The sequence below is a fragment of the Ammodytes marinus genome (genome assembly GCF_949987685.1).
Source record: "Ammodytes marinus genome assembly, chromosome: 1".
Classification (NCBI taxonomy): domain Eukaryota; kingdom Metazoa; phylum Chordata; class Actinopteri; order Uranoscopiformes; family Ammodytidae; genus Ammodytes; species Ammodytes marinus.
This window is the reverse complement of record NC_137230.1, coordinates 30,298,926-30,371,014: the sequence shown is the minus strand read 5'-3', so window position 1 is coordinate 30,371,014 and position 72,089 is coordinate 30,298,926. Positions and strand designations below refer to the sequence as shown.

General features: G+C 39.1%; 3 protein-coding genes across 3 annotated transcripts; 1 reads left to right on the top strand and 2 right to left on the bottom strand.

Annotated features, from left to right (window-relative positions):
- Nucleotides 1–26,985: 26,985 nt before the first annotated feature.
- Nucleotides 26,986–37,929, bottom strand: apip (APAF1 interacting protein). The gene is made up of 8 exons (XM_080030768.1): nt 37,798–37,929; nt 34,629–34,694; nt 33,525–33,625; nt 30,943–30,991; nt 30,721–30,838; nt 30,020–30,155; nt 28,253–28,420; nt 26,986–27,748 (listed from the first exon to the last, which is right to left on the bottom strand). The coding sequence occupies exons 2-8, from the start codon at nt 34,692–34,694 to the stop codon at nt 27,649–27,651; spliced, it is 738 nt and encodes a 245-aa protein (XP_079886894.1). The 5' UTR covers nt 37,798–37,929; the 3' UTR covers nt 26,986–27,648.
- Nucleotides 37,930–45,847: 7,918 nt separating this feature from the next.
- Nucleotides 45,848–50,048, top strand: LOC307252924 (uncharacterized protein). Its single transcript, XM_080030746.1, has 5 exons — nt 45,848–45,988; nt 47,501–48,163; nt 48,566–48,784; nt 48,892–48,970; nt 49,071–50,048. Exons 1-5 carry the CDS (start codon nt 45,892–45,894, stop codon nt 49,246–49,248), a joined length of 1,236 nt encoding a protein of 411 aa, XP_079886872.1. The 5' UTR covers nt 45,848–45,891; the 3' UTR covers nt 49,249–50,048.
- Nucleotides 50,049–52,448: 2,400 nt separating this feature from the next.
- On the bottom strand, nt 52,449–59,936 carry slc1a2a (solute carrier family 1 member 2a; the record flags this gene model as incomplete). Its single annotated transcript, XM_080030757.1, has 10 exons — nt 59,801–59,936; nt 58,111–58,263; nt 56,713–56,963; nt 56,500–56,608; nt 56,142–56,268; nt 55,762–55,995; nt 54,786–54,980; nt 54,292–54,426; nt 53,514–53,721; nt 52,449–52,541 (listed from the first exon to the last, which is right to left on the bottom strand). The coding sequence occupies exons 1-10, from the start codon at nt 59,928–59,930 to the stop codon at nt 52,449–52,451; spliced, it is 1,635 nt and encodes a 544-aa protein (XP_079886883.1). The 5' UTR covers nt 59,931–59,936.
- Nucleotides 59,937–72,089: the final 12,153 nt, after the last annotated feature.

Genomic DNA, 72,089 nt, shown 5'->3' with positions numbered 1-72,089 from the left:
TCGAAGGACACAGATGGGAAAAGCGATGTAAAAGTATTTAACAAATTATGGGCAGAGATGGCTTCGCTCGGTTATTTTCATCCCCATTTTGGTCCGCAGCCACTTTTCTGTCAAAATAGATTTGGCCTCTATATTTCCTTTTCTCTGTGTGTGAGAAATCTCTTCTTTCTTCTTCCTTCTTTTCTATATCTCCTTCCATCAGCCTTTTGGGACTGTTGGAATCGGCTGCTGTGGTAGAGCACATGTCCCAGACTGCTTTCTGGGACAAACTTCAAGAAGCTGGGCTGGAAAGAAAGATGGAAGGAAAGATATATGGTGGAGAGAGAGATAGAGTCAGAGAGAGACAGAGAGAGAGAGAGAGAGAGAGAGTATTCTCTAGCGCTATGGAGCCCCTTCAATTATTCAAATGGCCGCTGTCCCTCTGCACTTGTTCTCTCCGCTTGGTTTGAATATTAAAATGGCCGCCCCCAAAGAGACAGATATCCAGAAGATGAAGCCCACGCAGAGAGCAAAGGCTGGGTGTACTTGACTCCTCAACCCCCCTCCCCCCACACCCTCCCCACACACACACACGTTGACGAGGGAGAAGACTATCTTTGCAACTGCCTGCATGACTTTTCAAGCGGTGATGTATTCCTGTCACGTTTGGCCTAAATACCATTAAAGACAGGCATAGAGTCTGCCTTATTAGCATCGGGTAGAGCATGCTACCTGTAACCCCCCTCAGAAGTGCACTGTGAAGTGGTAACACAAGGTACTGATCCGTTCTGCAAGGGCTCGGCCTGGTCTCCGTGGTCTGATGTGATTTCGTGACACGATCCTGAACTTTTCACCTACACAAGAGATTGTAATCATCGCCACACACGGCATTGATTTAACATCACCTGCGTTGAATAAGTTGTTCAGATGATAGAAATGTCCGTTGGGTTAGACTTTGGTCATAGTTGCTTAACAATCTTTGAACTGAGTGCAAATCTTCCTGCCAGGAAATAGTATGAATTGGACCCAGATGAACAGGGCTGCAGTTGAGGGTGGTATAACGATGTGGCAATTAACAGTCCATCCGAGTGCAATGGTAAACACATAATGAGAAATCAATATTCGTATGTCATAAGCATTTTTTTTTTTACATTCGTCAAGATGGAGGCAGAATGCAACAATTCTAAGCTGTCTTCAAGCTCCTTCTTGAAATTGAAATGGTGAAGTACTTAGAGTAGCCTATTAACTCTCCAAATGGTATATTCTGTAAGCACCATTGGGGTCTTTCAATCTCTGCCTCCTCATTGTCAATGTATCAAAGTGCTCTTAAGCTTTCACTTACCACAAATACAATGGACTGAAGACATACAAAATGAAATGTATTTGAAATGATTACATACAATTATCCAACTGGGACACACATGGGTGACTATTGAAAGGAACCACAGTCAGAACAGAGTGCATGAGTGAGGTGTTTGGCCACCACAAGAAACCTGAACACTTTCAGTGCATCTTTGCACAGATTATCCAAGAGTATGGGGGATAAAACCATTTTGTCCAAAATATGTTCTCTGGTTGGGTGTTTTGATGATGGTGGTTGAGAGCACTTCTGAAACTGGACAGATACAGTAGGGAATCCAGCAACATTTCTACCATTTTGACTGTTGTTTGAAGGGAGACCAATTTCTCGGATGATCGCTTAGATTTCAGATGTCAGAAATTGTGGTGTTTTTGTTTTTCCATGTTCAACGGTTAGATTATCCACACAACTGTTTTCAAAATATCCATTGTGAACCAAAAATATCCACTGTGAACTGTTGGGAGCTTGTTTCAATATAAACAGAGTAGTGGTTTTGCACTAGCCTGGCACAGCCCGCCTACGTACTCCCGCTCAATTTTAATTTCCCTTCAGTAGTCAGTCTGGGCCTGCGGTACATTAGTGGGTTTTTCTCCGGCCAGATTTTTGGCGGTCAAATTAGCGAACAGTTGTAGAGGATGCAGTTGTCATTTTAGAATAAACTGTCAAAGGACAAAAGCGACAGGTGGTTCCCGTGCTTACATTTCAGTGTGAGAAGCCACGTCGGTGCAGGCCAATTTATCCATGCAGTGAGTATAAGAGTCGTACGCTCTGGATGTACAGAAAGGCTTATTCAAGTGTGAGGTAATATACGTAGCAAACATAGTTTAAAAAATGCAGTGTCTGTTTAACACGCCGCCTGCTATATACCATAGGTGTTATAGGTGTTTCACAGTAGGAAAGCAGAACTGCTTCCTGCTTTCCTACTGTGCAGACACTTTTCTGCTTGCTCTCTCGTCCTCTTGCACTTTTAGCTTATATTCTTCTTTTTCGTCAATATAAATTTAGCAGCAGCTCCTGGATACATACAAATCAATGGGACTGTAATTCATTTAATTTTTTAATAGATACTACCGGCATTTTTAGAAACTTTTACGACCTCCTCAACAGAACGTGAAGAGGCCTACCAGCAGGACAAGCCTGTGGTGACTGGAAGTGAGGCGCTAAGCTAAAGCTAATTAGCAGCAAGATGCCTCCGTTATCAAACAAGGACTATCAAATACTCCTACAGAGGATTACAGCACTGGAAACAAAAATGAATCGAATAGAAGTGAACGTGGAAGTGAATGGACTATGTGGGAACGACACCACTCTATCAGTGACTCGAAACAGTGGACAAGATCGAGCTAATGTACAGGTAACTAGCACCGGAAAGGCTACGAAGAAACAGAAGGACTGTATTCAAGGCAGTGATAACCCTCCCTGGAATCGTCTTGGTGCAAAGCCAAAGAGATTGGAAAAGGGAGGACAGATAACCGACAGGGCCGAGCACCATGAGATGACTGATCTGGACGGCTGGCCTGCGTTATCACCTAGGCACAGTGCCTCCTCAACCCCCGTGCCCCGGAGGCCGCAGCAATGGATTGCTGCTAAAGGGAGACGTAAAAACAAACGTCCCCAGAGTGTGCTAGTGTCAAATAGGTTCACCCCACTGTTACAAGTCCCTGGATTTCCCTCTGATGACCTGGATAACACAGCAGCTTCACACCGCAAGGTAAGGCCCGAAATCCAAGAGCCACAGAGAGAGCTAACAATCGGGCTAACCAAGCTAACAACCGGGCCTGAAAATCTGATTGTTGGAGACTTTTCTGTTAGAGATATGAAAAGCATGTTTAGTGTTGATACCAAAGTACTCTGCTATCCAAATGATATGGTATCTGACTTAGAAAAAAGAATCCTGGACATTGCAGCTTCACGCACAACTGTAAAGAACATCATTCTGCACATCGAGTCAAATGATGTTGTAAAGCAGGAGTCTGAAATGTTGAAACAGGACTTTAAAGATCTCTTGAAAACGGTCATCTCACTGAATGCTGAGTTGTTTATCAGTGGTCCTCTGCCACCAATCAGAAGAGGACCTGAGAGATTCACTAGACTGTTAGCAATGAACACATGGCTTTCAACTGCGTGCCCTGACCATTCAGTGCATTTTATTGACAATTTTAAAATGTTCTGGAACCGCAGGCAGCTTTTTAAGACAGATGGACTCTGCCTAAATAAGGCTGGAGTCAAACTATTCACATCCAACGTGATTTACGTCCTACGTCACCCATCTGTTCTTGCCAAGGACAAGGCCCAGGAGGAGAAGATAACACAGCGTAGCAGCAGCACCGAAGGACAACTGCCGGCCCCAGATGACAGCTCAGACCATGAGAGATATCAGGGCAGAGAGGAGGGGGCCCCACCCATAACACCAAGCCGACCTCTTTCTCATTCAATCTCTCTTACAACCACCCTTTCCCCATTCTCTCCTGATCTGGGATTCAAGGAAATCATATGTACCCCCAGCAGTCAACGTCCCCCTCAACTCACCAATCTAAGCCACAGCGCCCGGCTCTTCACCCCTCCACGCACACCGCCTCCGATCCCTCCGCGACGTCATCATCATCAGGCTTGGGAGACTGATGATGTCAGCACTTGTTGATATGTGCCGGGCCGCGGCTACACAGTTATCGCCTTCGACTCATAGGATAAGCCGAGGCCCTGTTTCTCAGAGTGTATCTCAAGTAACAGGAAACTCTTAAATCCTGTAAATGTATCAAATCTGATAAGCATTCCTCTTCCAAATAAATCGGGCTGACAATGCTTATTACTAGGCACAATCTTAATTTTATGTTTTTAACTGAAACTTGGTTAGACCAAGATAACAGCTCAGCTGTTCTCATAGAGTCCGCCCCCCCCCAAATTACAATTTTGTGAGTGAATCCGGAGTGCATAAAAAGAAGGGGGGGTTGCTATTCTGTTTAAAGAATCTCTACAATGCAAAAAGATGTCTTATGGAAATTTTTATTCATTTGAGTATGTGTCTCTCCAGTTAAATTCAGCCTCTAGAGCTATTTTCATCAATATCTACCGGCCACATACACATAATACAAGCTTTTTTGATGACCTTGCTGAACTGCTGTCTGTAATCTGTACTGAGTTTGACTGTGTATTAATCGTCGGAGATTTCAATATTCATACTGACAAACCAGAGGACAGATGTGCGAAAGAACTGTGCTGTGTCCTTGACAACTTTGGACTAAATCAGCATGTTGACAAACCAACTCATACCAAAGGGCACACGCTGGACTTTATAATTTCCAGAGGCATGAACATTTCAGACGTGACAGTGGCAGATATGGGTCCCCTCTCAGACCATTCCTGTTTATTTTTTGAGAGTAAAATGCCTGTGCACACAATTGATCAATCAAAAGTAATCAAAAAACGGTATATTACAGAAAATACCAGTGAAACATTCATTCAAGCATTTTCTTCAATACCACCCCTCCCCTGTAACTCAGTTAAGGAGCTCTTAGACAACTTTAACGGAAAACTTAAAAGTGTTATAGATGCTATTGCGCCCACTAAGATGAAGGTTGTCTCTGGTAAGAAAAGATCTCCTTGGAGAAATGCCCCGCAGGTCAGAATAGAAAGAAGAGAGTGCCGTAAAGCAGAACGCAGGTGGCGAAAAACAAATTTCCAGGTTCATTATGACATCTTCAAAAAGAAACTGTGCACGTTTAACTCAGAACTGAGAAATGCAAGGCAGTCTTTCTTTTCTGACATCATCACCAAAAACAACAACAATGCACGTGCCCTATTTGCTACTGTCGACAGATTAACAAACCCTCCTGTGTCAGTAGCGTCTGAACATCTCTCCACGAGAGCCTGCAATGAATCTGCCTCCTTCTTTACTGGTAAAATTCACAAAATTAGACAAGCTGTCACTGCATCAATACCAAGTTCAACATATGTGTTCCCTCTTGAAATCAATTCCAATGCAATGACAAAATTTTATCTTATAAACCACAAAAACCTGGAGGACATTATACAACACCTGAACTCCTCCTCCTGTTGCCTTGACATTCTGCCCACAGGCTTCTTTAAAACTGTTTTTAGCTGTATGGCCTCAGATGTTCTACAAATTGTCAACATGTCCCTTCAGACAGGTGTATTCCCACAGGCCCTGAAAACAGCAGTCATCAAGCCACTCCTAAAAAAGAACAATTTAGATACATCACTCATGAAAAATTATAGGCCCATATCTAACCTCCCATTTTTAAGTAAAATTATTGAAAAAGCTGTTTATCAACAGCTAAATAACTACTTAGCAAAGAACAACTGCTTTGATGTTTTCCAGTCAGGATTTCGACAACACCACATCACTGAGACTGCTCTGGTTAAGGTCCTCAATGACATCCATTTAAACACAGACAGTGGCAAAAGTTCTGTCTTAGTTTTACTGGATCTCAGTGCCGCTTTTGACACAGTTGACCACAGCATATTACTAGATCGACTAGCAAACTGGGTTGGACTTTCTGGAACTGTACTAAGCTGGTTTGAATCCTACTTAAAGGATAGAGACTACTATGTGTCAATAGGCAATTTCACATCTGAGTGGACACATATTGAATGCGGAGTCCCCCAAGGTTCCATTCTTGGGCCTCTTCTGTTTAACATCTACATGCTCCCACTAGCTCAGATTATGAATAAGAACAAATTATGCTACCATAATTATGCAGACGACACACACATTTACATAACCATATCACCAGGAGACTACAGTCCGATACAGGCACTGAGTAAGTGCATTGAACAAATCAATGATTGGATGTGCCAACATTTCCTTCAATTAAACAACGACAAAACTGAAGTAATTGTCTTTGGTGCCAAAGATGAACAATTAAAAGTCAGCGCACAGCTTACATTTGTTATGTTAGAAACTACACCCCAAGCCAGAAATCTTGGTGTTGTCGTAGACTCCGACTTGAATTTCAAGAAACACATTAAATCAATTAATAAATCAGCCTACTACCACCTAAAAAACATATCAATAATTAAAGGCCTTATGTCTCAGCAAGATTTAGAAAAACTTATCCATGCATTTATCTTTAGTAGACTTGACTACTGTAACAGTGTCCTTGCTGGCCTTCCAAAAAAATCTATCAGACAGCTTCAGCTAATTCAGAACACTGCTGCTCGAGTCCTCACTAGGACCAAAAAAGTGGATCACATTACCCCAGTTCTGAGGTCTTTACACTGGCTTCCAGTCACTCAAAGAATTGATTTCAAAATACTGATGTTGGTTTATAAAGCACTAAATGGTTTAGGGCCAAAATACATTACTGATATGCTGATACGTTATGAACCGTCCAGAGCCCTTAGGTCGTCTGGAACAGGTCTACTTACAGTCCCTAGAGTTAGGACTAAACAAGGAGAAGCAACTTTTAGTTATTATGCACCAAAAATCTGGAACAAACTCCCAGAAAACTTGAGGTCTGCTGCAACTGTCAGTTCTTTTAAATCGAGTCTGAAGAATTTTTTGTTTCCATTTTAACCTGCAATTTTTATTTTATTTGCTTCTTTTATTCGCTTTTAAATGTTTTATAATGTGTTTTATGCATTCTAATCCTGCCTTTGTAAAGCACTTTGAGTGACCTTGTGTCTGAATTGTGCTATATAAATAAACTTGCCTTGCCTTAAACTGGGCTGAAATCTGGTGAATGTAAAGACGATAGGATGTTCACACTTATCAAATAATTCTCATTCCGTGAAGCATTTTCATTTGTATTTTCCACTTATTCATTCATGTCATCTCTCTATTTATTAATGCCAAGACCCCCAGGCGAGAGAACAAAATGTATACCTGAACACCTTTAATTTGAAAGTGCATATGTTATTTATTTTTTCATTGCATTTTGTTAGTATTTAGTGATCACAGGGAGCGGTGTGGGAGGATGAACCTTAATGGACTGTGTTTCCTCTCATTAAAGCAGTTCCACATAATTGAAGTGGCATTTCTGTGTATGCACATTACACTAAAGCCCCTTTGTGGATTAAAGAAAAAAATAACTCGGCTGTCAAAATGGCTGTGAAGGCTGAAAATGTTTTCCGCTCTGAAGTGAATGGAAAGGTGCCAGCTAAAGACGTTCCCCGGGGCAACAAGGAACTATACTCGCTCTTTTAATTTGAAGCCAGACAATGCTGAAAAAAAGGTTTACAAATATTTGTAGCCAGAACATATTGTATTTAAATTTGTTTGTGTGCAGTCTACAAGTGCATGATGGCCGTTAGTCTTTATACATTGATATAATCTTTTTCTTTTCATGCTTACCAATGCTCTGAACGTATCTGTATGTAGGTCATTGACAACCATCTATTCACATGTATCTTTGCCATTTAAGTGCGACATGGCTTTCAAGGACTCTTTGACATGTATTTCTTAAAGGCCTCTGTGAATAGTAAGTTAGTAATAATTTATTTCACGCTCTGAATTCCTCTGAAGCATTAGTAAGTGAGGAACCAGAGTGAAAAAGACATACATTTATACACAAGGCTCAACGTTTAAGCCTGTTTGTCAATTCATTACATGTGGGTGCTTTACAATGAGTCATGGTCCTACTCTCTAAATGTTTCAGATTTTTGCCACTGAAGCCCAAACATGAAAAAAAGAACAAGGTTCAAAAAACAATGTGTTAGCCCTTCTCATGGGTTCCAGGTCATTTATTTTAGGTACTGTACAAATAAACAATTGAAGAGTTACGCCAAAGCTGCTTCCACTTCTATGCCATGCCAATATGGATATGTTGGCACATAGTCAAATACATTCTCCCTGCGTTTAATCACATACTTTCTACTATTTAGTATGGTAAAAAATATATTTAGGATGTCCCGATTCTCATGGCCAGATTTGGATGGTTAGAAAGACCCGGATGTTTACTACATCCGGTCGAGATGTTTTGTGCTGAAAACAGCATCCTATTTGGGCGATTCTGACCCATAATCCAGTGTGCACCTGAAGTGACGTCACATCAGCCTCCATATGAAAACAAACAGGGATGCGAAGAATATAAAAGCAGGCAAGATCAAGGCCCAATGTTATGATGAAATAAATAAGTAAAAGTATGCCCCAATTGTAGCATACTGCATCCTAACTAGTTTATTTTTATCGTCAGAATGGAAAAAAGAAAGAGTATGCGATTCGGAACGCAGGGTCTGTGTCCCCATCGTTGTTGAACATGGCTGTCCAACAGGCCTTGTATTTTTTCACTATACATTATTTTGATTAATTATACATGGTCCCCATTGAGTTTGAATGACCTTTAACAGAGTGTTCTAAGTCCTGGTCATGTGACTTCCTGTATAGGCCCAGCTTTCTATAAAGCATCCTAACAAGCCTCATTAGCATAAACATGAAGACAGAGAGAGGCTTGTAAAATGGGCTTATATCTATTTTCCGGCAACTTTCTCGACAGTTTTACCGCATCACACGACAAAGACTGAACACATGAGAACGGTGATTAACGCAGATGCTCCAGGCATTAAGGGGTGCACAGGGACAGCAGTTAAGGTGAATTTAGTGTGTCTGGCTATTATGTAATAAATGCTTGTAGCATGTCACGATAAAGCAGACTAGAACCCACTGAGTTATGACGCCAGCCTGTGTGTTCTGTTCAGCCCATACGGCAGTGAGGAATAGGCTAAATCAGCTTATTACTTTTTTGATATGTAGGGTATTGTCTGGAGCCTGATGTACTGTATACAATGCTTTACACTTAGATTTGCCCTCAAGGGTTAATATTATTATCAGAAGAGTGATGCATTGAACCATTTGATACCCATTCTATTGAATATGTGTATATAATACTTAAGTGTGGTTCAATTCAGGGTTTAACATTTTAGTGATTCTATTGACCTCTTTGGACAAAAGCGGCAGCTGTCCTAAAGATCTTTGCAAGCGATGAGGTAATGTACTTATATGTGAATATAGATTAATAAAGGTAATATTAGAATGTTGAAGCAAAGTTAACTTTGACTTAGTACCGTTTATAAACAAAGGATGCTCCAGTCTGCATGCCGTAAGTAGTTTTGTCTAGGTTGGTGGGGACGCGAACCAGAGCAAAGGCATTATTAATAACTATTCAAAAATAGTGTTCTTTTGACTGATGGTCCTTTTTGCTGTGACAGGTAATTTATAATCATTAGAGGAAAAATATGATAGTTTGATAAACATTTATAAGTTCCTTGTCTCCTAGTCTCTTTAAGATACTGATGATGCTCCTGCAGTGACGGTTCAATGTCTTTCCTTATCAGAATGGACAGTGTGTGTCACAAAGAACCAAAGCAGTGACCTTCCATTTGTGAGATTGCCTATTACAACCCGAGCCAGTCCCCTGCATCATTGATCTGTCAGTACTCATGTACTGAATTTTGAATCTTATCTTTCAGCAAGAATCGTCTTTGAATGCCAGACAAATTTGAAGTCAAAATCAATTTTCTGACGGACAGAGAAAAAAAATAATCAGGGACTAGTGAGCTCTCCGTCGTTGTCTTGACGATAAAATTGTCACCTTAACAAGACCATTTTCTGCCTTCTCAAATCCTATAAAATGGCCGATGGATGACAGGTATGATCAGGTGGCGGTATTAATCAATACACAGGATCTGATGTTCCAGTCTTTTGTTTAACTATCCAGGTGGAGCAGCCATACAGGAGCCTAACTCAGATGTCAGAAGACGGATATACTCACCCTACAAATGGCTACTATGGCATCAATCCACATGACAGGCAACACAATTCATTATGTAACCAACAAATCCAACCGCTCCAATTCACCAGCCGACTAATTTGATTAATAGGGGTTATGTCTCCTGGGTTACTTGATTCCCTCTAAATCAGTATGTTTCTCCTGTCGGTTGGGTAGGTGAGGTTTGTGGAAAGACTGAAGACCACCTGGAGGCCTCTTCACAAATCAATAGCAACCTCATGGTCGACGTTATCTCCTAAGGAGGGGAGTTAAGATTGATTGTCGTTAAGCACTTTACAGGATGGAAAGAGGATGAGGAAGGATCATAAAACGCCCACGCACCACCTACCCATCTCTCTCGGCTGCAACAGAGAGTGCCGCCCGGTCGATTCGAGCAGGATCAGCAAATAATAAATAATTAAATATATGAAGAAAAAAAAACAATATAAGAGAAAGAAAAAAAAACTATCTAAACAAACAAGAGTAAAAACAGAGGATAATTGCACACACGATATATCAAACCAGAGGCAAGACAATTATGAAATACAATTGCTAAATTTAACTCATCGCTTTGATGAGATTTGGTATTATTTTAAGTTAATGCAACCCATGGAGGTTATCACTTTGTACCGACAAATTGTGTGTCTATAAAACAATGTGTCACTGTGTACTCGCACATTCACAGCTGAAATAAGATTGTGTTCCTTTCATCGCAGCCGTTCATGCCTCAGCTGTTATGTGTCTAAAACAAAAAACAAAACATTTACAGCTCACTTTACTAAAATACCTGAAGAGTCAACGTTACATAACTGCACCCTGCACTTGCTGTTCACATACACAGTAAACATATCTGTATTAATATTTCAGGCCATAGAAACATTCTATGAGTCATAACCCCAATCTAATATTTAAATGTTTTTTTAAGACATGTGCCAGCAAGGTTTGCCCCTTAATCTCAATTAAGTACATGCCACAGATATATTCCATACTATACTATATCATTTTATTTATTCATTATTTTATTAAGTGTTTCACTTTTTTTTTCAACTCATGACCCCTGAAAAAAAATTAATAGATAAACACAGTGATTCTGATTCACGACAATTTACAGCCTGCAAATGCAAACTGGTGAACATCTCTGCCAATAAAAGGCTCTGTTTGCCTTTTGCTTCCTCTAGTCAGTGTGTCACAGTACAATTAATCACTTAATCTAGATAGGAATACAATCATTTAAAACATAAAAGGATAACTTGCACCAGTTAAAACCTTTGGTGATACAAAAGACTCGACAGCTGTCTTGGCTTGGACATGGATTGTGTGCAACACTGAATTTTTTTTTTCATGCTGTTTTTTTTCCCAGTTCTGCCTGCTGTTCAATACGTCCATGTCTTGTAGAAGAAAAAACACACATATTGACAGCATTTTCACCATCTCAGAATGTGATGAGATGCATCTACTGTGAAATATGGATTGCTGCCATTTTCTCTCTCTTATAATTATCAAATGATTTTTCCTTCTGTATAGACAAACAGTTGAACTTGTGGTCAGCAGATACACTGCTATTCGACAATGTACTCACCAGAAGAATGAACGCATTTGTTTGTTCAAACTCCTAAAACCCACCCACAGCTACCTGAATTATTGGCATGAAAGTGATGACTGCCCTGTCAAAGCAACATACAGTCCATGGAAGTAGTGTGTACTGTCACAACACTTATCATGGAGAAGGCTGACTTTGACACAGGGGACCAAAAATAGCTCATATATCATTGTATACCATCTGTCAACATGGGTTTCTTCTGTGACTAGCCTTACCATGTACTCCATGACCACTACATGGCCAAAACCTTAACCAAGTCACTTTAATTGCCTTAAAGTGGCTATGAGGAACTTACAGTTTTTGTTGATTCTTGTCACGCTTTTGGACAAAAGTAGTAGTATTTTTTACAACAACAAGAGTGTCTGCTGTCCTAAACAATTTAACTAGCTTGGGCCGGCGGGACACCCATTTGTCTAGGAAGGGAATGGCTGTGTAAGATGAAAAATGGTAATATGCCAATAGTGAAGCAAGGTCAACTATGATATACTGTAGTACCGAGAAAAAAGGCACTGGAAAGTAACTTATTTGGTCATTTAGGTATGATGGATATGCTGGATATTGTATTCAAAATAACTTTGTAATGCGCATTTTCCAAAGAGCAAAATCGAACAAGGTGACTTCCTGTAAAAGTTAAAAACACTGCAAATCTAATGACTTCTAAAGAGAGCAAAATCATAAAAGAAATTATTCAAGACTAATTTTCTCATAAACGTCTGTCTGAGAGAGCGTGCTGAGGATGTTAAAGGGTACAGTGTATAATTATGTGTATTTTTTTTTTAAAGTTGAAAGTTCTTAATTTGCATAGCTCCCTCACGACCGTAGAGTTTACATTAGCTACGGTGGCCGTCAAGGACAAGAAGCTGGTTACTAAAGGTGTCATCATCCACAAACGCCTGTAAATGTTTTTGTTCACCTCCAGTGGCTCTACATTGTTGCAGTGATGTAGACGTGCACCCCTGGGTGAAAGCAATGTTTGGTATGTTGACAGGTGTCACATACCGATAAGGGATGCTGGCTTGACAGTTTCAACCAAAGAGGACATCGACGTTACTCTTTAGGGCACTAAGTTATTTTTCTGTCGTGTCAGATGGTTCATCGTGCTTTCCCATCCAATGTATCGGTTGAATTAAATTGACGATATGCCCTCAATACAGTGAGGGCACAGTTATGGTAAATTTACCCTGAGAATTTAAGCCTTTCCAATTTCTCTTTCTAAATTTGTCGAACATAATTGAAGGTAAGATAAGCTCAGGATGTAGTGAAATAGCATTCCATCCTGTACAGACTGGTACGGTGAATCAGTCGCAGTCATATTATCACTATTATCTTTTTACATTAAGAAGTAACTGTGACGTATGTTTGCTTCAGAAAAATGAGGAGTAAAGCAAACACATTAAATATGAAACAGGCTCTGACTGGTTAGTCATCTTAGGAACACATAAATAACTTTGTAATGCACATTTTCCAAAGAGCTAAACCGAACAAGGTGACTTCCTGTAAAAGTTAAAAACACCGCAAATCTAATGACTTCTAAAGAGAGCAAAATCATGAAAAGAAATGTAAGTTGGTTAAAAAGTAGGGAATAATTCATGACTTATTTTCTCATAAATGTCTGTCTGAGTTTGACTGTGGTAAGGACATTAAAGAGGCAGTGTACAATAATGTATACTTTTGCGTGAACTAGCGGTGAAAGTTCTTAATTTGCATAGCTCCATTACTATCCCTCCCGTTCAGAGAGTTTACAGAAGCTACGATGGCCTTCTAGGAAAAGAGGCCGGTTACCAAAGATGGCATCATCCATGAACACCTCAAGTCTTACATGACCACCATATGACGTGATGAGGTGAAGATGTACAGTATTTAGCTATTTATTCTATATAACTTATTCTTTAACATGTGGATTTCCGGCAGACACCAACCATGAATACAAATTTATAAGGCCCTTAAATTTGTCCATTCTGTGCTACTGTAGAAACATGGTGGTGCAACATGGCGGCGTGCCCCGCTCCTATGTGGATATGAATCGCTCATTTCTTAGGTAATAAAAAAAGAAAACAACTTTTACTTCCAAGCTATTATACACCAATTAAAATATACTTCTGCATATTATATTCCTTTTCTATCAAGTCTGTTCTGAAACTCCAATTCCCTTCACACACTGAACCTTTCAATTACAATAGATTTAAATATTATAAAATACAAAAAAAAAATTACATTTCTCATTCAAAGAAAAGAGATCCACATTATTTTCGAGAGTCATTGGCCTCATCTCGACTAAATTAAACAGCATAACTCATTCTGGGCTAAATTTTTTTTTTGACAGATCAAGTCAAACATATGACGCAGCTCTGACTGTGACTCACTATTTCTTTTTAACTTTATTTATATTTTGACGCCAAAAGAAACATTTTAAATATGCTAATACGTAGCTTTGAGATAAGAGTGACAGACAGACGACACGAGTGGAAACCGATCCAACAAGTGTGTGTGCCCTACATCTGTCTACATGTGTTCATCAAACTGGTCAGGAGGATAAGGACAACACTACTGCGGCCCACTAGGCAGACAGACAGTGCTCACACTGGTAATGTTGTAGGTGTAAATGGAGTCATGCTCTGTTGAAAGAGTATAAGGCTTCTGTGCGCTGCTCTCTGCTCATCCATCATATTTGAGGGTGTATGTGTCTGTCTATGTGGTGCAAAGGAGAGACGGAGGATGCTCTCCAGCCGAGGCTCAGGGAGACGGGGCTGAAGAAGGAGGGAGGGGGGGTGACAGATGACGGATGAGGTGCCGTCATGGTTTCCTAAGAGCTCAGTAAGACCTGTCTTCTGGCAGCACATCTAAATTATTACCTCAGCTTTGCAGGCTGTTTGTAGCGGTTCAGCCCCGGCGCTTGTGTTATTCCAGGGAGGGCTGCAGCAGACCTTCAGCTTATGTGAGCTCATGATTATATATATATTTTTTTTTATTCGTTCACCTTCTGTGGGGAGATCAGATAACAAATATGCATATACCTCTTGCTAGCAGCTTTTCCTATATGCGGCGATATAGGTAATGCATTTGAAATTTGAAGTAACGTATGCACTGGTGATGTTCACTGAAAAAGCTAGAATGTCAAAGCAGAGTTGGTCAGACACGTCAGTAGGGCCAGATGCTCTACTACCCGGCTTTCTTTTCACCAGAGAGTTGCAATGAAATCTCAGATCTGAAAGCCATCTACTGTATTTTTTATTCTTACCCTGACTGCTGTTGAATGTGTGTCTCGCTTGTCAAGTTGCATTGCAGTGTGGACTCAGTATGAAGAATTAATATGCGATATAAATATCTTTCAAAACGTGTTCACGTACTCGTAGAACAGCCGGTCTCAAGTGATCACAGCTATCATAAAATGCTCGACACAAACAAGCCCTAATGGTGATGAATTCTGCTGCAAAATCATTAATGCAGGAGTGTTTATTTTTAAAACAGGCACGTGCAGGAAGCAGATCACACACAAGATATTGCTATGAGTTGTTCCCCGTCCCATCTGTGTGTTTGACTGTGGCCCTAGAAGGCATAGCTGTCAGGGAGGCACAAATTAATTGTGGACGAGACACATGTGTGTGCCAGACACTGTGTGCTAGTCCTGAGTGGGTTCCCCAACATGCTAAGTGGCCGTGGAGGAAAAGTAGAGCAAACAATGCAGTCCATATACAACAAAGTGGACATTTTCTTTTGAGCAGATATCAGACACATATAACACGGTTTGCATTTATTTGCAAATGAATGAGAGGCTAGAAGTCATTATTAAAGCAAGTGCTGGGGGCGCCTTTAGCTCAGTTGGTATGGCGACCCCCTCTCGGGCCGGGCCCAGCAGCAGACCCGGGTTCGATTCCCACCCGCGGTCGTTCTCTGCATGTCACTCCCCTCTCTGCCCCATTTCACCTCTGTCTCTCTGCACTGTCAATAAAGCATAAAAATGCCAAAAAAATATATATTAAAAAAAAAAAAGCAAGTGCACCATCCCCGCCGTCCCATGGCACATTTGTTGTTGGGTTTTGGAGGTTGCAAACAATCTCAAAACACATTTTAAAAACTGCATATTAAAGTCGTAATTTGAGTGTGACATCTTTTGTATTGTGCGCGTTGAAGCAGTAAGTAATTAAGACTTGTGTATCTTATGGTTGACATATTTTTTTCTTTTTTCACACCTAGTACTCTAAGATGAAGAAGACAAAATTAATTTGCTGTATGATTCAATTTGTTTTTTTATGAGTCATTAATATGGGAACTATGAAACAGAGACTTTACTTCCTTTTTATTAAAGGTGTTATACAGAGATGTGTCTCACCCACACATTCCTTTGTACTGGATCTAAGCTCTGCCTGGCAGTCTTAGTACTTTCTCTTTTGAGAAAATGTTACTTCTGTATTTTTATTATTTATCCACACTGGGGCTCAGAAAGGCAGATACTGCACTGAAACATACAGTATTAGTTTTGTCATAGTTCATATTTTTTTGTTTTTGTTTAGAGGATTTTTTCGCAAAGCATTTTGTCAACAAGCATGATTTTATTTCTCTATTAATTATTAATGGAACACTCCTTCATTTATGCATAATTTTCGTCATGCAAATAAGGCCTCTTCCACCCTGGTTCTCCCTTGTCAAACTCCAGGAGGGGTTTGGCAAAAAAATGCACTTGACTATTCATTACAAATTGTTGTTTCTCTCGTGTAATGAGGCTGCAATGAGAGACTATTTTCATGATTGATTCATCCGTTAAGTGTTTTGATCATTAGTCATTTAGTCTATAACATGTCAGAAAATTGGCGGAAAAATGCCCATCACATTCTCCTGCCGGCCAACACATTGCATCTTCAAAGTGTTTGTTTCGTCCAAACAGCAGTCCAACTACTTCGATTGATGGTGATGGTATTAAAGAAAAAAGTTGTAAATTCACACATTTGAGAAACTGAAACCAGCAAGTAGTTACTCTATAAATGACCCTGAACCATGAATCCTCACTCATTTAACTGTAACACAACATGTACAGGTACATGCCAGGCGGTGAATGTGTTTGCAAGCAGTTGCCTAGTAACACATTCTGCAGACATGAAGCAACATTGGCAACAATTATCTGTCTCTTAATTTTAGAAGCTAAATGGTCAATGTCCACCAGCTGTCTGCTACCTTTGACTGGTATTCTTTTAGTACTGGCTAGATAGCTAAAATTGGTTTACAGAGCTTTTTCCACTGAACAAAAGATATCTGCTGCTGCTGGAAATGGGGCGATGAGAGTGAATCAAAACGGTAAAGGTCTTACAAACAAAACAATGAGCTAAAAAGCTCTGTCAAGCTGAGTGGATTTAAGTGATTATTAAAATGGGTCCAACACTACAAGCAACACCTTGCACATTAAGGTTGCCATTTGAGTTATACCTAATATAAAAACATAGTTTTTTTGCAGTTTTTTACAATTCATAAAGAAAAAAAAGTAGCCTTTAACCTTATTATGTTGTGTTTTTATCTGTCGACTATTTGACTGGTTGATTCATTGTTTCACTATCTCTACATTATGAAAGAGGGTTAATGAAAGGGTTTACTGATGTACAATGTGCGATGTACCAATAACAGAAACCATTTATCACCATGGATTCTACTGATAATCGCATAATCTTGCCCATCTGTTGCTTACATGCTATATTATTACATGGTTGTAAATTTTCTATTCCAGAGCCCATTTACTGGTTTGAAGAATCTCAACAGCGAGAAAAAAAAAAGAAGAAAAGCTGAGCAGGTGGGGTGACACCAAAGGACACTTGAGTTGTTATGAGATGCAAACACACAATAATCATAAGTACATGAAACATAAATGAAATATAGACATGAAATCACCCCCGTTGTGACCTTCCTTTTAGGTAGAAAAAAGACAGTTTTATGTCTGATCATTTATGTAAATCAAGTCTATAATGAGACGGTAAAGTTTGACCATATGGACCTTTAAATGAGTGAATACTGCCTAATTTGCCTCATAATGACACTCAGCTGAGGCAGCAGCTCTATGGCAACAGGCATCGCTGAGTCCAATTTCAGTCTAGTTATGAGTGCTAAATGGAATGAACAAATGTAATTAGCGAATAACTCAAGAACACATTGTACAGCTTTTGTACATGACTAAAATATAAATTCAATATAATATACATTGTTATTTTAGTCATACTTTGTAACGTAATGTTTGTGTCCCTGATTGCACTCTTTTTAAATTTTTATCGTTTTTCAGTGTATTTTTCTTTGTTAATGGAATTGGAATAATATTGATTTTTTGATTGAAATATGATGGTATCTGTGATTTATAGACCTCCCCTTGCATTCCCAAAAGTTGTTCAGAATGTAATTGATTAATTTAAATTCATTATCTCATTAAATTAACTTGAAATACTCAGTGGTCCAATAAATCACAGCATTATTAAATGTACTCCACAATCACCATTTAGCAACAGCAAGGCACCAGCAGAGGGCATCAAAAAAACACTATGTTCCCCGCCAACCATTTTTAGAGCAACTCCAACAGCAACATTTAACAAGAATCAAACAAATGCAGTGTGGACAACCAGAAGACATGGTTAAAGCTTGGGGCAATGCTTGTGGGAACTTATTGTGTGAGCGGTAAGATGAGCTAACATATTGCTATCATGTTGTGCTATGCTGTGAAGCTGTCAGCTCGCTCAAACCTAAAAGTACCAACTGAACAACTGGACAGTGCCCACTGTATCAGAAGCTCTGACTTGAGAATCAATCACAGTTTGCTTTCTATAAACTGTCTGATATGAGGAATAATGCACTTACACTGCTTGCTCTTATCTCCTGGTGTTCAAAGTAAGAACTACTAATGTAATAATATAGTCGTCAAATAATGTCCCCAGAGAAAACCACCTCCATTCCTGAGATGTCACACGAACACGGCTCTGCTTTGATAATAACATATGTGTAAAACAATGTATCATCCCACATCTACTTGGCTCGCAGTTGATTAAATCCAGATGTGGAGGGGAACTAGATTAGAGGCAAGTGTGCCAGATCTCCGCTGGATGTATCCAATCACGTTATGTATGAAATGCACAGCAGGAATACGAAATACTTCAACTGTGATTGCAGATATGTGCGGTGGTGGTGGCACCAACAGCTGTATAGGCACTCTGTCTTGAGGCTTGCTCCTGGAAGCAGGGATGTGTGCCAAGAAGGAACTAAGTCCCTTGCAAATCCATTCACTGGGAATGGTTGTCATCCCTCCAATCCATTCAAATTTGATTTGGCAAAAAGTAGTTTGCATGACAGAACCTTGAGCTTCAATTGGGGGAGGTGATGAGGGGGAGGTGAATGACGCACACACCCCGGCAAGCTAAATGAGTTAGGAGAAGAGGATTTCCCAAGGCTCATACAATGCACTTGGTTAGTAAATCTAATACTTCATTTAGAAATGGCAGTGTATGCAGCTAGGGCACAGCCACATAAATTGACTCTACAGTGTACAGTAGAGACATGGATGGTGCCTCATAGCTTGAAGACATGGCGTTCCAACACTTTCTGGGTGCCTAGTGATTCATCCCTTTGTATGTGTGAGAAACAACTATAGTTTTAATTAACTGATTAATCACACTGTTTCGGCTATCCACAATTTGATTATACGGATAAACATACCGTTAACCACTCTCCCACACACACTAACATACTGTATACAGCCCTTAAGTGAATTTCTTAGCTGTACTAAAGCTATGTTACACTATTACAACCTGGAGGCTTTAACACATCGTCTTTTTCATATGAATATCAATTATTCAACACCAACCATATCATTTTCTTATGTTTTCTTAATAAGATATAACAAGGTGCAGAACGATAAAAGTGATTGGCCCCTAGTTTGATTAGGTCCACAACAAGTGGTTAAATAATACGTCTGTCTTTTACAGTAGATTGCTATGTGTATCTGCTGATGAGGACATCATTAGTGAGATAGGCTATAGTTAGGTTTCCATGTGGTTTCAAGTGTGAATGTAGCCAAGCATACAAATGTGTGCTTCAACGTAAATGTTAATTAAGAATATCCGGTGAAGAGAGAAAAAAAATATATACCGTAATTTTCGGACTATAAGTCGCGACTTTTTCCCCATTTTTCGACCCTGTTATTACACAGCACAGTATCTGTTCTGTAGTTACTAGGGATGGGCGTTAGTAATCGAGTACTCGAGTACTCATCGTTTCAAATGAACTCGATTGGTGGATGAGGAAAATCGTTTTTTTTTTGTGTCTGTAGCCTTTAGGCCGGCCGCCCCTATTTTAAAATGTTATATACGTGTACAAAACGGATACAATAAAGTTTAACAAAATTAAATATTTTGATGCAAGTGCAATAAACTGAGCGTTGTGTCAAACAGCAACTGCAAATAAATGCCACCTCCGTGCCACCGCAGCGCAGCCTGTGTTCTCCACAGCACCGCGGAGCTGAACACGGTCTCTCTTCTCCAGAACATTTTCAGGAATATAACTGTCCAATTATTTCAAAGCAGATGATAAAATTACGTTTATAAAAAGGGGAGATAACACCTGTTACTCTCAGTTAGTAATGAGTAGACTCCAGGTGAGCATGCAAGGTGCTCTCCGCTTGGAAAGAAAAGTAAAGAAGAAGCAAGGCTTACTTCAGGCACATTCGCTCCGAGTCAACAACACATAAGAAGCCTTCAATAGGGAATATGGGGATAAGATTCAAAAACCGACCGGTGTAACGTTCCGTTGATGAGGAATTAGTCGCGGTAATTGCTGGCGTCTGGGGAGTGCATTGAGCGTCTGACGTCACAGAGTGAAGTCGTCAGGAGGAAAGTTGGAGTGAGTTTGTGTGTTTTTGTGCTCGGTTTTTGTTTGTTTTTTTATTTATTCATCTATTTTTTTATTGCTCGCATGTTCGAAATAAAGACAATCAATCAATCAATCAATCAATCAATATATATATATATATATATATATATATATATATATATATATATATATATATATATATATATATATATATATATATATTGTTAATATACTGTATAAACAGTAAACAAACAGAAATTGCATGTTTTATTTCTCTTTTGGTATTCACTTTACTAACTACTTACTTACGGTATATCATGTAAAATGTCAGAAGGGCTAATAATAGATGTGACTGCAGTCCTCCTCCTGACTACACTTGATGACTCATGAAGGATGTGAGAGAATGCATTACATGAATTTGTGATCGAAATCTGTTTAATCTCAAATCAGGTTAAGCATATTTTTTGCTGCGCCACAATGCTTTCAAGTACATTTCAACATAATATCTCCGCCTATAGGGCTCTTCATGAAGTCACATATATAGGCCTACACATACAATGTATTATAACACCAACAAAACCAGCACAGGCTTTTACATATAACATCAACATTAATTTCTGTTCTGATGTGCCCTCAGTTTCTGGTTCTCCATCTTTCAGAATCATTATTAAGTGGCATTTCTTTGTAGCAATGAATATTGCAGTCTTGGCTTTCAGTCTGGAGATTGGAGATTCAGAATGAAATTAATTTCCTGCTCTCAAGTCTGCAGGATCAACATAATTTATGACTTTGGGTCATTAAGGGCCTGGTTGTCACGTTAAAATGAGGATTTAAAGGAATTATTATCAATCAATGATATGTCTGTCTCATAATCTGTGTACATCTTACTTTATGTTCAGTCTCTTCTGAATTTATATTAAATATATGAGAGCTATCTTAAATCTAATTAAAATGAAAGGGAGACATCTGCACATTTGAAATTCTACGAATTCAGATTTTTTATTGATGATCTTTCTTATCCTATGCATCCGTTTGAGGATCTGTTCAGAGCCCTGGGACAAAAAGGTCTCCTCTGAGCAGAAAACCAAAGCTACTATCGGAGATGTGTTTTCAAAGCCAACAGTTCTAATGAACTCCACGTGTTTGAAGTCATGAAGAAATATGCACATCTCTTCAAAGACGTAACATTTATTAAACTGTATAAATCCATTCAAATGATAAAGTATTCATAAATAGGTATAGGCTACATGTTGTTCATTGATCATCTCAAGTATACTGTATCAAAATGTAATTGCTGTTAACTGATGCTAGATTCATGACAACACCATTATGTATTAATTCATTTTCCTCTTTAAAGTGTTCTTCAGGAAGCTATGTGTGATATTTATGAACTTAAAAAGAAAGAAAATGACACTGTAGGCACTTTAGGCTGTTTTTCCACTGCTGACTTGAAATTGCATAAATCTACAGTTCAGACATAATTGTATTTTGGGGTGCAAGCAGCCTTTTTTTTCTTATTGGAAAGCATATTGATGTTCTTTACATCTCTATCAGCAAAGTCAGAGCAGGCAAAAAAAACAAAGTGTGGCCTTGGTGAAAGGATTAAGGGAAGAAGAAGGCCCAGAGCAAAGTGCTGCTGCTGGTCTGATAAGTTTGCTGAGGAGGCTGATTCACATTGGAATTTGGCAGACATCAAATCGTTACTGCATACACAGGGCATGAGCAAAAAACGGGTAAACGATGAATTTGTCTTTAACTGTAGCTAGAAACCCTTAGTGGCAGTAACTGTGGCAAGAAGCCGTTGGTTTGTTCAACTACAGCTCACATCAGTTACAGCCAATTGATTTTAGATGCCAGCTAGCACGATTAGATTCTGTGGCATGCAGATCAGTAAACTAAAGCGATAGTCTGAAGTCTTAATGCCAATGTGAGCCAGAAGGAGTTCTTAGCCTGAGGTTCTCATTTTATTTTGTGACAGAAAACCCTCCACTTAATCTGTGATCACTGAAATAAAATGAATTATTCAACACCACAAATGAGATATGATTAGTTACATTCCTTCAAGTAAATGTATAGTCCTTTGTATACTTTTTATGATTACTTTTATAGTCTCCATACATACATTTTCAGACCTCTTATCCAGGTCAGGGTCATGGTGGCAGCCGGCCAACAGAGCGACCCAGATGTCCCTTTCTACAGCAACTTCCATCAGCCTCGTGCATCCCTATGCATTCCCAGGCCAGCCTATGATACCAGCATGCCCTTGGTCTGCCCTGGGTCTGCCCCGGGGTCTTCTCCCAGTTGGACGCGCCTTGTAAACTTCCAACGGCATACCAAATGCCCAAACCAAATTAACTGTCTCCTCTTGATGTGGAGGAGCAGGGGCTGTACTCTCAGGTCCTCCCAGATCATGAAGCTCATCAAGAGTGAGCCCCAGCCATTCTGTCACCCAACGCAAAAACCCCATTACAGTCGCTTGCACCCACAACCTCATTCTGCCCGTCTTTAATCATTGTTCGTGACCATAGACAAGGGTGGCAAAATAGACTGACCGGTTTAATTGAGAGTTTCAATTTGTGACTTAGCTCTCTCTTCACCGCACTGGCGATCAATCTCCAGATCCCTTTTACCCTAATTTGCGAATAAAACACAGATTTAACTAAATTTTGGGGCAGTTCCTCCCCCCTCACCTGTAGATGACAAGCCATATGTTTCTGTGAGGGAACCACAGCCTAAGATTTGGAGGGCCTGATCGTCATCTCTACCACATCACACTAGGAAACAAACCGCTCAAGTGCACGTCAAGGATCACAGTGTGATGGTGCCAAAAGGACAACATCATCAGCAAATAGCAGAGATGTCACCCTCATGTCACTTCAGTGGATACTTTCCAGACTTAGGTTACACCTAGATACCATGGCAATGAAGACTACCAAGAGAAGAGGGAACAAAGGCTCAACATTGTCGGATTACAACGCCCACCTTGACAGAGATTGACTTAACGCAGAGAAAACGGATACAGGTCTCACTTTGAGCATTTAGTATTCTGGAAAGTGAGATATATGGGTATACATAACATAAATGAACTTTTCCCCAATGAGTTAAATTATCCACTGGATTGGAATTGTGTGTATGTTCCTTTCAAAATAAAAGTTTCAATTCAAATCACAGGTAAGAAATTCACAAAATACTCTAATGTCTGCAACTATTTCTGGTGGGTCTTCTCCCTTTTGGTTTCGGTTTTAGTTACCATCCAGCTTTTTGAAGAGTATCTGGATCTTCAGCTCGGTAAATGTTTGAAAACAGACTTTGAATTGGTTGTTCTAAGCAAGTAGATGTTGGTGTGAAGATAACTGACCATTGTGAAGTGACTGGGACAATTAGGCAGTTTTCTCTTGAAATGCAAAGTCAGTGGGGTTTTTACAAAATACATAATTAAAAGTCAATGATTTCACCAACTTGATTCTATTTGATGTGTATTGGTGGCATTTCGGAAAAAAAAACTATTTGAAAAAGCACAAAATGAAAGCATTAAAGGAGGTATGTTCGGAAGTGATTAGTCGGGAAAATTAGAGGCTCCGTTTTGGTTACGACTTCAGAGCCTGAGGTGCCGATTGTAGATTGTGTATGCAAGGCGTATAACTTTCTGAGTTTTCACTTATTAATTCTCAAATTGCCACCACTGCAGTACAACTAATAAGAAATATGTGGAGACTTTCTTACTTTATTCTATCCTATTTTGATAACATATTTTTTTAACTTTATCCTATTGTTCTTATTTGCTTCTTTTATCAATTTTTTCATCTTATTTTTATGGTATTACTTCCCTGTATGTACAGTATGTTCATTCCATTTATATTTCAATGTAAAGCACTCTTGTAATGCATGCATGTCATTTCTATATTGTAAAGCACTTTACGCTCTATTTCTTGTATGAAGGTTGCTATACAACAACATGTTATTATTATTAGGTTTGTTTGGTCATAAGTGTTGGTCAATTGGATGCAGCTGTTTATTCTTAGGGAAGAGGCTCTCAAAGGAAAATCCATACTGCTCTGGTGTGAATAGGCTGTCTGTTAATCAACTAAAACAGGCCACCATGTTCAAGTGCCTTTCTCAGTGTGTTTTTGTTTTACTGGAGAGCTTTATTGTATACAATGCAAAGTGTTTTGTTTGTGATGACCAAAGCACAGACATGTGACTGAACCCACTCATTAAAAGAATGTGTTTTGTGAAAAGAAGCAACATTAGCATATAATGGGAAATAGATTACAATGTAACTGCTGTGGTTTCAAATCGAACACTTTAATCATTCTGGCTCCTCTCTTTCCATATTTTCTGACATTCCTCTTGCTAGATCTAATAAATGCAAAATGCCAAAAAAAGAACAGAATAACAGGAAGGAGCGGCATTGGAATGCCAAAATGCAAAAGTGTCTTTTAAATGTCGACCTTGAGATACATCTGTGAGCGTAATGTGTTTTTCGGCTTCTTGTGTGACTGTGAGCTGTGTGGCTGACACACATTGGCTTACAGTACTTGCATCTGGACGTCAATCACATTAATATATTTCACCATTTGGCCTGTCACAAGGCTTTTACTGAAGCTAAAAATCATAAACACATTTACACTTTAATCAATATCATAAAAAATATGGTGCAGCAATGAGTGTTCCTTTTCTCTTGAGATATGGGTGCCAAACACGTTGATATAACTTGAATATAATTTATGGGTCGAGAGGCGCCACTACAGCACTTGAACTATTATACATCCGTCAACTGATTGAAAAGGCTGGAGGAAAAAAAACAACATTTTCTGTATTGCGTATAATAAGATGCCCTGTGCAGCAGCTGATAATGTGTTTCAAAGAAGACTGCTAATGGCTGTAGTGATAAAGGAGAAGGGGATTCATGACAGTCAGGTGATTTCTTGTCTTCCCAGGCAAAGTGTGTGTCCTAAATGAAGTTCTATGGACAAACATTTTGGAGGTAGTTTAAACAGATGTCAACAGGGAACAAGAATACGAAAAAAGGTATCTCAGATATGTTGTATGTTCTGGATGACGTACAGGAAGCAAAGCTTGGCTTTACAACAGGGGATTATCTGCATGTACTCTACAATTACTACAGATATAAATACACATGTAAGTGTGTCAGACAAACAGGCTGATGAATAAGGTGTTGGAGGAACATTGCTCTTGTACTGGTGACTTGCTAAATGAGCATATGCTAATTACAATTACAGTACAAGTAACTACACAAGTTCATTTAACAAAAGACACTGTGTTGTCAACATGACACAATGTGGCCCCAAATCTCTCTCTCACACACACACACACACACACACACACACACACACACACACACACACACACACACACACACACACACACACACACACACACACACACACACACACACACACACACACACACACACACACACACACACACACACACACACACACACACACACACACACACACACACACACACACACACACACACACACACACACACACACACACACACACACACACACACACACACACAAATAAAGATTTTGAATACCTTATTTGCAGTTCCAGAGAGATTATCTTCACTTATTTTATTGAAACTTCTCTCAGGAACTTGGCAGATGGATATTTTTTTCCTTTACCCCATTCACATCTTCTTTATATTTAATTATTCTTAATATAAATGCATAATGTTATGAATATTTGAGAATATATAATACACATAATATTTTGATTAAATTGCTGTGGCATAGTCTAACTTTGACAATGCTGAATACTTTTTGAAGTATTTTGAATTATACGTTTTATTCTCAAACTCTCTTGTGTGTCCGCTTTTTACATGTCATTCCCCACATAAAAACATTTCTAGAAAGCACTTGAATTAAATCTGAGAACTAAATTTTGTCTGTTCAAGAGTGGACTATACAACTGACGGTGATATTCACAATGTAATTTACACGTGGAAATGTGTTTACCAGAATTCCTTATTAATCAGAGTATGGGGAATCCAAAAAAATCCTATTTGTTGTTTATTTGTATTATTTTTTGTATATTTAAAAAAAAAAAGTCAAATAAGCCTGCAGCGTATTTGACTGAGCTCTGTTTTGAGCGGTGAAAGCAGTAGGATGGTAGCAGCATAGGGAGCTTGTTAAAAGAATAACAACTCTAACTTTGAGTATGCAGACGACTGGAGGCATGTTGAGCAAGGATTCACAGAAATTGTGCAATGCCTGCCTGCAACAAATGCACTAGCCTGGTGCTGGAATGGTGGTGCGGGCATGAAGGCTGTTCATAGACACAGCACGCGCTCCTTTCACGCAACACAGGGTTATTTGTACTGAAAGCCGTTTGACAAGATGACCAGTCAATGCATGCTATGCTGTGTGCTTCACAAGTCAAAAAAGCAGTATTTGTTGTATCATATTTATTGACACACTCTCTCTCACACACCCACACCCAAATGAAAAAAATATTACACAATACTTCTTGAACATTTCTGCACTTTTTTAAATGATATTTGCATCATTTTGTCTCCTATTCATTCGATTATTGATATAAAATCATAAATGTGTCTTATTATTGTTATAACTTCAGTTTTGATTGTCACTCTTGTTATTGAATTATTATGAATTATAATATTATGCTTTGACAAACCTCTTTTAATATATTCATGCCGATAAAGCTTGTTAAATTGAAATGGAAAATTGGTTCACATTTACAACCTCATTTTTAGTTAGGCTTTAAAAAAGAAATTTGAATAATTTATGCGACTCATGATTAACATTTCATCAGTTTTTATTGACTCAAACAAAGGCAGTTGAGATGCATGATTGTTCACGCCTCACATACACAAAGACCTTGATCCCGGTTGCATTCAAACTTGAATCGGGCAGCTTCTGAACCTGAGGATCTTTTTTTGACAGTTGAGTTGCTCGCCCATAAGTTATCCCACAGTGCTTTGCAGCGTACCTCCAGGCGCTTCCGGATCACAGGCATTCAATCTCCTTCAACCCCCTGAATCTTTCCCCCTCGCCATCAAATTTCACCAGCGCGAAAGACAAATGTTTACCATCTGCTCTTCTGATTGAACTCTACTGACCTCTCTGCAGAAAACGTCTCTCTAAAACGCACTGGCGCGTGTCAAACTATTCCTTGTTCCTCCATTGGCAGAGCTTCAGGGTCCAGTCCACACTGCTTCATTTGAACGGCCATGTCGAAGAGATAGTCGTAGCATTCACACCTACAAAGATGCAGCATTATTTATAGAGTGTTGGCGATGTAAAGGATGAAAAAAAATGTATTTACAACACATGTCCTCAGCACAAATACTCTTAATATGTTCTTAATCATGAAGAAGACCACATGGGTTAAAAGGTGGAGTCAGTGATTCTGTAGAACGCTTGTTGTCAAAATCAGAGAATATATCATCACGATCCTCATCCTGTCTGTGCTGTATACTCGTTGAAAAAAATCTTGTGTTAATCCACAGCCTAGGCTCTGTTATCTGGTATGTAAACAAAGGATATCTAAACAAAGGGGGCCCACCATAGATGGCAACATATCTGATTACAGAGCCTTGGCTGTGTATAAACACCAGATTCTTATTCCAGCGCACGCAAAGTACGGACAGGTAGCGGAACGTGAGGAGATATTCATTGTTTTTGAGGAAAAATTGATTGTGACAACAAGCATTCTCCAGAATCGCTGACTCCACCTTTAATAGCGCTGGGAGGTAAATGCTCACATGGTCTTGGCTTTCTCCCACGATTCCCCCCAGACGTAGACACCGTGACGTCGGACGAGGACAGCGCATGAATCTGGGTATTCATTCATCGCCAAAGCCATCCGATCTTTCAAGTCCCTCTCCTCCGGTGTGTTTTCGATAATGGGCACGACCAGGGTGTCATCATACCTGGGTATACGCAGGGTAGGAAAATGACAAATTACACCCAGGCTGATAACTTTTTGAGCCATTAACTTCTGCCATCAGAGAGCTGTCAGATGTTGAGGCGCCGGATGTTCTTAAAGCTTGACACAAGCGTCTGCGCTGATTGTGAGAGATCGTAAACAATTTATCAAGAAAAAAAACACACCAAACATTTCCCCGATTCCAGACAACTTAGATGTGAGGATTTGCAGTTTGTCATTGTAAGTTGAACAATTTTTGGATGTTAACTTGAACAAAACAAGCAACATCACAGACCTATTTCAACAGTGTTTGACATTTACAGACTGACTGACTAATCTAAATGAAAGTAACATTTGCTAGTGCAATAATACAACGCATTCCTGACTCTGCTAATGTCTCCCAGTTTATTCTCCTGCCTGGATGGGTGAAAAGCCTGAACAGTGAACACCCTCAATTTTTTTTTAGAAAAGATCTTTGTACTAAATATATTTGTATAAAATATCTTTGTAAGCGATCTAAGTTCAAAACAAATTATAATAATAATAATGAAGAAACGATTGCCTGTGCGCAGAACAATTTTTGTGGTCGACTTGCATGTTTCTACCTGTGATTTGGATCAGAGTTGCAGAGAAAATGAAGGCAAGACAGGGCACATTTATAGATCAAAGGGCCCAAAACGAGCTGATCGTATCGTGATGTGCTCTACGATACCCAGAGAATATGATGGAACGATACCTCTGAATTTATCACAGTTATGATTTCTCTAACCCTGATGGAGGCGCTGACACGCGTCGGTTTCCACGGAGAAGTCGGTGGCTGTGAAACCGGATGACGCTGGAAATGTTCTGCTGTCAGATTGATATTCGGCCAGAAAAAATTATTATTCTTGGCAGAAAACAGTTTGTATTCATTCTGCCCCTGGCACTAGGCCATACATTAGATTGGGACACTGGGTTAGCAAAATATACAGAAAAACAAAGCACTGCCTCATAGTCCTAGAGTTTATAACATGGTAAGTAAGTACCCTTCCACTGTGCATAAGTTTGAATTTCTCAGGTCTGCAACCTCCAGTGGGATGGCAGAGGGGACATTTTCCTAGAATTGGGCCAGAATTTTTTCTGCTTTTAGTGTCTGTCGCTGGGCAAAACAGTAGTTAAAGAGGAACTATAGACATTATGACATAGATTCTTGTTGACATGTGATGAGGCAATTTCCCCAACAAAAATCATAATTGCGAGCATGCAATAACAACACTGCTTTTTCGACTCCAAATTAGACAAAATCAAAGAAAAAAGGCCCCAGCCCGGCTCTAGCAGTGACAAAATTGGAGACTTTATAATGACAAACCTCTTTCCACTTCCCTCCTGTCACAGCAGCCCTTCATGGCTTATTAACTCTGTCTTTCCACACTGCACTGAGCGGTGGTTTGGTCCCTAGATCAGAAGGGTCCGTTCTATATTTGTCATACAAAATGTCAAAATTAAAACAGCATGTTTTTGAAGGTAAAGTCTCTACTATGAGTGACTCTACAAACATCCACTTGAGTGAGAAATGCGTGGACACCATTTGGACTTTGTTAAGCCTGGCCGATTGATTACATACCGATAGTTTGTGCCCGAGGTGCCCTTACGAATCCCCTTGATCATCTCCTGGTGCGTGATTCTGAACTCTTTGCCAGGATACAGCAGTGTTGCCATGACAGCAGCCTTGGAGTGGGTGTGTATAACTGCCTGTGCCCCTGTATTTTAGCAAAGAAAAAAAAAAAAAAACACAATATGATTTTTCAGTGCAGTCCACTGAACTGCAACTAAACAGCTGTATCGTATCAGTGTAACCCTCTCTGCTTCTTTGTAAAAACAGGCAATGTTCTCAAACTTTATCTGAAATCTATATTTTAAGCCAAAAATAGTTTCCACACGAAGGACCTTTATTTTGAAGAAAAACAATCTTAAACTTGTCTCAACCTTTATTTAAGAGTTTTTGGGACAAGTTTACTAGGAAATAACTGGTTCAACAATTTTGTTCTCATTGCTATTTGTAACCGTTTCTTAATCTCTCACGACACAATGGTTTTCTACATTCAATAAAACACAATGATTGCATTCCCGTAAATGCATATATTTTTTTCAATTCCATTTCAGCCTCAAATCATATTTGTATATAAATAAACAGCATTTTTTGCACCATTTCTGTCTTTGTGCTGTAGTACACCGTGCACTCTGACATATATAAGATGAGTATATGGCTGATTTTATTCTAAAGATAATTGGCGGTATGCGTATGGATGTGTAAGAGTGACTCACCCCTCATTGTGTAGGCATTCATAAAAAGTGGTGTACACTGACTCTTCCTTAACCTTTTCCAGGCAGGTGGACAGCTGATGTCCCTCTCCTCCACATCACACACAAACATGTCTTCTGGCTGTTCAGCAACAAATGTTAGAACATAATAATTTAAAACCCAACGCCTTAATCCTTATCGGAATACTGCTCCATCAAAAATTGTGTGGGTTTCAACTGGCTCACCTGTATTCTCTCTTTCTGGACGCCTGAAGGTGCAACATAGATCTGCTCTCTGTTATACAACACACAACATGGTATGTGTTAAACATCAAGGAGACGGACAAGGACAATAAAGTTGGTCTTGAAATTCCACAGAGTTAGTTTTTTCGTACCATAATGGATCATCATGGCCTTGTACGGCATACATACTTTGTTTATTTGAACTTCATCTCAAAAGGAAATGTTATGTATGTGGTGTTGTGTACTCAGTTTAAACTCTGTATCTACAATGTTAAAGAAACACCTATTAATATTTGTCAAGCCAGCCATAAATAACCCAATCCCCAGGGCAGTGACCTTAACTAATTCTGCATACTTTTGCAACCGTTTTTCCCATTTTTGCAGTTATTGCAAAAGTATTTTGTAAAATTTGTGTCTAAAATGTTCAATTTACTTCACTACACTTTGAACTACAAACATTCTATGTAAAAAAAAACGACCTGATGTGTCAACACCTTACATAAAAAGTTATACAAATATTTTAAGTAAAAAAAAAAGCCTCAGTTGCTCTAGCCTGGTCCAACCAGACCATCGTACTTCATTTCATTTGTACAGAAGGTCTGGAAGTGCTGTAATTGGCAAACGTTCACTCACTTGGAGGCGGGTGTCTGTTGAAGTTTAAAACTATTGGATCTGCCCAGGGCCACTCTGGATTAGCCAACCAATCACATCACGTTTGGTCAGACGTATGTCATGAGCCGGCTTTTGACGGTGCGTTTCAGTTGTACAGGGAAATAGGAAATTTCCGACTTCACTATATTGTAGTCTATGGATCTACCGGTACCTGGCACCGGTAGCTAGGGCCTAACGTTTAGTTATTTGGATGAGAAAGGTTGTAGGCGTCCATACTTTCCCGAGCAGATGCACTGGAACACAGACATGTCGGAACTCGGAACTACCAAGTCGGAAATTTCCGAGTTCCGAGTATAAAGGAACGCAGCATTCAACTGAAACTGGAGCGCGACTTCGACGTCATCGTTCTCAGCCACTCACTCTGATCGCTGATTGGACCGCCAAAAATTTGGACGAGCAGAATCCCACTAACACACCCCACCTCCAGACTGACTACTGAAGTGAAATGAAAATAGAGCGGAAGTAGGTAGGCGGGCGGAGCCAGGCTACATTTGCTCCCCTCAAGATCTAAACATTGATCATATTTTCAGTATTGAGAGTTGTAACATGTCTCCGTAGTTTCCCCAATGTAGTGAATCAAGCCATTGTACTCTTCTTTATCCGGCTACAAAAAGCAGATGAAGGAGTCGCCTATTGATTTTTTTGTGCAAGTTGAGGAGCGGTGAAGCCGCCTCAGGCTCTGAGTAACTTCTGAGTCAAACCAAAGCAACTGCAACAAAGAAAAGGGCTTCAACAGTTAAAGGACATAAAAATACACTCCTTAGAAGTTTTGTGTAAAACATCTGACAACACACCTGTCTATTCAGGCTGCATCATGTATTACATATTATCGTACTGGCTTTGATGTAGCGTAAGTGAAGAATTGTTAAGAGGCTTTGTATTAATAAAACAGCGTTGAAGTTCCTGAGCTGAACTATTAAAGCAGCCATTCATACACAAAAGGACAAACAGGCACAACATGGATAAGTGTAAATAGTTCCCATTTACTAGCCCATGTTGGTGGCTCCAAAATATCCTGTTTTTTAACTTGACATAAAAATAAATGAAAACAGTCATCCTTTTGTGGGGTTATACTCTGCAGAGCTGAACTATTGAAGTGGAACTTAGTATTGCTTATTTTCTATCTGAATCTACAAGTGTAATATTTTAACAAGATGAAAGGAACATTTCCTATTCTATAACTTTAAAAGTTTTGCTATCTGAATGAAACAGCGGCATGGATGGCAGTCAGACAATCTTACTTGCTTTCATCTGTGGATTCATCAACTTTAGCAGGGGTTTTCTAATGGGTGCTGCTCTCTCTTAAGTGACCTTCCAAAAGTAACACAGTTTAAAGATACTTGTAAAATCCTGTCAAAGCCTTCAGGCTTAAATTCTGTTTCATTGTGACTACACCCTAGATTTGCATACTTTATATAAACTGATTCAACCGACCCTGAACTTCTCAGCATACAGGTGTTCTACACAACAAAAACAATTACAGTGTTACATGTGTGGCATCAAAGGTGAGCAAACATTAAATTTAAGTTCTGTCAGTTAGCCTTTAAACTGTAATAGACAGACACAGTTTAAGGTAGAGTCAGTGATTCTGGGGAACGCTTGTTGTTAAAATCTGTGAATATCTCCTCACGATCCGCTACCTGTCTATAGTGCATGCTCGCATAAAAACAAAACCAGTGTCAATAAACCGGCATGTTGCAATATGGTGGGCAACCTTTGTTATCATACCCTTTGTTTACGTACCAGTTTACAGAGTCTAGGATTTGTATAAACACAATATTTGCGGATTGTGAGGAGATGTTGACTGATTTTGACACCAAGCGTTCTCCATAATCGCTGTCTCCATCTTTATATAATTGAGCATAAACAATCCATTGCATTTGGGATACTTTGAAATGAATCGACATACGAACCCCCGTCTCAGACTGATCCCTCCGCCGGTTCCCGTCACCCATCCCAGCTGGTAGAAGAGTCGGCATAACTCTGGAATGAGAACACGAGGATGCTCCTTTTCCTGCCACACACACACAATCACTTCTTTAGAATACACAACAATAACCAGTGCACACAATGTCCCTGCTGCTGAAGCAAAATTGTAAAAGATAGGTGAGTTCAATGAATTCGGGGAAGGCTTTTGTCAAAATCACTGAATATCTTCTCACAAGCTGCTACCTGAAGAAATACAATTTATGAATACAATTTTAATACACAGCCTAGGCTCTAAAACGGGCCGGTTGCTGCTAGCTATGGCGGGTCCACTGTGTTGACGTACCTTTTGCATAAATCTATACCAGTTTACAGAGCCTTGGCTTTGTATTAACACCAGATTTTATTTTGAAGCGCACGCACAGTATGAACAGGTTGTGGATCGTGTGGAGATTTTGACAATAAGGGATTTTGACACCAAACATTCTCCAGAATCACTGACTGCACCTTTAAAAGGAAAACGTTTAGTGATGGTTTTTCTACGTTTCTTATCGTCGGCAACACCCACGAAAAGATCCTAACCAGCAATTATTCTACTATTGCCAAAGCCTGAATATTCAATGGCCACACAGTGTACTGGGTGACATTCTCCTTCATTAAAAACAGTGAAGTTGACTCTACTCACCAGAGCACTTTCAAATGTGAACAAATCCATACCTAAAATGACTCCCTTTCAACACACTTGTTGCTCCTGTTTGAGCATGTTTTTCTAAAAGGCTACAGTACAAATCGTTCTAGGAAAAATACTGAACAAAAGAATGTAATAAAGAATTGAGGGACAGAACAAGGCCTTGTTGGTTTGGGTCTTTTCACGGGAGTTGTTGACAATATGGAAAAACAACAATATTGCTAGAACATATGATAGACACTTTCATTCTTTCCCCCCATTATGTTTTGACTTGTGCTCTAACGAAATCCAAAACAATCTACTTTGCAGTTTCTCAGTTTCGCAGACATCTGTAAAGGGCAGGTGTATTTATAACGTCATCTCATACAAAGGCTGTTTATCTTTGGTGTTATGTAATGCTTGCCTGTTTGTCTGTGGCCTCTTGACGTGCGTCTTGGCTGCCGTTGCTGGTGCCACACAAAGCCGACATCTGACGGGGGAGGGAAAAATAATTTACAAAGCAATTCACAATATCGAGAGTGAAAAGTCTGTGATATGTTTGCAGTAACATTGATCTTGGCTGTCATATGACACAAGCTTAGTGCTCTTAAGTCGAGATGAAACAGCAGTCTGTCAGTCAGCGTATTTCTGCTGATTTGGGTACAAGGATTAATCCCTGTTGAAATTGGATATACGGTTAAAATAACACAGTTGGGAACAAGGAAGAAGTGATTTACAGTTCTCACTAATTCCTTCTCCTCCCACACATCAGTTCGGGAGAAGCCGAGGGTTTTCCCTTTAGCTGGAAGGGTAGATACAAGGCAGCGCTGCTCAAAACTCTCAGATGCCACTATTGATTTAAACTTCTATTTATACAGACAGTTACACAATGGAAAAACCCTTAAAGATAAGTCAGTAGAAATAACAAGGAAACAAGCAGATGCATGAACAATTTACCGAGAACTTCCATCCATGCGAACCAGTTATTTTTGATACCGTTAGGGTGTGAATTTAAACGGGATAGGACAAATTAACCTACAGCGGAATTCAAATTTGAACATGAAAACGGATCAAAACCAAGAACCCAAGTGAACTACATAACACATTGTTTGGTGTAAGCTATTATTATTTTATGTGGGCATTGTAAAAAAAAACATGAATTTGCTTTTTGCGTTAAATAACTAAATAGCCTACAATTTTTTGTTTTTTATTCTGACATGAATAATCAGCCAGGAGATTTAAGGTTTTAAAAATGCATGGGGCTGTACTACTTATTTTCATGTAGCGTCAAATCAAACAAAGAAATCAATTGAAATCTATTTTGTCTTTAATAACTAAAGCATTTTTTTTTTTATTGTGACATGAATGTTTGGGTAGGGAATTTAAGAAGGATTTAAAAAAGGATGGGGCTGTGCAGCAGGAAGAATAAGTCTGATATTAGTTGTAGCTTCCAGTGTGTTTTGTTGTAATGTGTCCTTTTGAATGTGTTTGCACATATAAGCCAAAGACACATGGTATGGCTTTTGCACGCAGAGGGTAGAAAATAAAGTATTATTTATTTATTTTATTTATTCTATTCCATTACTAATTTTAATTCATGTAAATTAAAATCAATATGTAACAGCCAATGCTGATATTGTAGCAGGCAGGCACAAATAAATAAATGTATAAAACAGTTCAGTCACCATCAACCATTAACACGTCTTATCATCGGTGACATGAGCCGACGGCAGCCATGACAGACAGCCTTTCACATTAAAAGTGTTTCCTGTGGGCTCGCTGGCTGCAGGGTCTCTATAATTGACTGTGCATTTAGTTACATAAGTGATTGACAGTAGGAAGCAATAAACAACGACACAGGAAAATTGCACAGAGAGTGTTGACGGCTAGTTAGTGTTTGTTAGCTTGTGTTGGCTCTCAGTAAACACTGAATGGCTTATTGAAGGCGGGTTATGCCACTATGTCTGCAAGATAGAAAGATAGAATATCCTGAAGGGCTGGATGTGTGACTAACAAACAAAACCACTATTGATAGTCAACTGTCATTTTTGTTCTGACAACACAGCAAATAAACACAGATCCAGGTGAGGGGATTTAAAGAGCACATCTCTAATAAGGAGGCACTTTATACGTTTTGGTCATGACTTGTTGAGGGCGTTGTTGAGGGTGTCATGTTTTCTACAACCAAAGCCTGATTCCTGCTAATACAAAACTGTTGTAGATTATCTGAAAATACCGTGCATGTCTGCACACACACTTAATAAATCAATGCTGTACCATCTTAGTACAAGCATGCAAATGGTTATGGCAATAAAAGACCACCCAGTTCATTAAGTGACTTTCGGTTCCAAGTTGCACACTTATCAAGGAAATCATCTGCTGCAGTCTACTTAGATCAATGTAACAAACGTATCCGGCGTAAAGTCAGTAATGGAATGTAACTGAGACTTAGATACGTTCCGATCAGTAGTAGCAAGACATTGCAGTGGCGTTACTTCAATGCGACTGTAGCCTACACTTAAACTGGGTGCATGAGGCACTTAAACCCCAAATAACAACACAAAGACATGTAGCATGGGCCGCACTGATAGCTGCACCACGATAACACTCACACTGGATGCAAAACAGTTTTCTATCTATCTGGCCGGCTCTCAATGTACCTGCTCAAGTAGAGCCTATGTGTGGGAAACACTGTGTGCTACTCAAATCATGTAGCCTACACATTCAATAGCTTTACTCTAATTGAGTACATTATGTTAAAGTTTGTGCAATGTTAAACTCTACTACATCTCAAAGAAATATAAGATATTTGTATTTCTCCAACACACTTGTCTGACAGCTTAAGTTACTATTTACTTTTCAGAATACATTTAGTCATACCCTTATTGTTACTTGAAGACCATATATCTCCAAATTTGATGATTTTGAATGTCTTTGATAAACTGATAGATTTCCTAATTTAAATTTGAAAAAAAAAATCCAAATAAGGAAGAATAATAAGCCTATTTAAACCACCTTTGGATTAACTGGAACATGTTTTGCCACAGAACTGAATCAACTGAGCTGTTTTTCTAAGGTCTTTTTCTAGAAACATGCTTCGCACAGGACAACCATGCTACAAACATAGGCTACTCGTATCGATGCTAGATGCAAGTGTACATTGTGCATATTATAGGCTACTTAGCATGCATACGTTTACTGAATGAAAGGTTTTGAATGCAGGACTTCTACTTGTAACAGAGTATGTTACCAGAGTTGTTTTAGTACTTTTCCTTAATCTGAATAGCCCACTTGTTACACTACTGCACTAATACAACTTCCATAGGTAGGCTACATGGTGCAAACACAATCAGACAAACTAAGTTTGAGACGTGACCAACGTGACTCGCTCCCAAAAATAGCGTCTAACCTGTCTTATCAAACGAGAATGCAGCGGTCATTAATACTAATACTACTTAGGTAGGGCTGATACCTCATTAAAGACTAATCTAACTCACTTTAAGAAGTAGCCGAAGTGATTGTGTTTCGGAATGCAACTCTAGGCTACTCGTAAGATCAGTAACACAGGCACAGACTCGCAGACTTATACTTACCTTTAGGATGTTGGGAAATCAGTGCGGGTGAAACGCGTAACAAATGTTAGACTGTATATAAAACCAGACTGTTTTTAAAGCATGATTTAAAGAGACGACGTAAACCCAGCAAGAGTTACAGCTGACACTGCGTCATCACTGTGCGACACACAAACAGCGACGTAATTGTTCTTTTTTTTCTGCGTTGTCATTTTTTGCTACATTATAACATGTTTAATAGGCTACATTTTCGGCAATAGGATGGCGGATATGTAATATATCCTACACACCTGTTTTCTTGTATGACCAGAACTTCCAAACAAATTGTTTCAATTATACAAATAAAAAAATAAAAAAATGCTTCACACCTGCCCCTTTCAAACTTTTCAGGATATTGTTGTTGTAGGCAGGCAACAGACTTTAGTGTCTGTCTGTTTTAAATATAGCCTAATGTAGGCTATTGTGTCTCTGCTCACAATACTTCTATGTCAGAATACCATTAAAAAAAACTACAAATACAAGTCCTGTGAAAAATAGAGACTGGAATAAAAATGAAGGTAAAAAATAAAGTCTCAAGTAGGCTAGGCTACTTGCAATAGGCTATGGCAGTTGAATTAATAATAATAATTGCCTATTTTGCTAAGTGTACGCCTCTGTGTACAATTACAAAAAAATTAAATATATGTATAGCTTGTTTTGCACTGGTTCTTGATACACTGCAGTGCTAATAAAGTTTAATCTAATGCAATTAAATCTGTTTGTATTTACTCTTCCTATAAAACTTTGCCTCCGGCACCACCCATGTCAATTAACATAGTATCCTCAGCCTCATCTAAGCTCTGTTAAATCCTGTTTTATGACCTATTAAGCCTCCACTGCTCTGTTTGATGGCTTGCTGTTTTGTTTGTCACATCTCCCCCTGCAAGCTGTTAACCTCAAATCCAGTCTAAAAACTATGATCACAGTTCTGCCCGGATGATTAACATAATTAAGAATGTCTCCCCTCCTTAGAACATCAAATCAACATGCGGCAACTCTTTCCAATGAAATCATCATATCATCATAGCCAAGTATGTTGCCACATACCAGGGAATTGACTCTGGCAAGAGCACACAGTGCAGACGGCAAATTTGAATGAAGATAACACAGATACACTGAGATATGCAAGCATAATCAAATGGTTATTATGGACAGATGAGAGCTGAATAACAAACATACATTATAAATTCACCTTGTATGCAGCTTTTACAGAGCTGTTGTAGCCTACATGTCATACAAGAGTGCATGGTAGGGAAATTAACTCTGGAAATAACATTTATATTATTTCTTATTAACTTGTGTTGCTGTGTTGTTTTAGTTCATCTTTACCTCTGAATACTGTGAGTGACAGAGAATCATGTTTTAGTATTTTTTTTTACATCCAACTCAATGTTGAGCCCATATAGAAATATTATAGTGAACATTATGTGTCTGTTGTAACAATAACAAATACTACATATGCAACCCAATAAGGCATACCCATATAATGTTATTGAAAGCAAGTCAGAAACTATTTAAATAATAGAGGTGTAATTCATTAAACTGAGGACTTGTGCATCTAGTCCAAACATGCTATGTGTTCCTATCGTGGTTTGCAATTGCCACATACAGCCACTTCTCGTCACAGCTTGTCTTTGTTTCCTGTTGAATAGACTCCAAGTTCTTCTGCGTGTGGGATAAGGGGAAATTGAAATGAATCGTGTGAGTACTCTATGGACTTTCCCATTTTGGCCAATCTTCAGTTGTGCAGATGTCAGGGATGGTGTTTCTCTCATCGGTGTGCTCTTAGATTTGGAGTAAAGTGTCATCCAATCCTCCAATGCGCCGTTGGCACAACCACATGCTTGATAGGTTTATGGTTGAAATAAAGTTGAAACTGGCCAACAATCCTTGATAGTGCCTCTGTATTTTTGATCACGTCGATGAGCTGCTATGTGTATAGTTTGATGAGTTTATTAATACTGTCTCAAATGCGGTTCAACTTTAATTGTATAGCTGTTCTACAAAACAACCTTTTAGTGTTTTGGTACACATGTGTAACAATATATCCATGGTCCTCAGACAATGCTGCACATTTATTTGGTGATCACATTTATTTTTCATATAGGGCCATCAACTATTAGATGGAATATCATGAAATGAGGTGCCAACAAATCAATAATAACAGCAGGGATTAAAGGTGTTGTAAGCGGAATGGTTCTATTAGCTAACTTCCTGTCAGTTACTGCAGTTAGCAGTCCCGTCGCTCGTCCCTACGTCACCACATTAATGCACTGCGGTCTTCAAGCAGCAAGTTAGATTCCTTTCAAGATCCTCATGGAGACAAAGCATCATGTCTTAAAACTGAGAGCAATAATTTACAAACATTGTAGATCGGTACAATATTGCATAGAATTAAGTCTACACCATACATTCAACAAGTTGAAAATCCAAGAGCAGGTTTTCCCAAGACATTATAGGAATACACTTTTTTCATTAATATGACCCTGTATGTTAATGAGTTAATTTGATAATGTTTGTTCGCATTTGACATATTACATCAAGAGGTATCTTAATACCTCTAACCTGTGGGGCATAATTAGCCTTCGACTCAAAGGGAGTGGCACCTTTTAAACTAGTTGCCCAGTCGGAGGAGACACCTACGTTTTTGCTCCCGTCCTTCGTCACTTAAACAGTTGGCGCCATGGAAACACAAACATTGGGAGTGTCTTAAACTGGTTTCTAGTTCAGCAGGTGGTGAATTGCTATGGAAGTCAGTCTATTTTTTTTAATTTGATGTAACAGATTCAAGCAAACTCGATTTGATTCAGAATAATAAACAATATACTCCACCTTTGTCAGGAGGAACTGGCGCCTTGGGCAGTAAGACGTAAATTACATTAAAAAAATCTTCACATGCCCGGACACAAATGAAAAGATAGTGACTGAGCCAATCTTTCAACATTTATTATGATGAATAATAAAAATATTTGTCTTAATGTTGATTACACATGGTAATAAAGTGATTTAAGATGTTACATACATGTTCCCTTTTTCTAGAATCGCTCTGTAAAGCTACCTACTGCTGTGTGATTACCAACTTAATAACAAATGTAAAACCTGCTACCTGCACTCTGGTGAAACTGTTTTCCCTCCCCTGGGAGTTCGGACGTTCAAATACAGTGCAGCCATCGTCACAGCAGACTAAACGTGAATGCAGCAATTAATAACACTTAACTTTAATTTAGTGGTGACAGTTTGCAAGCCATGACAATATGGTTTTCTTCCAAACTAGGTCACTATAGCTGACCTAATTTGATTCATCCTATTATCTGTAGCTGTGTTGTGCATGCTTTGAACAGACAACTACCTAAAAAGCCCAGAGCAGAATTAATGAAAGTATGTTTACAGCTAACGCAGTATATTTGACGTCAAACTAGTGTGCTTCCTCGGATTTTTTTTTTTTAAGTTCCTTGAATCACCAGTGTCCCAGTGTTTTTTTAAATTTTTATATGCAAGTTACACGGTGCCCCAGAAAGCAATTCACTGAACTGGGAGCTGATTTCACACAACACCATTGATTTCGGTTCTAGAACCAAGGTTGCAGGAGAGAGGAGAAGCCTTATACTTTAACCTTTTGTGAATGTGTGTGTGTGTGTGTGTGTGTGTGTGTGTGCGTGTGTGTTGAACATATCTATTGAGCTCTATAGTTGTATTGTTTTCTATCACTAGTGCAGTGCCCGTAGTTAGCAGGTAAACAAAGAAAGATATTAGACAGTACATTTGGCTGCTATCATTGATGGCTAATTTTACACTGTTGAAGGTTATTATCAGTAACTTACTTTGTAGAAGTTGGCTAAAGAGTAGTGCAACATTCCTTAGTGCAGGGGTTTTCAAAGTGTGAGAGAGTGAGCCCCCCTCAGAGAACAAATTTCAGCGGAGCCCCCCCCCCCAACATTTTTTTTCTAAATCCCTGTGTGTTTTGAAAGATCTTTTAATTATTTTACAAATTTAAACATGTTTTTGAAACATTTGTGCATTTTTAAACACATTTTTTAATACATTTTAGCATCTTAATCCAGTGTTTTAATCCTGCTTCCTTTAAGCATGGATAGTAGTGACTGAGTGTGCAGCAGAGTGAGAAAGATAGGCAGACAGACTTGCCCAAATTATTGACCAGTTTAATGTCATTCACACACCACGTGTTTTTTCGCTAGAGCCTCCAATGTCCTGATGGAAGAAAATAGTATCCAGTGGAGAACCAGACCCTCCTAGGGGGGGGGGGGGGGGGAGGGTATGAGGGTATTTTTTTTCACCTTTTTAAAGTGAAATGCATGAATCTGGTGCACTTTGAGAGGAAAATTAAGAGGCTAAATATGAGGAATTTAGTTTGAACAAATAATTTGGAGACACTGGGTCTGATGAATTAGAAGCTATTGAAGAAAGACACATGAATTTTCCATATAAATATTAATTTAAAATCAAAAAATTATGCAATTTTTCTTTAATGTGACCTATTTCTCTGTAATATAATGAATGCATTTAAATGCAGTGAGAGGAACGAAGCAGAATAACTCTTGTCCAGCTATGCCATGATCTTAATATAAAAAACACAAACTCTAAAAAATAAAAAATTGTTTTGTTTTTTCACATATTCATCCGCGCCCCCCAGGCAGGGGGGGCGCACCCCACAGTTTGAAAACCACTGCCTTAGTGTATTGTGTAAAGATAACCACAAACTAATTCCATGTGTTTTGTTAAGTGAAATGAAACTCAAACTGTGTTAATTAATTAAGTGTTGAAGCCTAAAGAAGAATCGAGCTGTACAGGTGTTACCTATACAATCTGATATTATGGTACCCTGCAAACTGCCATCCATACTGCACACTGCACTCAAACTTATAATCAGTTGCCTATATAGTAAATGGCTGTACTGTGTATAAAAGGAGTCTATGCTGCACGCCATGACAACATTGTCAACCCAATTACCATTACTGTTAGGTATTTGAAAGATAAGACAGAGTTTGGATAACTGTCAATTAACGTTAACGTGTCAGTAGTCAGCTGTGTGTGTGTGTGGGGGGAGGGAGACTTGTGTGCGCGCGGGCTTTCGGTTTAGCTTTTAAATGGATATAAAACATTTTGTGGAAGCATCCGAGACCGTGCTGTCAATTAACGTTAACCTGTCAGTAGCAGTCAGCTGTGTGTGTGTGTGTGTGCATGTGTGCGTTTCAGCTTAGCTTTTTTAACGTTAACGTGTCAGTAGCAGTCAGCTGTGTGTGTGTGTGTGTGTGTGTGTGTGTGTGTGTGTGTGTGTGTGTGTGTGTGTGTGTGTGTCGGGGGGGAGACTTGCGCTCGGGCTTTCGGTTTAGTTAACGTGTCAGTAGCAGTGTGTGGGACTTGGGCGGAAATAAAACATTTTGAAGAAGCATCCGAGCCCGTGCTGGTTTATTACAGTGAAAATAGCATAAAGTGCACTTTGCTTACCACTAATGCGGACAGGTGGAGCAGGAGAGGAGTTGTTGAGGAAGTAACAATAGGTGCGTCGGTCTGCTGTGTGTGTCCCGCTCTTCAGAGGGAGGCGGGGTTTATTCAGAGATTACTTTTTTATTCAGAGAAGGCTGCACACCTTTGTACTTCTAAAAACTTCACAATGAAGGATGCACACCTTTGTGCTGTGTGCAAGCAATATCCGGAAGCTCATGCCGATCTGACTAAAACTCAGAGAGATATGCGAGCCACAGACACACACACAGACAGACACACAGCCAGACGTTTCTTGCTTTATAGATAGATGATGTTTGATGTGTGTAAATAAAAATAAACCTAATCCCGGCTTGAAATAAGCGGCTTGAAATAAATGAATGTGCTCGAGGATGTGATCTCAGATCCCATTGGATAATCAAGTAGAGGCGAATCAATTGCGGCTGAAAAGAAACAAGAGATAACAGTGTGGCGGAGGGAGGGAGCGAGTCTGTTACAATGGCTGCCAATTGGCCTGCACATGCCCTGTGGACCTGCGCTCGCCAGACCCCACATTCTGCTTTTTTTGCAAGTATTTATCCATAAATCATTTGATTATACACATACACAGAGAAAGTCCTGTGTCGACAGAGAAATAATATGAATATGTTATCCCCGTTAAATGTTCGTCTTGTGTGAGACATTTAGCCAGCACTGCTGGTGTCTACTTTTTTCTTCAGTTTTTAAGATGTAACTTTACTTTACATTTGAGGAAAAACTTCACAAAACGAGGAGCCAAAGGTTAACTTTTTTTTGCATCAAGGCTTGCTTTTGAAAGAAAAGTGTTTCAACCAAAGTGAAATGCTGCTCTGAATCCAAATATCTCAATTATTGAGTTACCCTAATGGTAGCTGAAAACCATTGAAGTTTGAAGAATGATGAAACACATTGCAGAATGACTCAGGATTACTAATGCAAAACAAGTATTTCAACTTTTGGACCTTAAAATAATTTGTCTAAAAATTACTTGACCTCCACACATTTAGCCTGATAGGATTTGACTTCTCCCGGAATATAATGTTGCCACCTACCACACATTCACTGGACCATACTGAAAACCATTTGAATAGTGAGTCATTGGCAGTGTCTAGTAAAAACTAACTTTCTCATGCTTGATTTTTTAACCCTCAAGGTTTTCCCCTTTATGTATCATAAGTAGTATATTGCGAAATTCCAGTCTTAACAGTATCAAGAAATGAACTTTTTCTGGGTGTGGAGTGCAAGTCTGGACAAGTGCTCACCCACACTTTCTGACTAACTCATGACGACTGTCTGAAATTCACAAAGCGTTCCAGATCACCAGAGGATAATGCTCTGCAGTGACGCATCAATTTCCGCCAAATTCCAACGGATCCCAAGCAGTCCTTATTATATCATATACAGTTTGAGGCAGAATCTCTCTGGTGGGCGGGGGCCAAAAGTCTTGTGCGACATTTTTTAAACAAAACCAAGAAAACTAAGATCCTTACTTTTTTTAGAGTGACGTCAGAGTTTGAGGATAGAATGATAAGGAAATACTAATGAAAAAGGTGTTGAGTTTTGTGCTTCTCGGCAGCTGCACATAAATTATAATGTCTCCAACTAAAACATACAACTTTTTCCACTAAAACATACAACTTTTTCAGTCGACTGTCATCCAACAGATTTAATGCTTCCGTGAATGCTGTTTCACAGGGTGTGCAACATAGCTTCACTATGTCGCCTTTAAATAAACTGCTAGTTAAACGTCTGGCTTAGCATTGTGTATGTTATTTAGCCCGTCTTGGCTGACAAGAACACATTTCGTATTTTAGGTCCAGGTATTTTCATCCATACATTTGCATTTATTAAAATGCTGTAATAAACCGTTCAATTAAAAAAGTTGCACTTTCTAGTTGACACTTCTGAGTTTGAAAGTTGTTTGCATCCTAGTACTCACTGTTGTATTAAGTTGTATGTATTACTGTAAACATGTATTAACATTCATTTAGGTTTACATTTGCCTATAAGATGATGAATATGACGGGTACATTTTTATGGTAATTTCTATGGTTGTTTGGTGTGTATTTATTTTCATTTTAGGTTGTTGTGTTTTCTTATTTGTTAATATCTGGCTGCTGTATATGCATTACATTGCCTCATATACATATTGAAGTGCAGCAAGACACAGAACTTATCTTCATCAGTGCTATTGACATTTTATTCTATAGTCTAGTACATGTAACTGAAGGGGTACATTAATTATATAAGTCTGCCATATCTTGTAAGTATGATGGCATCTTTTCTGTTGCGTATCCTCTTTCACAACAACAAACTGACATCTGGATTTCCACTTAATTTTTTGTTCCGTGTCTGACGAAGAGGAAGATGGGGGGGAAAAGCGTGAGAAAGTGTGTGAGGAAGAGGGTGTGTTTACAGGTGTGCCAGCCGTCCTGTGTGTGTGTGTGTGTGTGTATGTGTGTTGCCATCCATTGTTGTACTGACGTAACACCTACCTGCCGCTGTGTATAAAAGGCAAGGCATGATTCATCCGACTCACGTATCAGTTCAGGTTGCCAAATAGTCCCTGCTCACTTCAACAGTTTACCTGAGTCCATGGCTGTATCAAGAGTTCCTGTTCTGAAGATGAGGAATCTTCTTTTTGGGCTTATTCTCGGACTTCTTGCTGTTGTTCACTCAACACCGGTTGACAGTAAGCGAATTACAACTTTCTTATTGTATGTGTTTTTTCTCAGTTGCTGAATACATCTGGCATCTCATTTTATTTATTATAAAAAGCATTGTGTGTATGTTTACAAGTTAGTAGTAGTAACCTCACAAGTCATGGGACAATGCCTATTTGTCACATGTAGATTTCCTTCAACCACCACTTGTTGTCTAACTATCTATTTGATTTTATTAGCCATGTTATTTTTTTTCTTTGAGGATTAAACTTTTTTATTAAGATCCAGATTCAGGTAATTTTTTTCTGCTTCTTTCACCATGTCAAATACTTGCTGTTGGTCCATTAATTTTTTTTTGTTTGTTGCAAAATTACCATCCTACATCTCAGCACTCATGGGTTTTGCAGTCTGGCAAATTCTTTGATACAGACCTCTGAAATTCCCATGCTGTCCCCTTGCTTACCCCGTGAGTCAGCACTTCACCTTAGGCTACCTTAGACACTCTCTCTCTCTCTCTCTCTCTCTCTCTCTCTCTCTCTCTCTCTCTCTCTCAGTATACCGGAGTAGTATTTCTTTGTTGGTGCACAGGTTTCACTGGAACCTTTATATTACACACAGAGAGCATTGTGAAATGTTCTAAGCCCATCCAGGAGGTGCATTAATGCGTATGGTTTGAGTAAGGTGAAACCAAAGATCAGCAATAAGCTGTTACACAAGTTTGGGCAACTGGTAACCTCATAGTGAACACCAGAACTGAAAATGACTGGGCAGAAATGCAGAGAAGAGATGCCTGATCCGAATCGTAGGCCTTTTTAAAAAAAAATCATTAACTTTATGTTTAATCTTAAATATTTTTTGACTTAAATCATTTAACATAGTACCAGTTAGTAGCAATAACACAATGTTAAGTGATCCATCACAAGTTAATTTAAAGAATCTTAAATACACATTATCAGCAAACATTTTTAAACAGTATAGACTAAATTAAACATTCTAGAGGAAAATGGTCCCTTAGACCGATATCCTTATACCGTTATTAATACAGTTACATAATTAGACACTTAACACACTTTAAATGAGCGAAAACATAGATTATGCACTAATTATACAGTATAGTAAATCAAATAGTCAAAAGAAATTTGTCCTTTTGCTTCCTCCTCTTTAACGGCACAAAACGGCTTCGTTCCAAAAAAAACAGCCCAAACAAACAGTCGTGGTTAGCCCTCTCGTACAAGGTGTGTCAAACGTGCGGTATGCTGTTGCCAAAACTGATGCTTTGATGAGGCTGCCCTCTCTTTTGTTTACCCCTCATGACGATTAGTCACCCGGGTTAATCATTGCCGCCTCTATCCACACCTCATCAAAGAAGATGACAAGTTTATACAAGAGTTTTGGGGCGTAGCACTGGCACGTATGCCCTGTGTGGTACGTTTGAAATATATCAATCAGGCTTGGTAATTTTCCTTTCGGCTCATGACAAGGCTGGTAATGGTAAACACTTGAGGTAACCTGTGTTTTTTTCCATCTCTCTTTTTCCTTAGCCTTGACCCAGATTCCAAAAGCAAAAGTGGAGGATGAAGTTCTCCGAGAGGTCTTGACGGACGGCTTTCTCATCGATTCGCCTTTCCCCTCTGTGCTCACGACTGAATCTCCCAGACGTAACACAACCGTTCAAGCGTCGGAGCAGCCATCTTCTGACTCCAACGAAAGTGACGAAGAAGAGGGCAGCGGGGAGAGCAGCGAGTCCGTAACCTTTCTGTCTTTCGAGCATGGAGATAACCACCATGCCACCACAACTCAGAGTGTCTCGCATGCTTCCACAGTGTTACCAAGTAACACTGAGGTCCCCAGTTCGGATACACCGTCGACCACAATACCTTGCAATAGCTCTCCAGCTCAGCCAGATGAAGCCCTAGCCAGCACCACACCAGACCAAACCACTGTCCCACAAACTACCACTGCCTCGGGCTTTGACTCCCAGAGTTCTGATTATGGGTCTGGAGATGGCGAGATGTTTGGCCAGGACCATACTACTACGAGCTCCAATACCACTTCTAGTCCTGAAGCAGGAACTAGCACCGATTCATCAACCTCCACTTCCGATTTTATCACACGCAACGAAACGCAGATGTTTGCAGGAATTGAAGAATTCGACTATGGATCAGGATCAGGAATGGGGCAGTGGACTTCAGGTCCTACTAAAGGTAAATATCCTATACCTGCTCGGATAGTATTCTATAATATTGTCTGAATTGATCTTTGCAGAAGTTTTAGCCTGTGATATTCAATTCTCAGTCAACAAATACAAAAGAACAAACTGGCAATCCTGCGTAACCCCACAAGAAAAAGAACACAGTATAAAAGTGTTATAAGAAAAAAATTATATTAGGCTTAAGTACACGTTATGCACATACGCATGTGGGCCCTTAACAGTGTATTTAAATGAAACCACCTGAGATGGTACGAGGGTCATCTTTCTTCGGTAGAACTGCTAACAACTCACAGACATCTGAACTCATAGATACTGCTTTTTTTGTAAGCTGTTAGCTGCCAAAAAAGTTGGAATTCACCAGTCTGTATTTTAACATTATATTTTATTTTGTAAGATGGAGAGAGCCCTCCTACAAGCTCCAGTACCATTGCTGGCTCCAATGAAGAAGCAACCACTAGACCATCAAACTCCTCGGACGCTAAACGCCCGCTGAAGGGTCGAGGTTTTGACGTAATTACAGAATTAGCCAAAAACAATGAGGGGGATTCTGAAAAGCGAGACGAAATATCTTCACAAACTGCGTTACCCGTTCACAAAGGACACAGTACTCCAGGTGAGTCAAGAAAAAAAATGCATTAATAAACCTAATAGAGTGATTCTTGCACAAGTTCATGACAAGTCCATCTTATTTATTTTTACCTCATTTGTTCCTATTTCCAGGTTGGATGATCATCGTCGGTTTCATTGTTGGCCTTGCAGCACTGGTTATGCTATTTGTTGCCATCGCTACAAGGGACAAGTAAGATTGAATAATACCATTACAACAAACACAACCTATATATTTTGATTAAAACTACTATGAGCATAGAACTTAATCATCATCGTTCCTTCTTGTGTAGGTGGAACGGACCAAGCCAGGCGTCCAAGGGCGCGGACAAGACTAATTCGTCGAACCAGCAGAGGGAGGTAGAGATGGAGACGTTCCTGAGCACAGACGGCCCCAGGGAGAATGGCAAGGCAGCAGAATACACAGTCATCCCCCTGGACGAGCTTCCAGAGAATTATTCATCACACTGAGGGGTTCAGAGACGAGAGATTCATCACAGACACCAAGAAAACCAAAGACTGTGTTTGAAGCAGATGAGGAACAAAAACTGACTATAGAGGGCCTGCTGCCGAGCAAAAGATTCCTGTCAACTTTCAAATGCTCCGAGACCAGTCTGAATGAGAAGAACCATTGTGTTTTGTTTTTTTTAATTTTGGTTCTTGCTGACTTCGAAAAAGTTTGTTTGGTATATATTTACTTTGGAACTACAGCAACACTTTGGTTGATATACTGTATTTATTGCCATGTCTACACTTTATTATCTATTACAAATACAAAACTGGTCGGGTCGTATGCACAAATTCCGTTTATTTCCAACACAGCTGTAAAGTTTCATTTCCTGTAAATAATTAATATGTTGTTTGTTTTTTATATTGAAAACTGTGTTGTGGATTGTAATTTATATAAAGCTGATCTGTTTTTTCCCCCGCATTCAATGTGGAAGCTGGACAGTGCTCAGCCCACCAGCTTCCCCCTTCACAGCCTACACAGCACTCCAGCTGCTGCAAGAGACACTGGGTGAATGTTTATAATGCTGTATATATATCGCATCCTCCCTCATATGAGAAATAAACACAGCGGCAGCTCATCAATAAACATTTATTTGTTTCCATTCATATTTACACACAAGTATTAAAACATTTGCACACGTTCAGTCCATTCGCCTGACAAATATTTGTGCGCACTGCCGAAGTGTATTTAGTAGAAGTGCCTTCAATCCTGCTTGAATTCAGTCAAAGTCAAAATAAATTGTACATTACAATGAATGTCAGACATGAGAGCAATATGTGCATAGAACAAAAATGAAAGATAGAAAATGTTAAGTATGATAATCTAAATTTCACATGTTCATAGAAAAACACTTGCTACATTAGACCAGTTGACTAAGAACATATTCTCTTTTAGATCAAGGCCCAATTTCAAATAAAATAGGATGAAGAGTTGCAATCACTTAATAGGTGGCTTTTTGAGATAAATCAGGGCGTAATCACTCTCTTCCATTTTGAAGGAAGGATTTGCTTGAGCCTAACACTGGGAGGCTGCCTGAGGTCTCACAACATGTAGACATTATGTAGCTGCCAGCACCAATGTTCCCAAAAAAAAACGTGCCTAATAATGTGCTCATAAACATGCAGATGACCACATCTGCAATGAGGCAATAACAATATTCACTCATTAAACAAGTGATAAATATTGGGATTTTTCAGTATTTTCAGCTCAAATTTTTCCCTCAAAACTGATCAATGTAATGCATTTTGTGTCAATAAATAAATAACCCTATTGCTCTATCACAACCTAGTGAGAAAACTAGTGGCCGTCAACATTACACACATCGGTGTATGAGTGTGTGTATGAATGGGTGAATGTGGTAAGATATGTAAATCGATTTGGGGCTGAGAAAATCGCCTAGAAAAGCGCTAAATAAGTCAAGTCCATTTACCATTTACCATTATACTAACATTGTTACGAACATATATAAGTCTTTATAGAAACCTTTAGCATAGCAAAAACAATTCTTAAGATGACATAGAAGGTCAAATTCTATACATGTATACACTTTATCTAAAGAGGGTATATACACAAAGTGCAAGGAGGCACTTTAAACATGAATGAATGAGTAATCCTGTTCTCACCTAGGTTTAACCAGAGTTACACTCAAAAACATGTACATATTCAGTCATCATCCAATGACCTTGTGGTTATGTCTAAATTTAAATTAATGAGTGCTGGGGACAGAATTTGTGTGCACGTGCTAAACAGGCGTGACCATAGCTAAATGTATGTATTTATTATTCTTATTATTATATTTTGTATTATCTGCCGTGTAAAAACTAAACCCTGCTTCCCTTCACCCAGAGTGAGGAAGGCCCAGCCATCCTCAGTGTAGTAAAGCTGGAAGGTACAGAAACTGGACTTCATCGACTAAAATGGGAGTCCCAATATTCCATTGAAATGAATAATGGTAACTTTTATTGAGAAATGTGTTAGTCATCACACTGACTGCACTTTGCAGTTGACGTTGTCAAGGCAAGGTTGTCATATAGCAAATAAATAAACAGTTTGAAATAAAACACAGAGCAATGCAATGGCCCACTGAGAGTCCGGGAGACATCCCCCTTCTCTCATTGAACCTCCAACTCTCTTTCTTCGTTAATCTTTCTCTCAGGAACACATATGAACACAAATACATTCCAGAACACAAGCATACATTTTGACTACAAACATAAACTCAGTGCTTTGCTCAGGAAGAACATGTATATATATTTATATACATATATACACAAAAAAAAGGTAAATAAAGAACTGGGAGGGCCCCCTTCACAACAACACATCCTGTACTGTTTGTTGCCAGATTTAGAGGTCACACGTTCTCCTGACTGATGGCCTAAGTCCTAAGCTTTGCTTCTTAAGCGTGACGATGTGTTCGACGTCAAGGAGTTAATCCCATAAGTGGAAGAGTCAAAGTTAATGCAGTGTTTAGCTGTCCCGCACTTGCATCAGGATGCCACACAAAGTTTCATTCAGTCCACGGTCTGTTCAGGTAAATCCAGTTTGCAGGTTTAAAAAAAATTAAAAATGTTTACAGACATTTTATTAGAAGACAGAACGTGTCTGAAATCAAAAACACACAAAACCAATGAAAGTGACAAGTCTGTCTTATACTGATGATCCAACTTGTACACTATCTCTCACTTTGTCCTTGCCTAACATTTACCTGACAAGGCCATCATCCTCACCCTTTAAGCTATTAAGCAAATTCCTTGATACAAAAAGGAGATGTTGGACAAGGTAGAATAATTATTATTTGTTGAGAGAAATGGAAGCTTGCAGCAGCACCAAGTAAGGCCCTGAGTGTTGTCAAACCAATGATTTATTCATCTAAACAAAGTGCATGAGATGCACCAGTGCATTACAGTGTTTGTGTCTAGTTAGCGCAAATGCACAACTTAGTACAAGTTGGTGAATCATCTGTAGTTTGCTCCAGTGTCTACTCAGCGGGTTAACTGAAAGAAAGGGACTGTTTGTTCTTACAGTACTTGAGACTCTGCAATCTCTCACTTTTTTATTTTCTTAATTTTGTATATGATATATATATATATATTTAAAGTTGTGTCCTCACATAGTAAAAGCTGTTGGACTCAGGGTAAGGCGAAGCAGCTTCTGGATCTGCTTACCCGCATTTCCACGGTCCCTCCTCAACAAGAGAGAACTCTGGAGTCCTGCCATTTAACTCTGCAGTCTTGCCATTTCTGCCCATGGTGTCCTGTAAGCAATTATCAAGAACATCTAACTATCTGCGCCAAGGCACTGTCATTTACAAACCGTCAACGGTTGGGAGCAGAGAAGCCATTGCTTCATTACAGTCAGGCCATGACCTTGGTGTGTGTATGGGTGTGCTGTTTCATGTCAATGTTGACTTTCAGATACAAAATGATATGAAAACAAGCAGAATTATTGTTTTTTTTAAAGTTGGCCATGTATTTTATGGATTCTCTGCCCAACCGAATTACAATACTCCAATAATCAGAATGCAACTTTAGCATCAGAAAAAAAGTTGCATCATATAGACAATACAATGAAATATCTACACATGTAATATGTATTGGTGAAATTCTATAGAAAAAACTACAATTCTTTATTTGTCTGTTAAGATATGGATAGGAAAGGCTTTCCATTTCATGAATGGATGCATCACTTTAGATGAAACATGGTGAAAATAGCAGTCTTTATGTGTACCACTGGTTAGAAAAAAACTCTTTAAAAAAATTGTCAATTATTGAAAACTGCAATTTGGTCAGGGCTGCCACAAATACATGTCCGATTTAGTTGACAAAAAAAGGTCTTAATAAGGTCAAGACATAACACCAAAAACAAGTCAACAATAATTGGGTACAAGAAAACGCATGGTTGACGCTTAACAATAAACACGTCCCTTTCGATTTCATGAGAGGGAAACAGAGTTTCTGAGGATAATAAATGACAAAGTTTATAATAATAGTTGTTATGTTATAGAACACAAAAAACTGCTTTTTCACATGTTTGACAGGTGAACAAATAAATATTGAAATATTTATTCCGCTTTTTCACCCTTAAAAAAAAATACTATTCACATAAACACAGTTACACCGATGCAATAAGTCACATAAAAAAAAGAAACACAAACACAGACACAGAAACAAAGCTGGGGGAGGATTCTCTACATACACGTCTCTATGTCCGTTAACTGGAAATGTACCTTGCAGTCGTCTATCAAGATTGAGTTGTGGTTGGTGTACATGTTCTGGTTGCTGTTATTTTCTAAAAAGGATTGTGTCTTTTCCATCTCATAGTCCTCGCGGGGGTTCTGGGCATCCAGCTCGTCCAGCTCATCTTTGGAAAGGTGGTACACGATACCGGCTCCATACGAGTCACCCACCACATTCACTGAGGTACGGAATCGATCCCTGCATGTGGGAGAGGAAGGTGGCATGGAAGGACGCAAGGAAGTAATTCATAAAACAAACTCACACTCATTTTTCTTTGACATAGTTTTTGTTTTGTTATTTTAAAGCCCCCTATAAACCCACATCTATAAAATCCTAAATTGCAAAAAAAGAGTTACGTAGTTGCATCAATCCAAATGAAAGATATTGTCATTTAAGTTCTTAAAACTTTACAGAAATGTGGTTTACTCGCCCAAACGTTTTACAAAAACAATGACTGATGCCATGGAGAGCATTTGATTGGGCCCACACAGTCCTGTCAAACAGCCGAAAAGTAAAAAAGCTGTTTTTTAACAACGTTTTTTTTAAACTTGTGAACATTTATTGTCAATCAGATTTTTGTTAAAACTTATTAAGACAGCCAACTTGGATATCGTATTGATTTTTAGTATGTTATAGCATATTTCCAGAGGCTTTAAATAGTGAGTAAGATTTTTCAAAACTGATTTCAATTCCAAAGACTGTGCATGGTACAGGAATGTGTCTGCATTTATTTTTAAATTATAGTATTTGTGTTGATGTTGAACTTACAGCAGCCAGTCGACAGCGACCAGGAGGCTGATGTCCTGAGTGGGCAGCCCCACCGCCGTGAGGATCAGAAGCATGGTCACTAGTCCCGCACTGGGGATACTGGCTGCCCCCACACTGGCCAGGGTGGCTGTCATACTACAATAGGAGACAAGGTCAACTGTCAGCAGGAAACACCACAGGTTGTAAAGCTCCATCATACCACTGACAAAATACACTTTTTAGTCTAGAGTGTAGAGTGCCTGACTAAAATCATATCAACTCATCTTTATTAAATTGAAATTGATTGTGAGACGCATAGGCGTAATGAAAGAAACATCCATAGAGATTTTCTGTATTTTACACCCTTTTTATCATATACATGTTTCAGTATGTTTTATAGGTGTTCGATATATAATATAATATAATATACCCTTTTGAGCAGGATATGGCAAATGTATTGCCAAAACGCTACCTCGCGAATGGGTTGTGATATCTTTCTGTAGTCTCATTCTCACCTGACAGTAACAATCTGACTCCAGTCAAGTTCGATGGCGTTCATCTGAGCAATAAAGATGGCTGCCACAGCCTCATAAAGTGCTGTTCCGTCCATGTTGATGGTGGCACCAACTGGCAGGACAAAGCGGGTCACTCTCTTGTCGATGCCAAGGTTCTCCTCTAAGCAGCGGAAGGTGACGGGCAGGGTACCGGCACTATGTGGAAATTAAACAAGAAGAAATACTTTTTTTCAATGAAAGTTACAAACAGCATGTAGCGTGGTTAAGTTGGCAAACTCCGCACCCACATTTGACCCCAAAATACTTAGTATAATAATACAATAAACTTGCATAATAAATCAAATACTTTACAACAAATGATAGGCTTATTTGACTGGGTTACAGTTGATGTAGCAATCACTTTCAGTCTTCATTCTGTACTAAAATAAATTTGATCTGAACTGGTATGGGAATTTATTAATTTTATTTAATGATCTAATTTTAAATTCAATTGATTGTTATAGTTTAAGGATTTCATGTTTAACTTTACCAAAAAACATATATTAGTTTAAATTTACTTGAAGGTTAGTACAATTTTCTTTTAAGGGTAGATCTCATAAAGAAAATAGCAGTTGTGACTCAGCAGTTTTTCTTTTCTTTTTTGTCTGACATTAATAAGTGTTTCTCATGGATGAAGGAGCAGTGAACAAGCCCCAACTTAAGAAAACTGAGCTCTTTTTAGGAGGGGAAAGAGTGCATATACAGTATATCATGAATAAAATATAAAGGAAATACTGTATACCGGTTTGCAAAGCCACTCAGCTGGTGCTGGCAAGACCAATTCATGGTTACCATTTTAAAGGTCTATATGGCCAAGAATGAAATTGGATCGGATTATACACAAAAACATGCAGCACAGTGACACAGCATTGACAGATGGGGCACATAGTCTGAATCCTACAGTAAAAACAGGAACAAAGGCAGAATTCCGTCATACCTTGACGCTGTTCCAAGAGCTGTGACCCAAGCTTGGAAGATTCCCATGAAGAACGTGAAGGGGTTTTCTCTTACTATCACAAAATATATCAGCGGAAGAAAGATGCCTCCATGGATGACGAGCCCCACTATCACAGTGACCATGTACATCCCCAGCTGCTTCGCAACCACCTCCAAGTCAGCAATGGAGATGATCTTCCCACATATGAGGCAGGCAATACCAATGGGGGAGTACCTGAAAATAGACACAGGATATATATTTGTGGTTAGGATTCTTATATGTCTGCAGGGATATTTTTATTATGGAGAGCAAAAAGCAGGATAAGAGTGTTGCGACGTCACTGCATGTGGAGTGATATGCCTGAAGTGGACGGCACTTACCACATAATTGCGCCGACGAGCTTCATGACAATCTCGTTCAGGATGTTGAAAAATTCCAACATCAGCCTGGCCCTTTCTCCCATTTTCCCCATGATGATTCCGAAAGCAATAAAAAATCCAATCAAACCTGTAAGAAACAGAATACAGTCGTCATTATAAATGAGTGTTGGGAAAAAATACCTGTGTTGTCTACAGACCTGGATCCAGCCGCGGGTACATTTTCAAAGATTTTCTCTAATTAACGGATTTTCTAGCATTGGTGGAGGTCTGGGTTATGTGTTTTCGAGTTAACATGTAGTTGAAAAGTGAGGATTTCTCTTCAGTTTTATAGCGGGTGTGCTGTTTACTTTTCACCTACCCAGGACATTCATCCCACTCTTGAACTGAAGCGACCTTTTGACTGTGAACTGTGGCGGTGCTCTGGTTCTGTTAGTGGGCACCGGTATCTTAGTGGATACTGTTTGGATCTGGACAAGAAGCAAAAAGAAAAGACCAAACCGTTGAAAGCAACTGACCTATGAATCACACTTCCTATGTTAGTGGCTGAAAATATTAAGATTGACTCCAGTACCTGCTGAAAGCATGCCTGCACCAAGTTCTCTGGGAAGAGATTTCGCATGAGATCCAAGAGAGCATCCATGCTGGACACGTCGTCGTTCTTCTTGCCCTGGCCCAGATTGGCCTTGAGCTTTGGGTTCCCTGGATGGATGACCAGCACCAGGATCACTCCCAGCACCGCCGCGATCACCGTGGTGGACATGTAGTACACCATGGCCCTGGTGCCTAGGCGGCCGCTGGATTTGGCATCCAAACCGGCAAGTCCTGTTGGTGTAATATGTTTAACAAGAAATAAAGTAAGTGTCCAATGTTATAAAAGAGACTAAATTCTACTCTATGTCTTTGCATGGAATTATATTTTTTCGATTGTGATGGACTCGATTTTCTTAGAGTCAATTGTTTTAAAATCAATGCAGTACAGTAAGTAGAAACCTTCTCTCCAGGTAGTGATGCAATAACTCTGATCAAAACATGACAATTAAGCTGATGAGCTCCTTCCTTGTGTTTGCTCATGTTAAACTGCGAAGCCTCCATTAACAAGTCTCACCTTATTGAGAGAAGAGTTGCTAGTGTTGTGATTGTGACTGTGACTGTGTTGTTGTCTGTGAGGACTTCTTGTCCAGACCTATTGGAAAAACTATTTCTGCACCGGGAACTGTCATATGGATTGCTTCCGAAGTGAGATCAATTATATTTGACATTTGTACTAAGTGGTTCAATAACTTCTGAATTCATTTTCTAATTATCCAGTGTGACAACAAGTTTGTCAAAACATGTCTGCAGTTGGGGGCGCCCTTAGCTCAGTTGGTAGGGCATCCCCCTCCCGGGCCGAGCCCAGTAGCAGACCCGGGTTCGATTCCCGCCCGCGGTCATACTCTGCATGTCACTCCCCTCTCTGCCCCATTTCACCTCTGTCTCTTCACACTATCAATAAAGCATGACAAAATGCCAAAAAATGCCAAAAAAACAAACATGTCTGCAGTTATCTAGTTTAGCGTGAATGCAAAGCATAATAAACGAGATGCATGGTTTTCCTATATTCCAACAAAGGACTTCCAGATGTTTGCATCTCTTTAATTTGCATTCATATGTATTTCAATCAAAATCTCCCCAGCAATATTATCACATAGGAAACGTGGCCATGTATTTTTTTTACTTTTTTACAGATTTTGAAGTCCTAGTTTTATGTTTTGAACTAGTACAAAGTTTGTGAAGTATGGAAAAACGGTAACATCTGTGTATGTGAATTCCTTCTGTCCTCCACACAGGTCTTTTTAAGATGTTTTTTTTTTATTAACTACCCTCTCTTTAATCTCTCCCACTGCAGCCAAACTCCCAGGTAGTAACAAGTTGCACCATGTGTTGTGTGAATTTAGCAGAACATTCGCAGCAGCAACTGTTCCTCACCCACCTGTGACCAGACTGGAAACAACGAGAGGCAGAATCAGCATCTTCAACATCCTCATTAGGATCTCCCCGGGGAAGGAGATCATCATCACAACATCAGCAGGCAGAGGCGATATGTGCCGCAGCAGCATTCCGGTAATGGAACCCAGAAATACACCTGATTGGGTGAGAAAAAAACACAAAGCCTGTGACTTTAAGCCACAAGATACTGACCGTGAACTAGGGCTGTGTCAAAAAATCGATATATCGATATATCGCGATACTTTGTTTCGCGATATCAGTATCGATTTTTATAACTAAAAATATATATTTTATTTTTTATTTTTTTATGATTTTATTTTTTATTTTTTTGCTTGTCAAGGCTTTATTGACAGTGCAGAGATACAGATATGAAATGGGGCAGAGAGGGAATGAAATGCAGAGAACAACCACGGTCAGATTCAAACCCATGTCTGCTGTCAGGCCTGAGCCTCTAGGATACTGACTATTGAAGTTAGATCAGTTTTGTTTATAAGAATACTTAAGATTCACTGTGTCACAAAAGCACACTGATGTGTTTTCATTTTCATTGTGTCCTGTACAGTTAGTACAAGAGTGAATTGGATTTGTTATTTTGATGTTATGGCAGCTGCAGCAGTGTTTGATCATTTACCAAAACCAAAAAAAAGGAAGAAAATAGTAAAGGAAGTTGTAAATGAAATAGTTTTGACTTCATTTGTCTGTGCAATTATTAATATATTGTGCTGGTATGTTTGACAAGGCAACTTGTTTATGGAATATTGCAATATATCGTGATATATCAAGATACACAATATATCGTGATATATCGTATTGTGACCAGTGTATCGGGATACGTATCGTATCGCGAAGTCCTTGACGATACCTAGCCCCGGCGTGAACACTCAAAGCATCTGAATAACAATGTATTGACATCTGTGGGGAATAAACTCTCACCTTTTTGCTTGTTAGTGTACTATTTAACAGCACAACCTTGACACTTATAGATATTGAGATTATTGTTAAATGTTAAACTTCACAAAATAACTTGTGTATCGCCCACACAGCCGAAACATACCATTGATCCAAATGTTTTCCCTATCATTGTAAATATCTCAACTGATGTTGCAATAAAAATAATACAAAGGACAGCACCTCTTCCACGTTTAGTTTGACTCCGATACATAAAAAAAACGTTGAATTGGTTTTCCTATTTGCACTTTAAATACATTATGACTGAGGACCAGGGTAAACTAATGGAGTTGTGTGTAATTTAAACATTAAGAAAGGCTGGGATGTATTTTCACATTTTGCTGTTATGCACTAAAGCAGTTTTGTCTCCTTGGAGGACAGCACCATTGACTCAGTGGTTAACACTATTGTCAGCAAGATGATCCTGGATTTGAAAGACTGGGGCCCTTCCGAGTGAAGTCTGTATCTTTTCTTATTTTTCAAGGGTGGATGGATTTATTTTTCTCCCGACGTTCCAGTTTCTTTCCACAAGAAAAGCTAATAGCCTGCAGGTGTAAATGTGGTTGCCTGCCTGGGTGTGTTAGCAGTGATGGCCTAACAACCTATCAACAGTGTACGCTGGTTTTTGTCTTGGCTCAAGCCAACCCTCCCCCGGACACAGAGTATAAGCAAGAGTAGCAAATTGGAACGAGTATGGATGGAAGTAGCAAGAACAAAAAACTTACCTAGGATTGTGAGAGTCAAAACCATGTTCTTCATGAGTTTATCACACATAGTGCCACATAAACTCATCTCAGAGTCTTCTTTGGGCCCCAGGTGGCTTTCGTCCATCCTGACTTCCACTTGCTTCTGCATTTTGTTGGCACTGAAATAACTAAAGAATGAGAAGAAGAAAAGCTGATATTAATTATTAGGAGAGTTTTAGGTTGCAACATACTCAATGGCTCAACTACTTGGGGAACACCGCAGTTAAGAGTCTTGTTGGAGTTCTACCTTCAAATGAGAGTATTCCATTGTTACTGAGTATTATCATTAGGTAATTAATGGGGGCACATGCACACATGATTAGATTCAATTAACTCTGCATAATATGAATTCTGAACGCATGCAAATTTGTTAAAAAATAAATAAAAAAAAAAAAGTTTCCAGATGGCCTTTCATAATTAGCAACTGACATTACCAAACAACTATCACATAATTAATAAAGAGCCTGTTTACGATCTGCATTTTAAACAAATTATTCCAGTTTTGCTCTATAAATATGAATAAACACAACACCAGCTGTTACTCATACCCCCCTCCCCACCACTACCACTGTCGCTGCTGCTGCTTCTGTTGGATGTTTATTCAAAGTAATTCAAGAACATTTGAGATATTCTGTTTCTTTGTTTATTGAAAAAAGGAGCATTTAAACTTGCATCTGAAGTTGTATAAGGGCATGTGCTATATAGTGGTGATTTTGTTTTTCACAAGCAACTACTTTATACATACAGTTGTGTATGTTTAGTGCTCTGTCCCTTTATAGGATTTTACAGGTAATTTCAATGCGTCCCTTCCACTTAGTGCTTCATCATGTCAGTGAAGAAAGAAAGTATCTCAGGTTTGTTGTGGTCTGGCGTAAAGCCTCTTTGACTTAAAGATCAGCTCTCCCCCGTGGAGCCTTGTAATCCTCTGTAGAACACAGAGGTGCACAGTTATGCAACAGCCCTTGTCCTGTGGACACTTGACCTTGATGACTTGAACACCTGGAATATCAATGCTGGCAAGCGAACAAATCAGAAAGAATACTACAGTTTCAACTCAGCAGTTTGTGGATTAAGAGTTTCTTCAACAAAACTAACTTCCCTTCAGGACATTTCACAGCATATTGGGGAGATGAAGCATAAACTATAGATGGTAAAGACACATATTGTACTAATATTCCCACATTCAATAACTTGCTTGGTAATTCAATATTTAAATGACTTTCTGTGCAGTAAACGAACAAGGAACATATGAGGTGAGGACAGAGCAACTGCCAAGTCAATCGCGGCCGTCTGATACGCTGTCCTCTCTAACATTAACAAGGCTTAAGCCTTTTTAAAGAGGATATAATTAGCACCTGCAGCACACAGCTGATTGTGTTATGTAACAGAAAAGGGGCTTCCCAGGAAAAGTCAAGGTGTCACCAACACCTGCCTGACCAATGTTATGCAGGAGATTAGGAATTTGAATTTGGCTTTGTTTATGTACCACAGATTAGCTAGAAACTCAATGAACAAATTGTTTAAGACCAAACACTCTGCATGAGTTAGCAAATGTAGGCAGTTTGCCACCAACAATGTCAATGCTTGCAAAGGTGAAATATATGTTTCTCAATGAAGGCTGGTTATGGTAAAATCTAAAGAAAAAGCATCATAACATCTTTATCAATGCATCACCAATAAGATTAATACATATCTATTAACATGCAGTAGACCACAGTTATTATTGTATTGTAGATTAATCATTAAGCTTTTCATCTACACAGGAGCTGCCGAACATTATCTTAATGTCAACTCTTCAATGACAGTGTTTTGATGACTCACCACATAAACTACTACCACATCATTATCTGCTACTAATAATGCTTACCAGTTGATTTGTAAATTGCTTTAGATTGAAATTGTCGTCAAGTAGATCTACTACACGGTCATCGGCGTCAGTGACAATGATAACAAATTCATGGCTAAATCCAGTCAGTATCTCCCAGAAAAAAAGTACGTTATCCCTTCTGAAAGGACTGTTCAGTACTTAAAAATCAAGAGATGGCTTCTTCCTCAACATTGGATGTATAAACACAATCACAGACACGTCCTCGTTGAGCTGCAGGGAGGTGCATGAAGGTAAACTGACTAACCTGGAGGGATGACAGGATTCTCCCAGACAGGAAGGGTGGAGTCAAACTGCCAAGATTAGCAAGAGAGTGAAAATCCTTGTTGGTGTCTTTTCTCTTTTGTTTCTCCTTCTTCTTAACCTGGTGTTATTTGTTTACTTCTCCTTCCAGAGAGAGAATGCTATCCATTGCCTTTACTATCAAAAGTTATATGACGGGTTTCAACTCGACCGGAAACACAACTCGTGTTGGGATGTTTCAGAAAGCTTATTCGATTTTATGAATTAGAAAAAAAGAACAAATCAAAACAATGCGTATGGACAGTTTTTTAAGCATCCATTTGCCACATTTACAGCCTTTAGTGCATCATTTAATTATAAGTTGTGAAGTGCACGGTCTGCAGAACTTTGTTGTGTACAGTCCTTACAAATGAATTGCCAAGGGTTTTTAAAACACTGGCATTCGCTAAGAACACAATCCCTTAAGATGTTTCCAGTACCTAACACAGAGGGCTGCCATGACAGGTTCTCAGCTAATAACATTTAGGGGGAGACAAATGGGACATTCATAAAGTGTTGCTGTTTTGTGAATCTGTATCAGGTAACCCTGTTTATAATGGCTGATCAAATGTAAACTTTGCATCTATGCCGCCATGCAGATAATGAAACATTTCTTGATACTACTCCTGAGTATCAATCCAAAAAACAGGTCTTGAAAATATGGGCTTCTTGCAAACAAATCCATGTTTTTTCGTAATGTGAAATGGTTTGCACTTTGGTTAAAATTAAGATGAAGGCATGAATTTAAGATATAATGTCAGGTTCTCAATTAATCTTAGGGATGGAGTTCACAACTCTTTTAGCATGATACAAGTTGATATAAATAATATTAAATCAGACATCAGTTCTGGTTTATATTTGGGACAGACCTCTTATTTCTTACTGATTTAAATGTAGGTTTTGGCAAGCAGGTAACTTCGGTCAATTCTGTTCCACAGTTTAAACCAACATGGGATTGCTGGAGATGAATACAACAAATGCAAATGAATAGCAAATCAGGGCAAATCTGACCTTTTCATGATTTTATACACCAGATGTGTGTTGTATTTGAATAATATGACCCTGGTTCCAGATCACTCCACGAATACTTGGCATAGCTACAACAGCAGAGAGCCAGGCCTTTTTATTTGAGGTATTTGTAGAAACACAACTATGCAATGCTGCTTAGTCATGGAGTGGCCTTGTGTATGCTATCCCATGGAACATACTGACCATGGCTTCTTTTAGTTGTTCTGTGACACGGCCATCATGTTGGCAATTCTTGTGATGGTGTTGCCATGGTACCGTTTTTTTTTGTTTTTTTGAAACGTTCGGCAGACCCATAATTAATGTGGACAAAATGATTTCCAATGTGTGTGAGATGTCTCTGTCAGTTTTCATGCTCCTATTTGGTCTCTCATTGTAGATCAGTCATTCTGATGTGCAATCTCTTATGATAGATTTACGCTTAATTCATTCCTATTCACAGTATTCACGGTACAGTCATAAAAGTGGGGCTATGGCAGCTTGACCGTGACATGATGTTATCCCTTAATGTTACAGTCAAATAATTGCTTGGTCAAATTCACAGGAGAGTTGTATGACAGCTGTCTGATTGCAGAGTGATCAATTATTAAGACCCCATTGCTGCTATAGGAAACTGGCTATTATCCCTGCACTTTGCATAGTTACTGCTTGCAAGTGTGTTGAGTGGGTGAGAGTTTATATATCTGAAGCGTGTGTGTGAAGATTCCCGATGTACTGAGCTGCTGTACTGAGAGCCAATCTAATGGCACATGGCAAAGCATTTGTCCATGCAATTACACACCACGCTCCGCCCATCCCCTCCTCAGCACCAAGCCGACCTCATGCTGCAACACCTGAGAACACATACCACGCTTAGACAGCAGGTGTCTATAATTAACTAATCTGTTCTGAGCCATCCTAATCCCGCACACATACATATATACACACCGAGATGGATCAGACATACCCAGAGAGGAGGTCTACAGCTGTGATATCTATTGTTGATATATTTCCAGGGGAACATAAAGCCAAGGAGGAGCCTGCTAGTGGGTCACTTTGTAGCAATCGACTGATATCGTCAATTACGTAGAAAAACAGATACAAAATGTGTATCTGTACCACACAGGTTGAGATTGTCTGTGTGAATCTTGCAGGATGGTGGCTCAACTTTCTGCACTACAAAAACGGCACATAATAGAGCCCTTACAATGACTAAATGTGCTAAAAGGTCAAGAGACAAGTCAAGACATAATACGTAAATTAATAATATTGTTGATTAGATCAATGAAAAGGAGTGTACAAAGATGCATGAAGCATTGTATGTTTCCTTTAACCCCCAAATCAGTTGGTTAAAAAAAGCAGAAAGTTCAAAAATAAAATAAAAAGCAAATATAAAAGGTAACATTCTTCTGATGTATTCAATTTGTATCTGATAACCTTATAGGCTACTAACTGGGCTCAGTACACTAACAATCAAGAAGACCGATTGGAGGAGAATTAGTTTTTTAATGATTTGGACGAATGTCTGACTGGGTTTGTGAAATTGGCCTCATTCGTCCTGTTTGAAGGTTGTTATGTGTTTTGTGTCCTACATAGGCACAGGACATGCAAAAAGAAGGAAATCTAAAATTGTAACAACAGCATCAGCTGTGGTCGTCATGGTCAATGAATCGACCTTTTTATTCCACTGAATTGAATTTCTGGCAAACAGGCATCTTAGAGATCAGCCAGTACACAATTACTCTAATGAATAATAAGGCATATGAAAACCCTTCAATCTTAAACAGAAAACAGAAAATAACCTTTACATACAATACTGCAGTTAAAACTTCTGTGATAACAGTCTCTCTTTTTATTAAAGGTTTCTATATCACCATCGTGTATCTTTGCTAGTACTCTCCTGTTTTTGAAAATCACATTGTCATTATTCTGAAAGACTTTCTCTTTTCCTTATTTCATAATTCTACATTGTGTACCACTAAGACACCAGCAATGCAGGTGGTCTGGCCAAGGTAAATATAAAGTGTTTGGACAAACATGGATTTTGTACTGTGCAGTGACTTTTCATGGATAGGCCCAGTGCTTCTCAAATGGTGGGGCAGGGTGGCGCCGTGAGTTGTCAGGGGGGGCGCGGGTGGCCTTGATTTCCAACTGACAACACATCGCGCTGTGCTAGCGAGTGCGATGTGTGCTTGTGTATGGTCATAACCACGCGAATTGCAGTAAATAAATGTCCACATGTGTCTCCAAGTGTCTCTGTAGGGGCTATTTAAAAATAAATCAAGCAAGTAGACTAATAATAACATTAATGAATTATAGGTTATCACATCACAGAAGGCACATTGACCTAATACAAAAACACCACCTTAACTATGTTTACAGTTTAAACATGTTTTGAATGAAATGCAAACCTCAGTGAATCATTTGCTCTTGTTTCTCTGTCCTGAGATTCACACAGACTGAGCAGTCTTGTTTAAATGTTACAAATTGAGCTAATAAACTGAACTTCGATTTTTTTTAAGTAGCTGCAGAAGTTATCTCAGCTAATTTTATAATCTAACATCTAATTTGATAATAAGGTGATTGTATGCAGAATGCTCGTGCCAATAACTCATACAGTGTTTTTGTACAGATAAATAAATAAATATTAGCAGGTTCTCAACAGTATTTCAATTTAGGGGGGGGGGGGGGCGCAGAAAATAATTGAGAACCACTGGTATAGACCAAGTCAAGACACCTGACATTTGGTCCATCTTTTGTAGAGGTGGTAGAGTGGAATGTGGAAGAAGGACCTTTTGGGAAGGAATTACTCCATTGGAACATCACATTTCTTATGGAATCAGATTAAGCATCCTCTAACTCCTAGTTCCTTATTCAGTCACATTAGCAGTGGTCACTGTGAGGCCAACATGCGGGGGAAATCCATCTTGTTACCATTTTGTTCATCAGCTAAGAGCTACATGCCATTGATGTACCGTGAAGAAGGAAAGGGTTCCATGTGATCTGGAAAACTTTCGTTTGTTTAAATATGCTGACGATATGGCCCTGGTTGCCTTATTAAAGAAGGGGGACACAGTCGGAGAGGGAGCATATAGAGCATATGTGGCACCTCTTCAGAAGTGGTGTGATGTAAGTTCCTTAGAGATGAATGTCACAAAAACACAGGAACTTGTTTTTCATGAAAAGGACCATGTGCAGCCCCTTACATTTAGGGGACAAGTTGTAGAGGTAGTAGACAGTTTCAAATATTTAGGTACATTTATTGATTGCAATCTAAATTTTAGTGAAAACAGACTATATTTTTAAAACCTGTAACCAACGTCTCCATCTACTGCGCAAACTCAACTCATTCAGAGTGAGCAAGCACATTATGGGAACAGTTTATAAGAACCTTATTGAGGGCATTTTAACCTTTAATATGGCAATGTGGTATGGTAACCTAAACGTAAAAGGAAGAAGCAAGCTACAGAGAATAATAAACCTTGCCTCAAAAATCATAGGGACAAAACAGAAACATTTAAGTTGTATGTACGACAAAGTGCTGAGGAAAAAAGCTGTTAAAATAGCAAACGATCCGTCCCATCCACTCCATAGGGAGTTTGAACTTCTTCCCTCGGGTAGACGTTACAGAGTGCCAAGGGCAAATCGTAACATTTTTAAAAATTCCTTCACTCCTAAAGCGATTGGGGTACTGAACACCATGTCCCGCTGATGTGTATACTGCCACTGCTGCCCTGCTTCTTGCCCTGAAGATGTCTGTGTGTAAATGTTGTTGTTGTTGCTTTTGTTGTTGTTGTTGTTGTTGTTGTTGTTGTTGTGTTGTCCTGCTTGTTGTTTTTTGTATGAGACCAAAGACGAATCTCCACACCGTGGACAATAAAGATTTAACTAACTAACTAACTAACATGTACTACCTGACAAAGACTGTAGGGAAACATGTAAGTATCAACACTAACTGAAATCTGTTTCTACTGCTGCTGAGGAAAGTGTTAAAGACCAAACAGGTAAATACACGATTACTAAAACCGCTTGAAGTGACATACAAAAAAGAAGCAATGCCATCACAAATGTATGTCATTATGTGTTTCATCACTGTTTAAATATAAACAATCAAAAACTATGAACATACATTTCACAGCCCCCGTCCATCAAATCTTACTTTAAAACCAAAAATAAATTCCACCTTAAGTACAGCTCCCTTCACTACAGTGCCATTAAACTCCCACACGCAGAGTTCATCAATCCGTACCTGGAGTTAAGCTAACAAACAAGCTCAGAGCCTGTTAGCCTTAAAAGCCTTGTGAAATAAGGCATCCCATACAATGTTTATTCTTATACGCATTATTGTACAATGTATCTTAACCTTATCTTAATCATATTATCGATGGAACTGGTTTCCATCGTAACTTGGACCTTTTTACATGCTGTAAATACATGTTAATAACAATACAACTCCCAGCATGCTCTAAAGCCCCCTTACACAACATGGCCACGTGTTGGCTGTGGATGTGGAAAGTCCATTAACTGCACGGAGATTTAGTCTAAGGACACCTCGACGTGGGATCAGTCAGTCAGTGAAACAGTGTTCCTCCAATGAGCCAGAAACAATGAGAAGTAATGGCCTTCTCTGATGGTTCCATGTGGCAAAGCGTCAAGGTGTCACCGCTTTAAGCGATTTAATTTCAGATCAATTAAATATTATATGCTCCACTACAGGTTCAGAAATCTCCATCTGCTGTCCCCTTTCAGAAAAACTTACATGAACATTATCTCCGAGGACTGAAAATATAACTATACTGCTCACAGCTCAGTCAATTATGGAAGCTGCCATCCACGTTTGGCTTTTATAATCCTTTTGATAACATTCTTTGTAGTGAAATAAAGGTTTTTCCAGTTTAAACAGCCATGCATTGTGGCAAGCAACCAATGCAACCCACACATATAAAAGTTAGTTTAGAAGGTCATGAAATTATGAATATAATTGCAAAAACATAACATGTTCGTTCGAGGTGCTACTACTAAGTGGAAGCACTGCAATTACTCTTCATGCAGTCAAGTATTATGAAGAACTGCTCTTCATAGAACATGTGAGAAAGGAAATGCAAATGAGACGAGACATTCAAATTCTCTTCATTAGAACAGTTAAGTGCTGGTCGGAGTCTAGTGCAGTAGTTCTGTCGTCGTGACCCTTATTTCTTAAAACAATCACTGCATAAAAGGAATTCATTTTTAATTTATTTTATAGGACTGAGCAGAAATATTGATTAATTTCAATTAAAATTAATTTCAACGTTTTCTTTTTTTTACACTCAAGATCTCCAAAACCAAGTCATATGCAAGTTCACTGTGGTGTTTTGAGATGAGCTTCGTCGTAACTGGTTCCCAGGGAAAACTGCAATACTATTCCAAACATTTAGCATGAAACAATACCGAACTTAAACTGCTTAAATGAAGAAGTAAGTGATATGGTTCTTTTAGCTAACTTCCTCTCAGTGACTGCAGTTAACAGTCCCCTCCCTTGTCCCTACATCACCAACGGATGAACTCGCAGCGGTCTTCGTCAGATAGTGTCGCGATGGAGAGCAGCAAATCATCGTTCACGGACACAGAGACGCCCCTGTTTATAGCGCTCTGTCTCCTGATTGGATAAAAACAAGCGGGATATTCAACATTTTATCTGCAAAGCTGAATGACTGGGATACTTGTGTTATGAACTGTGCATACTGTTCAAGTGATTGCTGTATGCATATAGAGTATTTTAACCAAACAATATCACTTGCTTTTCCTTTAAGACATGTCAACCAAACCTTTAACTCTATAGAGATATATTGTTTTAGGAAGGTACAACATGACAAGACACAGTTCATTAAATGATGTGCTTATGTTTCATCTGCACCAAATCTCAAACAATCTACGGCAATACCAGAGGCTCAAAGTTCCATCAGTGAGGATAGGGATATAAACTGAGTTCGAGGTAAGAGCAGGGATTAACTTTTTTTTAAGGGTGGATCATTTGAGGCCAGGGAGTAAAGGACAAAGACAAACATTCAAGGTAACACTTTATAATAACTATCCGTTGTAACTCGTTAATAGATCATTAGTAAACTCTTAATTAATGATTATTAATGATTTGTTAAGTGTTTGTTAGCAGTGTGTTAAGGATTTATAACAATGGTAGATAGTTAATAGCTTAATAATTGAATCAGTTCATCTGGGAGGTAATCCGAGATACCGACGAGGCTGAAATAGGCTATAGACTATACACAGTGCATGGGCAACTGAGGGCAGCCCCATTTTCAAATATTTTTAAATAAACTCAATACACACTGTGCATGCCATAGACTTGAACGTGACGTGATCAATTAATCTCGGATTACCTCCCAGATGAATTTATTCAATTATTAAGCTATTAACTATCTACCATTGTTATAAATCCTTAACAAACTGCTAACAAACACTTAACAAATCATTAATAATCATTAATTAAGAGTTTACTAATGATCTATTAACGAGTTACAACGGATAGTTATTATAAAGTGTTACCCCTTTTAGCGACCCTGCTCAGCATCATAGAACCCTGACTCACGCTGATGATACTGTTTCAGTGAACATTTTAATTACATCTTCTAAGAGCAGGATTTCAGTTGGATCTGATCCAGAGCTGATTATGAGAGTCAGCTGCAGGAGATGTACAATTAAAACATTTCAGGTCGGATAAGCACCCCTTGACTGCCATCATGCCCTCCTCTTCAGTCGAGAAGGTTTTGCCGTTTCCACTCAAAATTATTTCAAAAATTCTTCTTGTGCTACGTGACACAGAGTATGGCAAATTAAAGCTGAATAATTCAGCTAGGATTACTCGAATAAGGAAAATGTGTCTTTCAACAGCTCCAAAATGTTCTTCTGATGTTGCTAGCCATCCAATGTTTATCGTATGGTTATAGAGTTTGAAATGTTTGAACATCAGTCAAGAGCTCTGAGTTGTCTCATGCTATCAATCAAAGTGTGCACTGTGCTGTACTTCCTTGCAATTTAGAATTTTGTATTTTTTACACATCAGAGACAAAATCATGTACAAATAGAGAAATGGCTCGATGATTATGATGATGTTGGTGAGTACGGTTGAACATGTCAGCCAATAATATCCCATAGGTGTTACATTTAGTTGAGATTTGGTGACTGCAAAGGCCACAGCAAATGATTCACATCATTTTAATACTCATCAAACTATTTGGTGACCTCTCAAGTCCTATGGATGGGAGCATTTTTATCCTGAAATAGATCACTGTCATCAGCATAGAAAAGGTTTTATCAGGACAAAGGTGAACACTCAGAACAACTTTGAATTATATATCTGAGAGGGACAAGTGAACAGGGTTATGCAATCCAGCCTAACTATTACAGTCCCCTTCATTGTAATTTTGGAGGGACTGTTATTGCACGAATATGCTTGAAAATATTAAAATGTGCAACACGCTGTTTGCTTTATCCAAACTTTGTCAAACGACAACGTGACTGTATTTCGTGTCACGTTTCCTGACATGAGGCATCAAAACGAAGTTACTTGGGGCTATTGTTTTGAACTTCATCCACTTGCAGCCTTGTCTCGAGTCGCGGAGTGTGGTGGGTGGAAGTTTATCTCACAGAAACGCTGTATCTCTAATGATGCACATGTGGCCCAAGGCCGGCAGTTTTGCATTGCTTTGAGAAACTGTCACTTCCAAATAATGCACGCGTTGACTCGTGTCTGTCCTTAGATGTAGAGCCAATACTATTTGAACAGTTTGTGCGTTTTTAAGCGTTTTAGGGAGGGTGAAGAACCAACACAGCTTATCTCATGACATTGTACGTATATATTCTTTGTTTTAACTGATAGGCATTTTGCCAGTACCCTGACTTTACCTACAATAGCACCATCCATTAAATTCAGCTTCTGGAAATTGGGTCACAGCACAAAAAATGTTGCAACAATTCCACCCTGAAAGCTTCATATTATACAGCTCCCTGTCTAACCCAGTAACCATCTTCAGTTAGAATGTCATACAGCCATCAACATTCTGATTCTGAATGACAGTTGAAAGGATGAAGCTCGGGTCACCCTGAGGGAAATCCATCATATTGCGGGCAGAATTGTTCTCTGTTACATTTAAAAAAATACCTGTTTGCCAGTTACATGCACGTTTAAAAGTTGTCTTGTGGTAAGGACAGTGTAACTCTACAGCTTTAGCATTCATAAAAAAAATTTAAAAATCTTACCTGTGAAGGAAGGTCTTGTCTTATTTAAATTCAGGAGCTTTCCTTATTTAAAAAAAAATGTCTTCAGGTGTTGGTAGAATTAAAGCAGCATTTAGATTTTCAGAGTTTTTGGAGAGATGTCATACAGGTGTTGCTGCAGGTTACTCCTCCTCTCCTCTCCTTTACTAAGGTACAGGAATCCTTGCACCTCCCTCTGTCAACCTATACAAACACCCTGCACATGCACGAGTGTGCTCACCAATGCAAAGACAGAGATTTGAGATGTGAGGTCTGTACTTTTTCTCAGGTGTGGGTGGGGTTTTCTCTCAGTTCAAGAGTACTAGATTAGAAGACTTTCAACCCATTATCAGCATCATGCAGTAACATGGAGACCTCTGCTAGTGCAAAACATTGAGGCCCGGGCCCATTACGGCAACTCAAATGCAAAAATTATAAAAGTTTGTCGATTTGTTTGTATCTGTAATACATTTCTAAAATTTCAATAATTTGTGGTCACAGGGTTCTTTTTATGATTGCATGACAGTGATGTGCAGTAGGATCACTAATGCGTTCACACTAGCAATCTGAGGCATTATCTCTTCTTTCTGTATTTGCTCATGTGTTGTGTTTACACTAGAAATGTAATGATGGGTTGCTTTGTTACCCTGTCAATTCTGTTTGTATATTGCAGAGACCGTTTACTGAGCCGCTCATTGTTTAATTGGCCAGGCTTAAACGGTGTCCTGCACAAAGCCGCGGGGAGCACAGCGGTCGTCTGCGTCTCAGGAGTAAGAGCTATGTTTAGCAAATCCTCTCAGTGTGTTTCTCATTGACAGCACATGTTGGACAGTCGTCAGGGAA

Bases quoted from the DNA above. Each gene is read 5' to 3' on its own strand.
- apip (XM_080030768.1), bottom strand. From the start codon at position 34,694: ATGTCGGCTTTGTGTGGCACCAGCAACGGCAGCCAAGACGCACGTCAA. The intron at 28,421-30,019 runs GTATGTAATCAA...GCGTATACCCAG, and splicing joins ACCTCGGGCACAAACTATCG to GTATGATGACACCCTGGTCG. The intron at 27,749-28,252 runs GTGAGCATTTAC...GCATCTTTGTAG, and splicing joins TGGGAGAAAGCCAAGACCAT to GTGTGAATGCTACGACTATC.
- LOC307252924 (XM_080030746.1), top strand. From the start codon at position 45,892: ATGGCTGTATCAAGAGTTCCTGTTCTGAAGATGAGGAATCTTCTTTTT. The intron at 45,989-47,500 runs GTAAGCGAATTA...CTTTTTCCTTAG, and splicing joins TCACTCAACACCGGTTGACA to CCTTGACCCAGATTCCAAAA. The intron at 48,971-49,070 runs GTAAGATTGAAT...CTTCTTGTGTAG, and splicing joins GCCATCGCTACAAGGGACAA to GTGGAACGGACCAAGCCAGG.